The sequence below is a fragment of the Aedes albopictus genome, chromosome 2, assembly GCF_035046485.1.
Source record: "Aedes albopictus strain Foshan chromosome 2, AalbF5, whole genome shotgun sequence".
Lineage (NCBI taxonomy): Eukaryota > Metazoa > Arthropoda > Insecta > Diptera > Culicidae > Aedes > Aedes albopictus.
In genome coordinates this window covers 153,176,997-153,237,944 of record NC_085137.1, presented here as the reverse complement: position 1 = coordinate 153,237,944, position 60,948 = coordinate 153,176,997, and the positions used below count along the sequence as shown (strand labels likewise).

At 42.4% G+C, this 60,948-nt stretch overlaps 4 protein-coding genes across 4 annotated transcripts in view; 2 read left to right on the top strand and 2 right to left on the bottom strand.

Annotated features, from left to right (window-relative positions):
• Window positions 1-1,647: 1,647 nt before the first annotated feature.
• On the top strand, window positions 1,648-31,273 carry LOC109420935 (protein diaphanous). Its single transcript, XM_019695412.3, has 3 exons — window positions 1,648-2,415; window positions 25,465-26,910; window positions 27,845-31,273. The coding sequence occupies exons 1-3, from the start codon at window positions 2,049-2,051 to the stop codon at window positions 29,365-29,367; spliced, it is 3,336 nt and encodes a 1,111-aa protein (XP_019550957.3). The 5' UTR covers window positions 1,648-2,048; the 3' UTR covers window positions 29,368-31,273.
• Window positions 31,274-35,176: 3,903 nt separating this feature from the next.
• On the top strand, window positions 35,177-35,836 carry LOC109412698 (probable DNA-directed RNA polymerases I and III subunit RPAC2). The gene is made up of 3 exons (XM_019686320.3): window positions 35,177-35,333; window positions 35,399-35,499; window positions 35,564-35,836. Exons 1-3 carry the CDS (start codon window positions 35,316-35,318, stop codon window positions 35,754-35,756), a joined length of 312 nt encoding a protein of 103 aa, XP_019541865.3. The 5' UTR covers window positions 35,177-35,315; the 3' UTR covers window positions 35,757-35,836.
• Window positions 35,837-40,644: 4,808 nt separating this feature from the next.
• Window positions 40,645-43,427, bottom strand: LOC115262413 (uncharacterized). Its single transcript, XM_029864789.2, has 4 exons — window positions 43,033-43,427; window positions 41,787-42,974; window positions 41,091-41,327; window positions 40,645-41,019 (listed from the first exon to the last, which is right to left on the bottom strand). Exons 1-4 carry the CDS (start codon window positions 43,087-43,089, stop codon window positions 40,840-40,842), a joined length of 1,662 nt encoding a protein of 553 aa, XP_029720649.2. The 5' UTR covers window positions 43,090-43,427; the 3' UTR covers window positions 40,645-40,839.
• Window positions 43,428-57,977: 14,550 nt separating this feature from the next.
• Window positions 57,978-60,948, bottom strand: part of LOC109420936 (apoptosis inhibitor 5 homolog) — a 3,628-nt gene continuing 657 nt past the window's right edge. Inside the window, exons 3-9 of the mRNA XM_029864788.2 lie at window positions 60,854-60,948; window positions 60,616-60,789; window positions 60,342-60,545; window positions 60,074-60,274; window positions 59,812-60,008; window positions 59,379-59,571; window positions 57,978-59,284 (exon numbers count right to left, since the gene is read on the bottom strand). The exon at window positions 60,854-60,948 is cut by the window's right edge and continues 58 nt beyond it. Coding sequence (XP_029720648.2) covers window positions 58,988-59,284; window positions 59,379-59,571; window positions 59,812-60,008; window positions 60,074-60,274; window positions 60,342-60,545; window positions 60,616-60,789; window positions 60,854-60,948 — 1,361 coding nt within the window. The 3' untranslated portion in view covers window positions 57,978-58,987. The remainder of the gene's footprint in view (window positions 59,285-59,378; window positions 59,572-59,811; window positions 60,009-60,073; window positions 60,275-60,341; window positions 60,546-60,615; window positions 60,790-60,853) is intronic.

Sequence of the window (60,948 nt, the reverse complement as noted above, 5' to 3'; positions counted from 1 at the left end):
AGTACGGTTCATGGTTATGCGGGGTCTTCGATTCAACTCTACTAGTACAAAACCAATCGTCTAATTACCGTTTTACCAAAGTCCCAATTAAGTCGTTCGACTTCTATGCATTAGTGCGAAATTTCGGGGTCCGTGAAGTACTAGACAAAAAAATATGATACCTTCATATAATGTTACCTTGTACTCTACTGCAAACTGAAAATCTAGTACTCCGCTAATGTTGCTAATCCCTGCCTCCGCCGGAAGCCGACCAGCTTTAGCCCGACCGACCAAAGCTCCCGTTGGGGTATTAGACCTCTTTTTGATTCCGGAATCTCAAAGTCTTCGAGTGGTGGCCCGGGCGGGACTTGTTGTGCGCCCCAAATTGCGATGGCCAGGGTGGATAAAACCGTTCGCTGAATAATCGGATTGTGATAACCGCTAAATATACAAAATTTTACTATTGCTTCAACGTGGTATGTTAACCACGAAAACGTTTGCTGGCTAGATGCTTTTCACTTGGAATCTCGCTACTGACTTTCTCCCATCATCCCCAAGAACGTTTTTTACCAGAAGCATTCACTGCTCCCACTCACATAACAGTTCCATCTTTGCTGGGTTCCCTATGGGACTGTTACGCGAGTGGGGGCAGTTCATCACTCATCAATAAGCGTTCTTCCATTTCCCCATTTCCTCCAACATTCGCTTCTGGATGAGTGAAACCAGCCACCCACATACCCCGTCCACTTAAATGGGCCCCACACGAGCATTGAACTTCATCAATATAGGTTCGTTTTGTCAAAATTTTCATCAAACCTTCAGCTTAATTGAAAGGTTTTCGAAAAACATTGGGAAAACCATGAGTTTGATGAAAATTTCGACAAAAATATCGATATGGATGAAGTATTGATGCTCGTGTGGGGCCCACATTAGATATGCGACCCCCAATGGCTTGCAGGCACGCTTCGGCTGTTCTACGAAAAGAAGGGTAATAACAGACTGGGGGTTGTGAGATCCAAGGTTGGGAAACGATGGCTTAGAGGGTTCAAAAAGGCGTACATGATGGAAAGAATTTGATCGAGTCGATTAAGATAGAAACTTAAATCGTATTTTGCTTTTATGAGGATCAAGCTGAAGATTTTCAGACAATTTTTGAGAATTTTACGGTAGTAGCCTTCGAAGCCGGTGCTGGCTGCATGCCGGTCTTTTTCACTTTTCTCCGAAATGATCTATTTTGATTGACACATTGAATTTTGTTTGTTGTCATGAACTACTACATCATCGTGAGCTACTATGCCACAATGTAAGTTAAAAATAAGGTAATCAGCCAAACGTCAAACTTGGGTACCGGGGACCAAATGTAGTACTAGAAGTGGTACCCAGTTTGAGACCGAGTGCTACGACTTTATTTGGACTTTGGTTTTACTGAAATTGTATCGAAAAACAGTTTTGCCGGATCTCCGCCAGAGACTAAGTCCATGTAAACAAGCTCGCTGAACTGTCAGTGCACGGCTTCGTGACGTCATCTTGCAGTATCCTATTGGTCGCGATCATACAAAACAACGTGGACTGCGCGTTTCGTCGAGTTTTTATTCGGAATATTTGCGCGACATCCCAAACTGTTCGAATACAAAAATGACAGTTCAGTTTGCCCCACCCCTACCGTTGACATCATCCGCTCCCGCTGCGAGCGAGAGTGGAATGTTTTTCAAAACTGATCCGCGAAACCGACGGAACGCGAACGCGATGCTCGCGCATCATCCATCGAATCCACCCGCAGCCAGTCATCCACAGCAACAGTGAGAAAAAGAGAGTGCTTTTTGGAGCTGTCTGGTGCGAACGCGAACAAACTGAACCTGTTTCCAGAGCCACCAGAATGTCAAAAGTGACGACGAAGTCGACGAGAGAGTGAAATGATGTCAGTCGTTGATGGTCGCGGATTGCGGAAAATTTATTTGCATTTTATCGAGTTGTGATCGGGAAATTGGCCCGGCGGGTGTGCGCGTTTGGTGCTCGGTGAGGCGCTTGTCCGCGCGGTGATTCTGTGGGCCCTCGGGGCGCGCTGCAAAATGTCGAAACATGATCGTGCGAAATCGGGTGGCTTGCTGGATACGCTGTTCTTCGGCCGACCGCACAAGAAGGGCGGCCGCGGCGGTGGTGGTTCTAGTGGGTATGGCGGGGGGAGTGGTGGGCTGGGGGGTGCTGGTAGTGGCCACGGCGGCAGTATGAATGGGGGCCGTCCGCTGTCCGGCACGGAGTCGGATCTGCCCAATCTGGAGGAGATCAGCAACGCGGTGAAGCGAATGACGGAGGCGGAAGTGAATCAGAAGTTTCTCGAGATTCTCGAGGACATGAATATTCCGAAGGATAAACGGGACCCGCTGCTGCTGAAGCCGCTGGACGAAAAGCGGAAAATGATTCTGATGCACATGAAAGGTAAGCGTCGCCGTGGGAGCGGAAAAGTGCGGGGGTGGATTATTTGTTTTTGTTTTGGTACGCTGCGGAGGGATTTTTTTTCGGTCTTCAACAAGTGGGTTACGTACGTAGCTAGGTAGCGCTGCAGGGTGGTAGGATTGTGTGTGTCACGAGAGTGTGGATCGGTGGTGGCAGGGGATGAGAGGGGTCATGATAGGAAGAATACGCGGAAACAAACACAAAAAGAATTTTAACGTTGGCCGTTCGTTACTCCTGTTGATCGCGAGACCTTGATCGCTGCTGACAGTGTCGTACGGTAATCGTTAATGGGTTGGTCCTTGGACATGAATCGCGAATCTTGCTGGCGGAATATGGATATGATGAGGAATATTTTTGCATATGCGAATGCGAGTTCACTGCTTGAAATCTGTTAACCTTCAGAAGGATATATTTTTGACCAGTAGTCCTTGAAGGACAGTCATGCGCATTTTTAATGATGTAGGAATGTTCATAAGCAGTGACGTTGCGAATATACAGCAAATCGAGTCTACTTCCAACCAACTACGCCTTTGGCATTGACACTGGTAATTCAGTATAAGGTTCACCCAGCATTTGTGACTAACCGCCTAAAAAAGTACACATTCAGTGTATTTGGGTCATCGTGTAATGCAAGAATATATTTATAAATATAGCATTTCATGGGCGGTTATTTTAGAAATTGTCTCACGGAGCAGCTAACGCTGTACCTACTGCTTGTTTATTATTTTACCTTTATTTTTGACTATGTAGGCGGCGTCTGCTGCATTGAAGTAATCGAAGATGTTCTATGTAAGAGATTTCTCTCAATGGAAAAGGGCAAATTTTGTGCCTTTTCTTTATAGAAGGCTCCAGGTATTTCTTCAGGAACTTTTGCTGGAATTCGTGCAAACAATCCTTCTGATGATTCCCAAGGAAATTCAATTGAGATTCTCCCAGGAATGTTTACTAGGAACCCTTTTTTTTTTTTTCCTTCTAAACCATAGGGGGATAATCTGCTCAACAGACACCCTAACAGAAGGTTAGGGTAGTGTAGGTCTGACAGGCCGTCTTCTACAACAAAAGTAAAATCCAGGACTACTCTCTCCTCGTACCCACTAAACCATTCCTATGGTCGCCAAACCCTACGTCTCTCCGGAACCACCAAGAAGGTATTGCTTCAGAGAGGGGCTAGTGCACATCGCACTCACAAGGTTAGCTGCGTAGCCTGCAGCAACGAACATCGATGACTCGCTTTGGAGAGTCCGTCACGGTAGCATGCTGGCGCTTAGCCAGTTTCCCGAGTGGTCCTCGCCACTCCCTTTGTCCTCGGAAGGCGGGCAGGGTCAACCCCGCCCGCGCCCTACTGCTGAGCGGACATCAAGAACTGATGCCCACGTGCAACCCGATCTGACCTGCCCGCAAGGAAGGGTATCACTACCCTTCAGGCCCTATCAGATGCACCCGTAGGTTGCAGACAGCAGGATCTCACCTACCCCGACCCTTGCCGGGGACCCCTTTCCAACCGCGGGCTCGGATCCAACCCAGTAGACCGACGCCACGACAGCACCGCTACCGGGACTTCCTCTCCGCGGCCACTTAATCGTTGTAAGGGTCGATCTCGACCGCAGGGCACCGGTATGACCTACGAAGCCGACTCCGAACCCCTGGACCACCTCTTGTACTGCATCTGGACTAGCCATTCTCCGAGTCCACGCGCCACCTCCTCTGTAGCTCCCAGACGATGTGGGTAATAGCCGTTGAAACGGCGTTCCAGCCAAACTCATCCCTACACATCCTCTGGACCAAGTTGTCCGGAGTTGTGTCTTCCCCGCATGTGGCAAGCATGCGGTCACGCATTGTGCGAAAACGCGGGCACACGAACAAAACGTGTTCCGCCGTTTCCTCTAAACCATTGCACACTGGGCATTCGGGAGAATCCGCATGCCCGAAACGGTGTAGATACTGTCGGAAGCAACCATGACCTGTAAGGACCTGTGTCAGGTGGAATGTGACTTCCCCATGGCGCCTATTAATCCAACTATCTACCCTCGGTATCAACCTATGGGTCCACCTTCCTTTGGTGGAACTGTCCCACGCGCGCTGCCATTTGACCATAGAGGCCATCCTGACAGTCCTGCGTATGCCTCTTGTGCCGCGCATTTCGAAGCACTCCATGTCCTCACTGATAAGAATGCTGATAGGCACCATACCAGTAATGACGCAGAGAGCGTCGTGTGACACGGTACGGTACGCGCTCGCAACCCTCAGGCACATAAGCCTGTAAGTACTTTCCAGCTTCCGTCGGTAGCATTTAGTACTTAGCGCGGTGCCCCACGCCGGGCCGCCATACCTAAGTATGGATGTAGCAACACTAGCCAGAAGCTTGCGCTTACTGGCGTACACCGCAGAGCTATTGGACATCATCCGGGACAGTGCCGCAATAGCTGTGGAGGCTCTTTTACAGGCATAATCGACGTGGCTACCGAAAGTAAGCTTATCGTCGATTATCACGCCCAAGTGTTTGACGGAGCGCTTTGACAGGATAGTACAGTCTCCTACACTGATCTCCGTCTGCTGCTCCGACTTCAGGTTGTTAACAACCGTCACCTCTGTCTTGTGGTGAGCCAGCTCCAGTTTCCTGGACCGCATCCACGCCTCCACAACCTTGATCGAGTGGTTGGTAGTCAACTTTACCTCCTCGATCGTTTCACCGTAGACTTCGAGCGTAATGTCGTCGGCAAATCCGACAATCACCACTCCCACTGGATACTCTAACCTCAACACCTCGTCGTACATGACATTCCATAACACCGGACCCAGGATGGAACCTTGCGGGACTCCTGAGGTTATGTGAAAGCACTTCCGACCCACCTCCGTGTCGTAGACTAGTACACGATTCTGAAAGTAACTTCCGAGAATCTTGTACAGGTACTCCGGTATCCCCAGACGCAAGAGCGCATCGGCAATAGCAGACCAGCTGGCGCTATTAAACGCATTCCTTACATCCAGAGTCACTACCGCGCAAAAGCGAATTCCCCTCCTCTTAGGCTCGAGTGCTTTCTCGGCGGTTTTTGTAACCGACAAGATAGCGTCTACGGTGGACCTCCCCTTACGGAAGCCGTACTGGTTACTCGAAAGACCATTTTCGCCCTCGGTGAACCGCAACATTCTATTGAGGATGATCTTTTCGAGCACCTTCCCCGCCGTGTCAATCAAGCATATTGGTCTATATGCCGACGGGTCTCCGGGTGGTTTCCCCGCCTTTGGCAATAGTACCAGGCTCTGCCTCTTCCAAGCTTCTGGGAAAACTCCCTCGTCCAGGCATTTCTGCATAGCAGACCTGAACATCTCGGGAGCCTCTGCAATAGCTACTTTTAAGGCCAGGTTCGGAACTCCGTCCGGACCTGGGGCCTTACCTACGCTAAGGGACTTAGCTATCCCCGCAAGTTCCACATCGGTAACCCTCTCCTCATCGCCAGCCCCAGTCCCCGGCTGTCCTACGAAAGGAGGCCAAGGACTAGGATCATGACGCGGAAAAAGTCCTCCAATGATCCCCTCCAACATCTCTGGAGATTGCTCTGTAGGAGCCATCACACCTCTCGTCTTGGCCATAACGATCCTGTAGGCGTCACCCCACGGGTTCGTATTGGCACTCTGACAGAGACCCTCAAAGCAGGCCTTTTTGCTTGCTCTTATCTCGGTCTTAAGCGCGGCTTTTGCAGCGGCGAACACCACCCGCCGTTCGTTTCGCTCTTCCTCTGATCGTGCTCGCTGCATCCGCCGCCTAGCCCGTAGGCAGGCGCGGCGCAGGTCCGCAATCGCGTCGGTCCACCAGTAAGCCGGTGGCCTCCCATTTCTAGGGTGGACTCGCCTAGGCATGGTCGCATCACACGCACGTGAGAGCACCGCTACCAGCTCGTCGCCGTCTAAACCGATTAAGTTTCGCTCACGGCGGAGCGCCTCCCTAAATACCCCTTCGTCGAAGTATGATGTCTTCCACCTGCGAGGGCTTGGCCTTGGCCTAGCCGCCTCTTCTTCTATCCGCTGTCTGCTGTTATTGTAGTCGATACTGTAGCGAACCGCCAGGTGGTCGCTGTGAGTGTAGCCATCATCTACTCTCCAGTTCGAACTACTTGTTAGGCCAGGACTGCAAAAGGTCACGTCAATAATTGACTCCGCTCCATTCCGACTAAAGGTACTCTTGGTACCGACATTAGCCAAGTCGACATCTAAGATGGCCAGTGTTTCTAGCAGGATCTGACCCCGCTGGTTCGTGAAACGGCTTCCCCATTCCACGGCCCAGGCATTAAAGTCGCCCGCTATTACCACCGGCCTTCGCCCTGTTAGCACGGTCGTTAAGCGGTCCAGCATTTGCGTGAACTGCTCGATCGGCCACCGCGGAGGCGCATAACAGCTACAGAAGAAGACCCCGTTTACTTTGGCGACCACGAAGCCCTCATAGGTAGTAGACACCAACTCCTGAACGGGGTATTTACCCGTCGTCCATATCGCCGCCATTTTTCTGGTCCCATCCGCGACCCAGTTGCCGTTGCCGGCGGGTACTCGGTATGGGTCCGATATGATGGCGATATCCGTCTCCCACTCAGAAACTGCCTGACAAAGCAGTTGCTGAGCCGCATCACAGTGGTTCAGGTTCAGCTGCGTTACCTGCACTGTGATTTGTTGTTCACTGCGGCTTTCTTGAAGGCCGGGCACCTTGGACCACCCATCGGATGTCTGTTGTTCGAGGATTTCCCGGTACAGATCATGCAGATGGGCGGACTCGTGCAGCTTTGGGCCTTATGACCTTCAGCGCCGCATCGCCTGCACAGTTTGCGCCTGTCGGGGCCTTTGCAGTCCCACGACTTGTGTCCTGGTTCCAGACACCTGAAGCAAACCTCTGGTGCCTCGTGGACTGTCAGGTGACATACACACCAACCCACCTTTATGCTCCCTACTTTAACGGACTTTTTGACGTCCGCCACAGGTAGCTGAACCAAAGCTACCTGTGTCCCTGCTGGCCCTTTCCGTAGCTTAACGGCTGCGGCGGCCACCTGCACATCGCACTGTTGCCGCAGTGCCGTGACGAGCTCTTCCACTTCGGTGATCTCATCGATGTCCTTGACCTTCAGAGTCGCCTCATGTGTCAAAGCCCTCACCTGCACACCCTCACCAAGGACCTCTTCTGCCAGCCTCTTATAGGCGGCGCCCTTGTGCTCCTTCTGGCGCTTCAGCTCCAGGATCATCTCGCCCGTACGAGTACGTCTAATACTGCGTACGTCGGCTCCAAGACCCTCAAGCTTGGCGTCGCTTCGCATCATCTTCAAGACGTCCGAGTACTTGGACTGTTCCGTCTTGATGACGATAGCGTCGCCTTTCTCGCGCTTGGCACCTGCCCTCCTACGCCTTGGCTTGGCGTCCTGCGCTACTACCTGCGGATTCGCCTTCTTCTTCTTCCGCTCTACCTTCGTCCAAGGGGGGTCCTCCCCTTGGATCGCCCTACTCTGTGGCTGTTGAGGGCCCACTAGCGGTCGCAACCCCTTGTTCCCATCGTTCCGGGACGGGCCAGCCTTTTCAGGCCCACCCTTCCCAGCTTTCCGGGAACCCTGGCTGGGGTCCGACCTTCCGGCATTATTACCGACTTTCGGGGTAATGATTCGCCTGGCCTTGCGGGCACCGCCAGACAGCTCCTCGCCTGACGGTTGCCTCGCCCGCTTCTGCGATTGCTTGCCCCGTTTGTCGCGAGCAGTCGCTTCCGCCTTATTTGGACTTCCTGCGAAGGAGAAGGCCTCCGTTTGGGTAAACTTCGGCACTTTCTCATTTGCAGGCTCCGCTGCTGCAGCAGTCAGCAACGCGAGTGCCGCGTGCTCCTGCTTGGCATCGTCGATCGACGCCCTAAGTCGAAGCAAGGCCGTTTTCAGGTCCTTGCTTATGTTCGACTTAGTGGACGCAAAGTCGATGATTTTGCCAAGCTGCTGCTCAGCCACCTCTATTGCGGACCGTCCTTTGGATCCTCGGTTGACGGCCCTCAACAACCACGCTCCGTCCATAACCTCCACCGGCTGGCTTGCCGGGAAGTGGACTGGAGCACCCACGCTTGAGCTGCGTACGCAACTCCCAGCGCCTATCTCCTCACTTCTCCTTGTCGGAGATCTCATCAACCCGCTTCTTGCGAAGGGGTTGATCCCACCACTACTTCCACCTGAATTTTGATTGCTTGATTTGTTTGATTTCATGATTAATCCCACGAGTCGCACGGGAAAGAATGTCCACCACGCCAGAGCCCTGCATTAACGCGGTAAGGGACAGCTTACTGTGGGGGGGTGCCCAGGTACCCCACAGGCTCCGTTAAAGATCGAGCATCTTTTTCACCCCCTCGATCACTCATTCCTCAGCACGGGTCGCTTGACACCTTGAATTGGGGTTAGTAGTCCTATTCTTAGCCGGCGACTACGCGGCTGACTCGCAAGCGGGGGGGGTGCGTCAGGCCCCAGGACTTTCGTCCCTGCTGCCCAGGGAACTCTTCATGAAATAATTTAGTTTTACTCTGTTTTCTCCAAAAAAATCTCTATGAATTCCTTTACCCAATTAACATTTATTGTAAATGTAAACGTCAACAAAGCGTCCTCAATACGGCTTGATGCTGAGTTAGTGTGTTGTACATATGGACGGAAGCTTCTATGCAAGCCCTATACCAATGAATCTGGCGAACTTAATCCACTTCTACATGCTGTGCGATCAGCTTCTATGTCACCAAGTCATAGCTCTTTTCTCGGCTTCTATGTAACCACTAACGGAAAAACCTCTTGAGAATGCGCTTTTTCAGCCTTCTCGCAGTTGTTGAATAATAGTTATACGGCATCCCCAAATTAATCGATTAAATATAATTTGGTTATGGATACCGTGACGCAATACTTGTGGGACTGGAATTAATGCTTTTAAAATTGAATTTTTAAAGTACTTGCCACTACTTGGAATCAAACTCACGATCTCCATATCCACTGGTTCCGATGATGTCCTCACTGCCACACTGCTATATAAAAATAGCATAGAAAATAGCCCGTTTTGTTTTACTCCAGACAAGGCTTCATAATTGTGCCACAAGAAACCTTACCCAACTTCACCTTGTTGCAAAAGCTTGTAAAACGTCAAACGCAATGTTTACATTGAAGAAGCTGTGTGGTTGCGCCAACAGGTTTTCCGTCACCGCTTCTAGCTGAAAGAGTGTTCTTTAAACGACTACTAAGTGCTGCTGTTTTGTGTATTTGGCAACATTGGATTAAAGTGCAATAAAATTAACCGAAATAATGTCACAGCACAGAGATACCTAGATAGCTGTAAAGTATTTGCGTAGTAGCTATATATCGCGCTCGAAGTTTGTTTTGACAATATACATCCGACAAGCCGTGTTGGTATACCAATACTTTCTTTATTACAGCTTCTAGCTGTAATGATATCGCATAACGGCCTTCAAAGCGCTTCTGGTTTGTGGATTTGTCGGTATTAGGAATTGTGCTGTTTTGTTAGTGGAGACTCCTATTCGATTTGTTCAAGTTTTCACATCTTCCGGGAAATCTCCCGGAGTTGGAACAGAGTGCAGTAAAGGCAGCCCCAGTGACAAGTGATTGATTTTTGAAAACCGAATTTGGTAGCTGTATGGTGCTTGTTTTGCAGTCGTGTATTAGCTTATGGTTTATATTTTACTAGCTTTCTTTCCCGGGTAGAGGTAATGGCAAACCAAAAACAAAAGAATAACAAATTTTATTGTCATAACTTATTTTGTCATTCATGAGTTCTTCATGAAGAGCTTAAAACAAGATGTGAATAGCATAATATGATATCATATCAAAATATGCCTTTCGCTTATCATTTATCAAGTTTGGAAGAATAACTACTGAATGCCTTATTTTGCTATCATAACAAATTTTGCAATTGGTGAGACATTGTTGATCTCTTACGATTTTGATGAACCATCGCTGTTTGGCACTTATCAAGAACAACATAATGACAAAATTTGAATTTTGGTTATTCTAATGAGAACTTTTGATAGTTTTTCTTAGTTGACATGCGAATAACTAATTTTGATATTGTTCTGTTTTCAATAACTCAATAATGGTATATTTTGCAATTCTCAACTTTAATTTTTTTTGTTCTTGGTTTGCCATTGTAATGTCAAAATTTGACATTCTTCAGTTATTTCATAGAACAATGTCAGTTATTATTTTTGCCCTTTTGTCACTTATTTCAAACAAACCAATGGCAAATTTTACCTTTCAGTAATTCTTTTTGAATGGTAAAACTTGCAATTGTTTTGTAATTCTTTTCTGCCCGGGATTTTACTCAGCTTTGACTGCTTCAATGGTTACACAACAGAAAGCAAATGACTGAAGCTTATACCGCTGAAAATGTTAGTTGGGTAGAACATTTTCTCCACGTTTTCTTTCAGAAATCACTCTTGGTATTCTTCTAGATCTAGAGATTATCCTTCAAGAGCTCTTACTAGGGAAGGTTACGATGGTGTCCCCCGGGAATTTCAACCGGACTGTTATTGTTGCATTCTACATGAGGAAATAAAATAAATCTTTCGGGTGATGGGCCAGTGGTGTAGTCAGGAGGGGCCCTCAAAGGGGCAAATTAGGCAAAATATAACATTATTGAAAATGCTCAAACGTCTTCAAAATGCAAATTTTAAAATGTATTGTAGAAGAAACAGACAGAATATGTATGCATACATGATTTCGTAATAAATTTAATTTACCATAGACGTTGCCAGGGTGAGATGGGTGATAAACAAGGTGATGCATTTTTATTAAAATGACTTCAACTGATTCGCTTCAGAAATTCTCGAACGGATAGGAGCTGAAAATGATCAAGAATCCTCCCAAGTAGTTAAAAGCTTCTCTGTAGAGAAAATAACAGCTGCAGAACGTATCCTAGGGATGATGTGGGATCCAAATGAGGACTTGTTCCTGTTTACCGTCCAACTTCACGCGGATCTGCTTCCGTTACTATCCGGTAGAACTGTGCCTACTAAACGTCAAGTTTTACGCGTGGTCATGAGCTTTTTTGATCCGCTAGGGCTCATTTCCACTTTTTCGATCCACGGCAAAATCCTTATCCAGGCGATCTGGTGTGGGTGGGTTGGGATGACCCCATTAGCAGTACGAACTTCTCGGACTGGGAACGATGGACGAGACTGATACCCGAGTTGAAACGTGTACAGATTCCGGGATGTTATTTCTCAAACTACGAGCGCGGAAGTTACACATTTTCGTGGATGCAAGAGAGCTTGCCTACTGCAGTGTAGCATATTTCCGCATAATCGACCGGGGCACCCCTCGTTGTTCTCTGGTACAGCTTCCGCTCGATAACTGGGCTTTGACGACAGTTCAGTTAGCGAGCGCCGCTCGATAACTGGACTGAGCTCCCGGAGCCGGAGGCTATTGTTATATTTTGTTTTGTTTACTGATTTGCAAAATGTGAGGTTAAAGTTCGTTTATTTTTGACAGACAATTGCTTTTTAGCTGGACTTTGGCCCAGTTATCGAGCGCCCAGTTAAAAAGCAGTCCAGTTAAACAGCAGTCAGTTATCGAGCGGATGCTGTAGCTGCGAAAGCCAAAGCAACTCCCTTACGACCACACTCTATCCCCCGGAACGAATTGAATGCAGGAGTCATTGGCGTGCGACTGATGAAAAGCGTTACGGAGAATCGTTCGCTGCAAATTACCCAGCGGTTCTTCCACACTGACTCAACAGTTCTTTTGGCATGGTTACGTGCTGACCCTCGGAATCATCGTCCAGTTCAGAACTACGGAAATCTTGGCAGAAACATCGGTGGAGGAATGGCGCTGGGTACCCACACTGTAAAACATCGCAGATGAGGCCACCAAATGGGGCAACGACTGGATTTTCTATGGCAACAGGAAAGGGGAAAATTGGTGGCTCCAGAGAGGATGATTGAACCAACGGAAGAATAGAGAACAACCAACGTACACCAGGAAGTAACGGCCGACACAGTGTTAGAGTTCAGGAAATTCTCTCGTTGGGAGGATTTGATTAAATTGCTACCTGTACCATTTCGTCAATCGCTGTTCGTCGAAGCAATCTGTTCCAACTAAATCACGCGTGGCAACATTAACACGCCAAGAATTCGTATCGGCAGAAAAAGGCTTGTGGTGAATGATCCGAAACCAGGAACTAGGGGAGGAAATTTCGCCCTTGAATTCCACTAGTACCTCAACGAAGACGAATGCACGCCTAGCGAAATCCAGCCCATTAGTAAAACTGTCGACCTTTTTAGATGACGATGGAATCGTACGGATGGAAAGCAGAATCGATCCGAAAGCAGCTTATTATCCCTACAGTTTTCGCAATCCGAATAGTTCCCAAGAGTCACTACGCCACCGAATTATTGGTACTTCGTTTCCATCAACGGTACGGGCATGCCAACACGGAGACCGTGGTGAATGAGCTTCGGCAGCTTTACAGTATTCCGAAGATGCGCTCCGTTGTAAAGACGACAACAAGTGTATGTGGTGCCGCGTATACAGAACCAAACCCAATACGCCTCGGATGGCCCCTTTGTCGTAGCCACGTGTTATGCCTTTTGTGCGCCCATTTACGCACACAGGCCTAGACTATTTCGGACCTCTCCTCGTCGTTCAGCAGCACATCGCTCTTTCCCTAGGAGATCATACTCCTTGGGTCTCCAGTTAGCCCAATGGTTAAGGCTTTGGATCGCCAATCTGGAGACGGCGGGTTGGATTGCCAAGTTCCAATGCGAACGTCTAGCCATAAAGAAGAAGAAGAAGATCACACTCCTTCTTGGTCAGAGCCTGGTGGTTATCTATGCAAGCAGGCAGGCCACCCGAGGGTTGGCCCAAGCCTTCATCGGGGCTAGGCTCAGAGCCGGATCAGCGTTAATCAGGAATGTTCATCTGAACCTACGTCCACCCAGTAAGTTGCCTAAGCTGGACACAGGTCAGAAACGTTTTATGGGACGGAAGACAGCGTCGACATTAGCCTATCCGCCATTTCAAGTCTGTGTCATGCGACCTTACAAAGAGGATAGAATGCTGTCGCTACCAGCTCACTTGTTCATAGTTATCTAAGCGTGTGCCATTTCACTAACCAATTACAAATCATGCCCGACCAGTATACCATAATCAGAACTTGCTGGCGTTATTCCTGATGTGTCCGAAACACTCCTAGCTAGGCTGTGACACTTGGAAGCGGTGTCATGTCGCTTGTACAGAGTTGCTTCTGGATATGTGGGATTTCTGAAGAGGCCCAGCAGAGCCCACTGCTGAACACCCCCACCTCCATACCAGGTGGAAAAAACCAACGAATAGCATATTCAGTTATTACTGATTGAATTACCGAAGAACAAAAAAATGATATTGGTGCTCATGAAGATATTACAAGGTCAAATATCTTCAGACAAGACTTGCCGACCTTTTCCTTGAAAAAATAAAAAAAAATATTGCCAACATACAGCATCCAAACTACAACACCTCCCGGTGCTAAAAGGTGATAAGTCCACATTAGTGTGTGGATGGATATGGTTCGATTAGAAAACCTGCTGCTCCATAAGCTGAGAAGCAAGCTTTGTTCCAGTGGGGACGTTATCGCATAAAGAAGAAGAAGAAGAAGCTGAGGAGCAAGCTTTGCCTCAATTTACGTGTGAAGTCAAGAGAAAAAAGAAGAATCTGGCAAGATTAGATTTTAAACAATCAAATATTATCCTCATGCACGCTTAATCCAATGCAAGTTGCTAATGCCTGATTCATGGAAGGTTTCTCACAGATAAACATTCTTATAATTCTTAAACATAACGCCACAGGTGACTGGTTGTTTGGTGTTTGGTTGTGAGGCCCCCAGTGATGTCTCATCGTCGTCTGATAGGTTCAGCGACGACGAAAGAAAGCAAAATATCGATGACCTCATCGCCCCTCCACTGCTTGCTTCGCGGCTGTTGGCTGGACCAATCCCAAGATCATCATCATCATCATCGTCACACCGGGGTAATATGCGAATGAGGCTGAAAATAAATCTCAATTTTTCAACGATTTATATTTGCGTCGTACTATACTAAGTAAGAAGGTGCTATCTCAGTTAGTAGCTCGGAATATGGCTGGTAAATCCTTCAAACTCACCAATAGAACTGTCTCGTGACATGTGTTTTACGACTATACGATTGAATGTTATTTATTGCGATCCTTGCCTTATACACGGATGCATACTACATATCGGTATGGAAGGAGGAAGTAAGACGTTAATCCATTAGGTGGTTATTTTCATTGTTATCGCGTTTGACTACTGAGTAGGGTCCAGTTTCGCATTGCCCATATCGCTTCCAGAGGAAGCTCTCAGTTAATAACTGTGAAGTACTTAATTAATACTGTCGAAAAGCCGGCTTTGTCCCAGTAGGTACGTTGCGTCAAGATGAAGATATCCCTGTCATAGCAGGTCACTGATTTGGGTCATAATATCCTTCCGGTAAATACGCAGTTATTCAGCAAGACTCCAGAATCGAACCCTGACACGATTACCGATATGTTTTACACGAAGTGAACTTCTTGCTCACTTGTAATCATGTCATAATTTAATAATAATAAACTGATAAAACTAATAAAACGTCGAAATCACTAAGACAATCTTTGATTATTTCATTCGCAATTCCATGAAACATTTCAATAATGAAATAGTCATGGCTTACACAGTTATTTAATCTGTTTAGTGAATACCCCTAATAAGAAAATCCGGTGTGCTGATTAGTTTAGAATGAGTTTTTTGCACTTTAAATCGTGAGTACGAGCAAAATCCGGCCACTGGGCTTCTAATGAGTATGTCCTTAAAAAATAGTCCTGTTCAATGAAGTAAGTAAAGTAAATCAAACACTAATCAAAAGTTATTTAAAATCATAACCGCATCGCTGGCGATCGCAACCTACTATAGTTATAGTTTTTTGACCAATTTGTTAACAAATGGGTAAGAACAGGATGCAGCAACATCGACCATGTTCAACCTACTTCATTGAACAGGACTAAGGTTATTCAATGTTTTTTGTTAACTTTCCCATTTTTGTGTAAACATGGTATTACATTGGGATAGGCAATTTTAACTTTTCATAGAATGCATAAACAATTATCAAATTTTGACTGTTTGTCAACTTATTGTGTGTGCATCATTGGTACAAATTTGAGTTCGATTGGGTAATCTTTCGCGAAGCTATAACTATAACCGTTCTGGTAAAACACCATTTTTTATACAACTTATTTTTGAACTGCCATGTCTCGGAAACCAGTGGACCGAATTTAACGAAATTTTGAACGTTTATCAACAATATATTAATGCTTCACATGTATTTAACCGTTATGTGGCCGGCAAACTTTTTGCTTTTTTCTACACCGTGTATTTTAAATGGGTGTTGGGTACCCGGGTACCCTGCCGGCCACATAAGGGTTATCCCTGACATATTTTGTGAGATACACACCCTCATTCTTGTTTTCGATCGAATCCACTTTCGAACGAAAATCGTTCTCATTCCCGTTTACGCCAGCAAAATCAAATGGCCTACTGATTCGATCGAACCAAAAACGCTCGAAAGTCGATACGTCCGTAAACAAGAATGAGGGTGACAGTTCTTTTGAATAGAGAGAAAAAAAGTTACCTATTCCAAACATTTTGACCACCCCCTGCAGTGTGATGCGATCGCCAGCGATGCGGTTTTGTGATTTTTAATTATTATTTTTAGTGTTTGATTTACTTTGCAACGATAGAGTTCGTGATTTTCATATGTTTCTGAGAATTTAAGGTTTTGGTTTGCATTTTGTTCTACGGTGAACCTCTGGGCACTGTCCCCAAGAAATTTTGCATAAAACATTGCAGCTTATAATTATTTCTCTTTATAAAATATACATTGTTTTCAGCATTTTCGACTCTGCCAAGGGGATGACCTTTATAAGCGCTTATTCATTTGTCACACAAACTCAATCCAGTAGAGCTCGTCCACTCGCTTTCATCATTCGGTATTGTGTTAAATGTCGACAGCCTTTATTTCTTATCAGCGCCGAAACCGTTCCACCGCCCCAACAATCCGTTAGGTTGGCGAGATTCCGGGCCGTCTGTATTTATCGACAGCCACCATACACAACACATCAAGGCACAAGAACATCGCAACGACGACGGCACCGATTTGTGGATGCATTCCACTTCTACTTCGCGTCCGCTTGATTTGGTTCGCTTTCCTGCTTAGTTCTATACGTGTGGTGATCACATTAGTCGTATCAGTTGTTGGGTTCAGGGCCTCTGCGCGATTCTCCTGTCGTCGCCGCGTTCTTTGCCTTGGAAACCCCGCATTCTCGCACATTTCACCTGCATGGTGCCCGAATAGTTTCGACTAACTGAAACTGAAAGCTTTTTTTCTATAGCAACCTAATCCTAACAACACTTCGGGCTCATAAGTATAGCAGACTTAACGGGTAAAGGCAAAGAATAAATCAAGGACAAAATAATAACAAGTTTTGCCATCATATCTCATTTTATCATTCTTATGTTATTTGTTATTTATGAATAACACTAAATAACTCGCTAAGAACAAAAAAAAAGTTATCATTGGAAAATTTGTTACTTCTGAGTTATCATTGAATAACAATAATAACTGAATAATAGCAAAATATGCAATCATGACTAAATAAACTCTTTTTAACATCTCAAGTAAAATAACATCAATATTAGGCATACTTTGCAATCATAACTTGATTAGCTCTTAGTTTTTTTTTATTTTGTCAAAAGATTGAATATTGCTCTTAAAGAGGTCATTGTCATTGGTTTGTAGGGAATAAGAGCTAAAAGCAAAAATAGTGCTGACTTCGTATCGAAAAAAAAACTCAATAATAACTAATTTGTTATTATAAGATCAAATCAATTGCAAAATTTTATCTTCTTTTGTTATTTTCATCTGCCCGGGTAGTAGAACACAACCACAAAAGGGGACCAAGTTGTGTCTAGAAAAGACAATAATTAGCAAAAGCAAGGCTACCTAATAATTTTTATACATTTTTTTTAAATATTTGTTGGTAACGACTTGCAGAGGCTATAAAATATATTTAAAATAAAATAAAATAAAATAAAATGTAGGTATTTAAATTATTTTCATCTTACAGTTATCCAACCAGTTGAAAGCTTGATCTGTAATCAAATTCCTGAAGAAAAGGTCGAGGTTTTCAACCAGGGTTTAGAATATGTAGTAAACTTGGCACCCATTAGCTGCTTTATACCAAATGCTCGCTTAGTTCTTAATATTTTTTGTCACAAGCCCTATATAACGAATTTTATTGAAAAGTCACGATTTTTTAACTTGCTTTTCGATTCCCAATCCTTCATTAATAATGAGTTATTTTAGTGTCAATTATTGTTATTGTTTCGATTTGATCATCCAATACAACCCGGGAAGCCTATACGCCAATCGTCATGGCAGAGGAACGCGATGACGAGTTTCTGTTGGTGGTGTTGCTTATCGAATCTCGAAGAAGTAGGTAATGACGTAGTCATTAGGTCGTGCCTGTATCGGCTTATTCCACGTTCGCTATAGTGGCAATATCATTTTATACCTACATCTTGCTCTCGCTAGAAGTATGATTATCTCATATGTCCAAGGGCTAGGCGGACAGGCACACGTTCTGAGCTGAGCTACTGATCCATGGTCAGTTGGTTGACTGGGTAGTGTGATTTCTATTCGCGGACGTGGAGAGTGTGGAATTTCTTTCCTATAATGTTAAACTATATAGATATAGGTGTTCTTACTCGTGTAGAGGAAGTATTCACGTGGTGGAGATTATTTGTTTCCACTTCAATTGGATGTTCTTTGATTAGCACCTTTTAAGCTTACGACTCACATCTTGCACACACTTGTGGTATTCTTACCTAAGTATAGTTATTCAGAAATGAAATCCACACTTATCATTGAAATTATTTTCTTGACAAATTGTATTATGGTACCAATACCAGAAGTCTGTCGCAGATTCCTGTTCACTAATTGATTTGCCAAATATTGTTAAGACTTTTAACAGGACTTTCCAAATAATAAAAATTCAGAACATTTTCAAAACGGGTCCATATACTGACAGTTATGGCATGGGCATCCAGCATGACTATGCTGGGGGTGACGGATTCGATTCCTGGGCCGTCCAGGAACTTCTCGTAAAGGAAATTTCCTTGACTTCCTTGGGCATAGAGTATCTTCGTGCCTACCACACGATATACACATGCAAAATGATCAACACTAACTAACTGAGAAGCGGGCTTTGAGCCACGATAGTTACAGTTGAGGACGTTCCACCTTGTTAGGTGCCTATCTATCTGCTTATTGTCATCTACTCCCTTCAAATCCAGCTGGATCTGAAACGGTCGTCATCTTTGCAGAGTAGTTATAGATACTGCAGTTATGTTTGTGCTATCGATTGACACTGTGTGTTCTCATTCCACGCATACAGTATATTGCGATAACAGTCACAACAACAATGTGTTTGCAACGATTTTGAATGCAGATTTGTAGAATTTGAGAGACTTAAAGGTATGAGTTCTTAGCTATAACATAGATTTTCAGTTTGTGAAATGAAAAACAGATGCAAAGCACTAAGTGAAATTCTTTCTTTATACTCGGTGTTTTGGATGTTTTGTGAATCGGATTGTCGTGATTGTCCTAAACTAAAGATATGTTCACTTAGAATCCGGAATCATGCCACATTTTCTAGTGGCGCTCTCAATGAACATAATCATCATTCTTTTGCAGCACTCTGATCATACACTAATCCTCTTTAAATGGTGAAAATTTCATCGATTTTCTTGCAACGAGTTAAAAGTTATTTCAGATTGAAGACAAGAGGAGGAAAAAAATCTTGCACAAACACGTTGAAAATTTAGCGTGGTCAGGTACGACAGTCGCGAAAAATGTTAATATCGTCAAAACCATTATGTGTTATGTGCACAGATGTTGTTAACCATGGCATAAGAAAGTGTCCTCGGAAGAAAAAAGCTTGGGTTCATTGATAAATCTGTTTTAAATTTGAAGATTTGGCAAGAAGTTCGAACTCTGGGCATGGTTTTTTCGCAACAAGATGATGAGAACCAATTCATATAAGGATGACAGCCTCAAGAATCGCGTGCTGCTTTTCAAAAACGCACACAAGGGATATGTAGAGGTTTTACCTATTTTGATGAGCTGCCATGACAGCCGAAGACGTTCAGTGGTATCGTCACAGATGGGTAGTGTTTATCAACGAAAAAACACTCAAATTTCGCGTTTTCTCAATTCACTGAATTGCCCCTCATTTCGCAATAAAAAAAAGGTTGGCAATTTTTCTTCGGAATCCTAGTCAGACTAGTCAAGGCACTCAGGACACTGGATAGATGACCTGATTGTTGAACAAACGTGCGGAAGGGGTTGTTGCTAAAATTTACCACCGTTGTGCAGATTTTTAGAGAGGTCAACACTGAAAAAGTGAGAAAATGTGTGAAAAATAAAAATAAATATTTTCAATGATATTTTTCCATGAAAGTACAATAAATAATGTTTTGAGGGCTTCACCTTTTATGTTTGTTATTCCATCCCTAAGATATACGTGATTTTGTCATTCCGGATTCTAAATGAACATAGCTTTATGAAGTTGCATTTCTTAAATATGTGGTTTAAGCCATGGGGATCTTAGAAGGTACCATTTATAGATACTGGTCAATCACGGAGTAGCTTGAGTTGTATGAACAGTATGAATAAAATTCATACGGAATTCCATCCGAGAATATGTTCCATTGTACAAATATGTTCCAAGGGCTCCTCCGGAAATTCCCAGGGAGTTCTTAATGAGATTCTTCGGGGGGTTTATTTAGGATTCCATTAGAAGTTCCTGCTGCGGTTCTGTTGGGATTTTCTCCTGAGGTTTTTAAAAGCGTTCCGTTTGGTATTCCTTCAAGAGCTCTTGCTGCTTCCAGAAATTTTTTCTTGGATTTCTTGAGAAATAACTTTTGAGATTACGTCAGAAATTCCATAGTTCCTTCAAAATTCTTTCAAAAATTTATCTAGAAATTAATTCCGGGATTCCTCCATGAATTCCTTCTAGGATTACCCCAGCAATTTTCCCTGATATTACTTCGGGAATTTCTTTCGTGGTTTCTCTAGAAATTTATTCTAGGATTTCCTTCTGTGATTCCTCAGGGAGATCCATCTGAGATTGTTTTTGGGGTTTCTTCAGAAATTCCATCTGGGATCGTTACTGAGATTCTTAAAAAGTTCCTCAAAGAACTCCTATAAGGATTCCTTCCGGGACTTCAAAATATTTCTTTTGGGGTTTCTCAAGGAGATCCGGGAATCCTCCAGGAATTCCATCCTAGATTATCCTAATAGTTTCTTTTGGAATGTGTTCTGAAGTTTTTTTTACTTCCAAGAGGTATCCCTGGAAAATATGCCTGGAAAATCCAACAATTTCACCCAGGATACCTCTAGGAGTTCTCTCGGAGATTGCTCCAGAAACTTCTTCCAAGATTCCTACAGAAACTCCTTCCAACCTTTCGTCTGGGATTTCTATTCAGGTATTTCATGTGAGATTCCTCCCAGAGTTTCTGGGATTTTTCCAGAAAATAATTCTGGGATTGTTACAAAAACTCTGGGAATTTCTTCTGTGCTTTTGTAAAGAGTTGATTCTGGAATTTCTTAAGGATTGGAATTCTATCGGGAACTTCTTCCGGGATACTATTAGGAACTCTTGCCGAGATTCTTTCGGGAAGGTCTTCTGGAACTCTTTCAGAAACATCTTCCAGGATTTCTTCAGGATCTCTTCCCAGGATTCATCTACGAACTCTTCCGTTTAAGTTCCGTTTGGATTTCCTGCAGATCCTTCTGCAACCTTGGAACAAATTTGTTGAATGATCGCGACTCTGGCGGTAACCTCGTGGAGTTCTAGAAGAAATACTTGGACAAAGCTTCACGGGTAATTTGTTAGAAATTAAGTGGAGATCCACGAAGGATTCTTTGTGATGAATCTTTTGACATTCTGTGCGAATATTTTTCTTTGTGGTTTCGCAGAGGGTCTTCCTACAAATTCTTCCAGATATCCACCATTACTCATAAAATTTCGCTAAGATTTTCACTAGAAATTTCGCTGAGATTTTCATTTGAAGTTCTACAGAAGCATCCCTGCATAAGGAACCAATGTTTTTTTTTTCAGCAGTTAATAGAATGGCATCTTCCAGGAATGCAAGGTTCCCTCAGAGGTTTTTTTTAAGATTCTACCATACGTTTTTTTCAGGACACCTTCCAATAATTTCAACCGGGATTTCCAAAGTGTTCCATCCGGGGTTCTTCCAGATATTCATTCGAATATTTTCGCAGGAATTCATTTCGCGATTATTCCAAGAGTTTCTTCTAGGATTTCTACAGGAATTCATTCTATGATTCGTCCAGGAGTTCTTCCAGTGATTTCTTCTGGAGTTCTTTTTAAGGTAGCTCTTTTTGGTATTCCTCCAGGTTTTCTGTTTAAGTTTACTATGTAAATCCTCGAGGAATTCCTTCGGGAATTTCACCAGGAATTCTTTATGGGATTTATCTAGGAAATACTTCCTCCAGCAATTTCTCCTGGGAATCCTCCAGGAACTCCTTCTACGACTCCTCCAGGAGCAACTTCACGGGTTCCTTTCATAGTTCCTTCTGGGATTTCTCCAGGGGTTTCATCCAAGATTACACTAGGGGTGGCATCAGAGACCTTTCCATTAACTCCATTTGGGTATCCTCCGGGAATATTTCAAAACTTTCTCCAGAATCCTGGAAAATAATTTAAGGTTCTTCCAGGAGTTCCTTCTAAGATTTGTCAAATAATTCATTCTGGGTTTCATCTACACAGATAAAAATAATTAGATATACACGTCATGTAGTCATTTTAGTCGTGTAAACTTAGTCTTATGATGGTTTACATGATATATCATGTGAATTTGTGTTATATGCTTGGTTATATGTCATGTAAACACTCAGAGTCATGCTGAATTACATGACATATAATGGAAGTTTACATGATATTTTATTAGCTTTACATGATATGTCATGTAAACTTCTGTGATATCCAACGCTTATGTGCATTATATGCCACAGAAATTTACACTCTTTTTTCGATCTGTGCAGGGTATCCTTCCGGGATTCCTCCAAGAACTTCTCTAGGAACGTCTACTGGTAATCAGCAACTAGTTTCAGGATTTCTTCATACAATACTCCCGTAATTCCTCCAGGAACTCCTTCCGGGATTTCTGCAGGAGTACCTGCTAGAATTCTTGCAGATTATTCTGGAATACTCTTAGATTTTACTCATGGAAATACTTCAGAATTTTTATTTAAATTTCTTATGGAAGTATTCCAAGACTTCCATCTGGAATTCTCTCTTCTCATAAAATTCCTCCAACAAATTCTTCAGGAATATATCCAGCAGTATTGTAGGGAGTTTCTACACGGCATTCTTTCCATAGTTTCATTCCAGAAAGAAATATGAGGACATTCCAAAAGGTACTGTAGAAATCTTAGAAGAACCTCTTGGAAGAATTTCGAAAGGAATTTCTAGAGAAATCCAGTAAGGGATCTCTGAAAGAATCTGTATAGAGTTCTAGGATTAATTCTAGAGAGAACTTCTGGAAGAATCTCAGAAGGAAGTTCTGAACAAATCCTAAATAAACTCCTGGAAGAATCTCTGAGGTATCCCAGAAAGACCTCCTGGAGCAATTCTGAATTAATTTCTAAAGAGATCACGACACGAATTTGTGGAGGATTCCCAAGGAGAAATTCTGGTGGAATCTCAGAAGCAATATCGTTGGAATCTCGCAACGCAATCCAGAGGAATTCAGAATGGAATTCCAAAGGACTCTCGGAAGAAATTTCAGTAAAAATTCGTACAGGGATGTGCAGAAAATCTGAATTTTCCTCAGAAACCCACAACGGAACACTTTCAGCTACATTTGCTGAACGAAGTCATAATCGTAAACTGCAAGGCCACGTGTAGGGATTGAAAGGGATACCGAGAAAATGAGCAACGGGGCGTACGGAATTAGCAGCGGTGATGCGCTATCGGATAAACCAAGCAAACGAAACAAACGATCAAGATGAAATGAATCTTCAGTCTTGTAAAGCATTTTACGTGAGTAAAGGTTGCGTGGTGTGCATCCGTTCTCGTTGGTGAAGCGATTCGGCCAATTCGGTCATTGTGAAAGATAAAAGATGTGAGATAAAGATATAGAAGATAAGATGATGATGAGAGATGATTAATGAGACATAAGAGATAAGAGATGAAGGATAAGAGATGTGAGATGAGAGATGAGGGATGAGAGACAAGAGATCAGTGATGAGAGATGAGAGATGGAAGATGAGAGATGATGATTATGATAAGAGATGAGGTATGAGAGATAAAATATTATATGTGAGAGATGAGAAATGAGAAATGAAGGATGATATGAGTAATGACTGAGAGATGAAATATGTGAAATGAGAGATGAGAATTGGGAAATGGGAGATAAGAAATGAGAGATGACAGTTGAGAAATAAGAGATGTGAGGTGGAAGAAGAGATGAGAGATTAAAGATGAGAGATTACGAATGCGATATGAATAATGAAGGATGATAGGTGAGAGATAAAAGATGAGCGATGAAGTATGAGTAATGAGGGATAAGAGATTAGAGATGAAGTACATATTAGTAATGAGGGATGAGAGATGAAAGATGAGAGATGATGATGAGAGATGAGGGATGAAAGATGAGAGATGAGGGATGAGATATGAGATGTAAGAAGAAAGATGAGAGATGAAAGATTAGAGGTGAAACGTGAGAGATGATAGATGAGGGATGAGATAGGAGGGATGAAGAAATAATGATGATGAGAGATGAGAGATCGATAAACTTTTCAGCACAATCTGACATTCGGTTCTTCAGATCTGTGCTTTTGAAAATTCGAGGTGTGGTTTCGTCATATCTTTACCTTAAGGCAGTTGCAAGTTTATCGGTTGACAGTCAATAGAAGAATGTGCCTCTTGGAATGCCTTGCAGGATTTCTCACAATATGTCTTCCGTATTTGTTCACTGTTTTTTTTTCTTAGTATTACCACCGACGAACCGACGTGACAGTGGCGATCCAAAACTGTCCCCCCCTAATTTAACGGTCGACCAGCGAAGCGAGCGATCGCTTCTGTCAAATCAGCACAGACGCGAACCGTTTCCTATATGAACACGGGAGTTTGGTGTCGAGTCATCATCTCGAGCCGTTATAGAGGTGGCGATAGTGTTCGGCTATTTTTCATCATGGCGTCGTGGACAACAAATTTGAATTTATTTGTTCTAGCTGTCACGTCGGTTCGTTGGTGGTATTACTCCATTAATTCCAGTTTTTGCCAAAACCCTTCTTGCATTTATCCAAGATGCCAGCTATACTTTTAGGAATTCCTCATTGAGAATTTCTTTCGGGGCCCCGATTCATATTTTAAAAGATTCCTTCCGGTGTTGCTCGAAAGATGTCTTTCTGAGACTTTCAGGACTTATCCTGGACATTCTCTCAGAGGTTTCCCCTTCTAAAGGAACTTTTGCTATTATTTTCAGTGGAGTTCTTCCCGCGATTGCTTTCCACTTTTTGGGCAAAGACCACGATTGACATAAATAAAAAAAAAAAATGCATGAACAAAAGACCTTACAAGAGGGGGGGAGGTGAATTCGGATTGTAATATCCATAAAAATTACAACGTTTATGGACAGACCCAAATTGAATATTCTTCAGGGCCGGATCTAAGGGGGGGGGGGGGGCGGGGGGTCCCGGGCCCCCACATTTTAGGGGCCCCCACAAAAACCCTTATTGGTTGCTAACATTAGCTTTATTTTTCATATTGTTCAAGTACTGATCGAAAATAAGGAAAAACATTTTTGGTCATCTATCCGAGGGGCCTCCACATCCGCTCGGGCCCCGGGCCCCCACAATCCTTAATCCGGGCCTGTTCTTATACCATTGTGACTGAAACATTTCCTCTTTCTACCTTTCAGGCAAAAACAACACCGAGCATCGTGCCAACTCGCGTTTCGAGAAGCCCATCGACTACATCCAGTATCTTCAGGATGGCGATTTTAACAGTCGGATTCCCAAAATTCTCCAATGTGTGGAAAATCTTCGGGTGGCACTTACCAGCAATCCCATCAGCTGGATCAAAGAGTTCGGTGAAACGGGGATCGATGTGATCGTGAACTTGTTGCGGCATTGCAAGTCCATGCCGCGGCGATTCGATAAGGTCGAGTATGAGTGTTTACGGTGTTTGAAAGCGATCATGAATAACTCGTGGGGTTTGAATGTTATTCTTACTCCGGATCAACATGCGGCAGTGATGTTGCTAGCACAATGTGTTGATGCCAGTAAACCTCACACCATGTGCGAGGCGGTCAAACTGCTAGCGGCCATCTGTTTGGTCAAAGAACGGAACGGGTACGAAAAGGTGTTGAAGGCGATCACGAATAGCACCATGATGGCGCGGCAGGGGACGGATCGGTTTCGGCCGATCGTGGAAGGGTTGTTTTTGGAACACGATCGGAATTATGAGCTGACGATCAATACGATGATCTTTATCAATTGTATAATAAATACACCATCGGACATCAACTTCCGGTTGCACCTGAGGTGCGAAATGATGCGAGCTGGTCTGCACGATCGGCTGGATCAGCTGACGGAAATGGTCGAGAAGAGCAACAATGAGAATCTGGAGAAGCATTTTAAGATATTCAACGCCTTCCGGGAGGATGACTTTGAGGAGTTCAGCAATAGATTCGACAACGTTCGGTTGGATCTGGACGATATGAATGAGTGCTACGAGTTGTTAAAGAATCTGGTGGTGGATACGAGTTGTGAACCCTACTTTTTGTCAATTCTTCAGCATTTACTGTTTATAAGGGACGATTACGTTTATAGGCCGGCCTTTTTCAAGTTGATAGAAGAATGTGTGTCGCAAATTGTTCTCCATAAAAGTGGTGTAGATCCTAATTTCGAAAGTAGAGACTTCCACATAGACACGTCCACGTTACTGGAAGACATGGCAGAGAAGAGCCGACAGTTGGAAACCAAGAAGAGTGAAGACTTTGAAAAACGAATGGAAGAGTTGCAGACGGCGAAGCAGGAAGCGGAAGCCCGGGCGGCTGCCTTGGAAGATCGCCTGAAGGAAATTGAAGCCACCGGCGTCGTGTCTCCCAAAGGGAAGAGCAAACTACCTCAGATTAATATTCCTCCTCCACCTCAAATGCCCGGAATGGGACCCCCGCCGCCACCGCCGCCTCCTGGGAGCGGAGGAGGCATGCCACCACCGCCCCCACCACCAATGATGCCTGGTGTTCCGATGCCACCGCCTATGCCCGGAATGGGTGGCGCTCCAAGACCTCCTCCTCCGATGCCGGGCATGGGCCCGCCACCACCACCGATGCCCGGTATGGGACCACCAATGCCACCAGGTATGTTACTCGGCTGAATAGATATAAATGTTATTTATGAAGAAACATATTTAAAGCCTGTTATAATTAATATTTGGCTCACTCATTCATTTACCCCTTTTTTTTTATAGAAAGAGAAAATCTGCTGATCAGATACCCAAGAGGTGGTTCCTCGGGTTATGTTAGGATCGATCCACTAAAAACTCATTCTCTCTCTTCCTTACCTTCGCGGTACGCCCGTTAGGGATGACTTCGAGAAGGGGAGACTGTACATAAGTTGTCCTGAAGTTGTCTTATCATTGTTGATCATCACATCCGTGATGTTCATCTGGCAAACGTGCCTCTCCATGTGAACCAACATGCCTACCAATCTGGTAACTCCACTGTGCCTCTTTCACACAAAGTTGTTTACGATATCCAGAAAGCATTCGCTCAAAAGCAATCTTGTTTGGGTTTTTTCTTAGATATCGAGGGTGCCTTTGATAATGTGCCTTTCGATGCCATATTGGAAGCCGCACGGAGTCATGGTATATCTCCAATGATTTCCAATTGAATTCATCAAATGCTCAAAAAACCGATATCTCTTTTCGACATTGCGTCTAGCAGGGATTAGGAAATTGAGTGTTTGTGGATGCCCCCAAGGGGGAGTCTTGTCACCGCTTTTGAGGAATCTCACAGCAGATACGCTATTGAGGCCACTCAATAATAGCGATTTCCTACTTATGGTTCTGCCGACGAATACCTATCAATGCTAGTGTTGAATTCACATTAGTTACTTAGGCTTTTCAATTTTACATAAATTTGCCAAGATTGATCGATGCTGTTCTTTTGTTCTTTTCCTGAGCTACCCTTACCGTAGTCTAGAATGTTTTTATCTATGTTTTAACATGCTTTGGTCAAACAAAACTGTATCAGAAAGCTCAGAAAAATAATACTCATATTTCTTTTCCCGCAGGTATGCGACCAATGGTCCCCATGGTCGCACCGTTACCACATGGCCTGAAACCGAAGCGGAAATGGGACACGGACGGTCCAATGAAGCGAGCGAACTGGAAAGCCATCATCCCGCAGAAACTATCGGAAAACTCCTTCTGGGTGAAAGTGCAGGAGGATAAACTAGCGGACGATGAGATTCTTTCCGGGCTGGCCATGAAGTTCTCCTCCAAACCGATGAAACAGGCCGATAAGGATTCCGTCGATCGACCGCCCTCGTCCAAGAAGAACGTCGATCTCCGAGTGCTTGACGGAAAGGCGGCGCAGAATTTGTTGATCCTGTTGGGCGGCTCCCTAAAGCATCTGTCCCATGAACAAATACGAACGTACCTTCTTCGCTGTGACACGACGATTCTGGGGCCTAATGTTCTGCAACAACTGATACAATATCTGCCACCGCCGGATCAACTGAAGCGGCTACAGGAGATCAGGGCCAGAGGGGAAGAACTGGCTGCACCGGAAGCATTTGCCGCCACTATTGGGGATATCAAGCGACTAGGGGCGCGATTACAGAGCCTTAACTTCAAACTGAGCATGCCGGATCTGATGCAGGACTGTAAGCCGGATATCGTGGCTGGAACGGCTGCCTGTGAGGAAGTTAAAAACAGCAAGAAGTTTGCGAAGGTGCTGGAGTTGATTTTGCTTCTTGGGAACTATATGAACTCCGGTTCGAAGAAGGAGGCTGCCTTTGGGTTCGAGATCAGTTTCCTACCCAAATTGAGTAGCACGAAAGATTACGAGAATAAGCAAACGTTGCTTCATTACATTGCGGATGTTGTGGAGAAGAAGTTTCCGGATGCGCTTACCTTCAACGAGGATCTTTCCCATGTGGACAAAGCCAGTAGGGTCAGTTTGGACAATATCCAAAAGACGATGCGTCAGATGAACAGTTCCTTAAAGAATCTTGAATCCGATCTGAACAATAACAAAATCCCTCAGAGCGACGACGATCGGTTCATGGAAGTAATGGGCTCGTTTGCTATCGAGTGTCGGAAACAGGTAGAACTGCTGGGAAAGATGCTTTCCCAAATGGAGACCCTATTCCAGAGCCTCTCGGAGTATTACTGTTTCGATCCGGCCAAGTACACCATGGAGGAATTCTTCACCGACATTCGCACGTTCAAGGATGCCTTCGTGCAGGCCCACACGGAGAACATCAAAATTCGGGAAGAGGAAGAGAAGCGACGGCGCACCCAAGAAGCCAAGGAACGCTCCCAGCGGGAACTGCAGGAACGCCAACAGCGGAAGTTGGCCCTGGTGGACATCGATGCCGTCCAGACGCAGGAAGGCGTTATGGATAGTTTGCTGGAAGCGTTACAGACGGGTTCCGCCTTCGGCAATCGTGACCAACGGAGGCGGCGAGGACCGCGACCGGCCGGTGCCGAACGGAGAGCACAACTGAATCGAAGTCGGTCGCGGACCGGCATTACCGCGAATGCCTTTTCCAGTCGGGAAATGCTTTCGGAGCTGCTGGGGCCGGCGTAAGTTTTAATAGTTCAAGGTATCTTGTCGTGTACATATCGTATAGTGCGTGAGGTCGAACTACTTATAGTTATATCGATAGAATAAAAGGTAACATTTTAAAACGGGGGTTCGAAAATCGGAGAATAGGCGGTCAAAATTTGCATTTTCGTTATTTTTTTCTATGTGCTAAAGAAGTCGGTTGGGTTAATTAGAAAATTATCTTCAAGACATGTCGATGAATCTTATTCGCTATTTTGCTCTATTTCGACTTATTTCTCATTTTTTTTTATTTTAAATACTTTTTTTTTCAATGTGGTTGGGTCATTCCAATTCAAATCGATTGGCATTAATTGTTTCTAACGGTACTCGAACTGCATTATGAAATTATCCCTTAGTTCTTCTTCCCGATTTATCTGGGATGCTTCACTTTTCTTATTCTTTTTACTAAACATCGGATGGGAAATCTGTTAAACAAACACCTGAGAACATGGTGGACTGAGGCCACCTTCAACGGCAAGACTACTACTCGACCGCCCTAAACCAGGACCTGCAGGAGAGACGATGGGTTTGCGGCAAGCGGTAGGGTGGTCGGGAAGTAGTTTGACCATTATCACTTCCTCAAGTAACCAAAAGTTTCGCTTTCCGTGACAAAATACACGTTCAATTTCCACAAAGTTCAGATACAGCTCCGTATTGAACTTCTGACTGCTTAAGAGACTCACATTGACCGTGCTAGGTATTGCGCACTGAAATTATAGTAGGCTCATTGTTAGCCTCTTAGGCAGCTTGAAAGCAACTTATAATGCTTCCTGGCATATACCTCAGAGCAAGTCTCAGAGTTATTCGGTATTATTAATACCACTATACTGCCGTGAATCGCATATCTGTCTCATTTGCATAGGAAATCCAGCAAAGATGGGACTGATATGCGATTCACGGCAGTATAGCTTTGGAGGCTCTCTTGCAGGCATGCGAGTAACTACAGCGATTTGCCGGTTCTGAAGCGGCTCTCATGTCATGTCAACTGCTATCAACTATTATGTCTTGTCTTAAGACTCCCACTTGGGAGCATCCGTAAACATTCACTTTTTCAAAAAGCATGGAGGTTGTACGAGCTTTTCTCACCAACAATGGAATAATAGTGACTAATTAGGATTTTCAAGGATGGCATTACCCCTTGTTATATACTTAACGAACGCAGAATGAATAACAATACCAAAACATAGTTTTGGTTCGAATTGTGTAACTCGAACGCAGCACAAAACTAATGCATACTAAAATATGCAACTAATATAGAAACGCAGTATTGGTAGAAAGGTCTAAAACTGGAAATAGAAGACTATACAAAAGAATCGATCGACTAAGAGCCTATAAGAGTGTGTGCGTGTTCTAATGGCGCTTTCATGCTACAGAACCACCATCGCATTAAATAATACGGTGCCTAAAAAGAAAACACAATGTATTGCAAAAAAAAAAAACAAAAACTTCAAACGCTTCTTTCAACACAAAAGACAATTCCAATTGGGGTGAGATATGAGTAAACATTGTTCAACAAAACGATTAGTTTAAGCATAATGCGCATTGTTGCTTGGCAAAGTTGTTTAAGTAGCTGCACACTGGCGAGCAAAAAAAAAAATGCCCAAATAGCAATGTTGCTTTATACATACATACACAAATAACGACTTTTTCATCTAATGGTGAACAAAGATGCCGCTTAGGGTAGAAGAAAGCAGTTCTGTAACATACAAGTGATAAGCGTATTCAATACTTATACATACATTTTGAGTAGATATATTTTCTGAGGATTATACATAGTTGCGTACTGGTAAATTCAGTATGTGCGTACATTTTTTGTAGTTTCTTTTTATTATTATATATTATGTAAATATCTATAAGACCATTAAAACATGTTATTGCATTTTGCGAACTGATTTGGTTATATTGTACCACATATCACATTTCCTTCATGGATGCCCCTGAATGAACAGAAAACTGTTCACCTTGAAACTAAAATAACACTCGTTGATTGCATTATTCTTTCTCTCTACATACAATGTATACCTTTAGTGTGGGTCATCGGAACCGTTTTCTCAGATCAAAGCTTTTTTGGTTCCGTTTCGGGTCCTGAGTATCTGTTCGAAATTTGAGCACGATCGGTTACGTCTACACTTTGCGCATTGCAATTGAAATTTGTATGGGATTTTGTATGGGAAAACATACTTTTTTGCATTTTAGCCATAAGTTGAGAAAGTTTGTCCAAAACTTTTTAACCGATACTGTAAAATGATAGCCTAGGATGAAAAACTAAGCATCAGATCACTTCGCGGTCTTCGACAAAGTTTTTCAGGACACCTTGGGCTATGTTTTCACTTTATCGGTTACACGGTTTTAGAAAAATTCGAGCTTGTTATGAGAGAAATGCAAAAAATACAAACTTCAAACGCGATGCGCAAAACGTAGACATAACCGATCGTGCCCAAATTTTGCACACTTATTTGGGTCCTGAAATGGGATCAAAAAAGCTTTGATCTGATGGGATAGCATTGAATTTTTCATGTTTCCATATAAACGATGACCCACTCTATGACCTATGTCTATCTATATAAATAAAAATAGAATGATATTTATATGTCACGAAAAGGCTCGGAAGCGGGCCAACGGATATACATTAGAGTAGGTCATCGTTTATATGGAAAAATCAAAAATTCAATGGTATTCCATCAGATCAAAGCTTTTTTGGTTCCATATCAGGACCCAAATAAGTGTGCAAAATTTGGGCACGATCGGTTGTGTCTACGTTTTGCGCATCGCGTTTGAAGTTTGTATGGAGTTTTACATGGGAAAACACACTTTTTTGCATTTCTCTTATAACAAGCTCGAATTTTTCTAAAACCATGTAACCGATAAAAGGAAAACATAGCTTAGGGTTTCCTGAAAAACTTTGTCGAAGACCGCGAAGTGATCTGATGCTCATGAAAAAAGTTATAGCGTTGGCATTGCTCGGCGAAACAGCATGATTTTGTTGCTATTGTTATTCCTTTACATGTTAAAACATAAACACATGAATGCGGTTCGTTGGTTATAACTATTTTCACAAGCATCGGATCGCTTTGCGGTCTTCAACAAAGTTTTTCAGAACATCCTAAGCTATCATTTTACAGTATCGGTTGAAAAGTTTCAGACAAACTTTTTCAACTTATGACAAAAATGCAAAAAAAGTATGTTTTCCCATACAAAATCCCATACAAATTTCAATTGCAATGCGCAAAGTGTAGACGTAACCGATCGTGCTCAAATTTTGCACAGATACTCAGGACCCGAAAAGGAACCAAAAAACACTTTGATCTGAGAAAACGGTTCCGATGACCCACGCTAATATACATCATTCTTTCAGTATTTCATTCGAGCAGGGCTCCGACGTGTTCGTACGAAAAAATAATTGGGAAAATCAACCGGGAATCCACCAAAAACAAGAAAACTTGAAATTTTGCGGGGCTCTTTACTACGGAGCTGCTTGTCAAAAAACAAAGTAGGCAAGTAAAACGATGTTTGCCGGGACAGCTAGTATATTCATATATTCGTTCATAGCCATAGCATAGCTAGAACCAGAGGTGTACAATTTCGTTTCAATGATACACTTTCATGCAACATTTGAATGAGTCATTTCAAGTGTTTCATACATTTTTCTAATGACTCGGTCGTTAAAAAAAACTTTTCTACTCATCGTAGCACTCGGTAGTCTCCCACCCGGCCGCATTGCTTGTGCTTCACCCGTCAGAGCATTAGTGTCTCACTGGTGCGCGCTAGTCTCTCAATGGTTACGGGCGCCGGTTAATTGGATTTAAGTGGTCGAATTTGTTATCCTCTTTCATAAAACATAATTATCATTCTATTGGCGTGCACCACTATTTAAAAATGTGGTTTAAATACTGTTTTTAGCATGTTGAAGTATTTCAATGACTCATAAATGAAACGAAAATCCAAGTGTATCATCCCATGTTTCATACACACTTGTTTCTGTAGCAGCAATGAACGAGTGTGTTGCTGGGTGAGAGATGAAGCATCACAGCAGTCCGTTCGCATGGGAAACGATTTGCTACAGTCGTCGTACGTCATGTTTTCCTTTCGAAATTGCACGACCCTGGCTAGAACAAGAAACGGATTTCCCTTTCACAACAGTGTCAATCTATCAGATAGCGCCTACGAATTATGCAATCAAGCGATCTATGTACACGCCTGACATCCACGCACCAATGTGTGAACCCTCTGAAAATCATATCCCAAATCCCATCAACAATCCGACATCCGCATGAATTTGTGCAGACGCAGTGGTATATTTGGTCTGCTGTGGTTACACGCGATTGCAATCATCACTTCCTCTCCCTTCCCCACTTTGTCCTGCAAATTGTAGATATCTCATTGGTTCCTTGTGTGAGTATATCGGGCGGTCAGTCAGGCAATCAGATTCAAGCTGATGAATCCTAATGGTTTATTACTTCTGCCAAACCAAATGTAAAATTGTTTTTTCAGCTACTAGCACAAACATACAGGTTGCATACAGCCGTAACACTTCGAACATTTTTCGATTCAAATCATAGTTACGGAAACGTTTTCGCCGTATGCTAAAAGAACAGAGTTTGGTCAACCATAACCTAGGTGGCGGTAGTGGGCAAACGTCAAACTCGAACAAAATCCATGCCAGCGCCACGGGTTGGCCAATTATCAAGTTTTCAAACAGACTGTTAAATGGGTGTACGTTGGGAATTATCAGAGTGTTAGGTCTGTTTGTCTGTTGTGTGGCACTCATTCCAAGCGCATTGTACAGTGATTCATGTATCACGTGTCTTCAGTATAAATTGCATTTCCAGCGCTATAGCGCTGGCCTTGCTGGAGAAATCTCTTCAGATAAAGCCGTAATAAATATTCTTTATAATATTAATAATTCATTGAAATTTAGCACTTTAGGCACTCATCCTATAGTCAAATAATAAAAATAGAAAGAATGCCCTCTTTTGCCTTTTTCTATGTAAACGTCAAGCGACAAGACAAGTGGCGCTCTCTAAGCGTTTGAAGGTGAAAGCTCTATGTAACAGTGTTTGTGATTTGTCATAAGAGAAGATGGTGTGCGTATGTTCTGGTATCCGTATACAATCAGTAACGCACACTATTGCATGAAGGTTCCCTGATAAAAAAGATCATAGAGATACAACAGAATGGATTGTTACAACACGCTGAATTGAATGGTACTTACCATTGATTCAATTGTTTAAAACGATAGAGTAACAACAGATCTTATGGTTTTCAACCATAGCATGTATTGTAAATGTCACTTTTACAATAGAAAATGGGGGTTATGTATCTTTACCAAAAAAAAAACCCAAATTTTCTGGAAAAAAATCAAGTCAACTACCATTCAACTTATGGTGTTTTTATTATTGAAATCTCTAGTGCCATTGATTTTATTGTACACGTACTGTAGTTCCAATACACCATTTTCAGCAGGAAAATACGTACACAATATAATTTGTTGTTGAATAGTCAAATTTATCATTATTCAATGGTAGTTTATGGTGATTTTATTGGAAATTTTTATCAGGGTTGAACTTTCATCCGCAGATAGCGCTGCGGTAGTGTCCCCCAGAGCATCAGCGGAATGGGCATTCTTAATATTCTTATTCTTTGCTATAGTGTTAGCGCTGGAAATGCAACTTACTCATTTTTTGTGTTGTTCCATTTTTTTAAGCTCGGATTTGTGTTTTCAGAGTAACTGTTTCTTAGCGTGCAGGATTATGTGCGTCTTCTCTACCCCAAACAAAATTGCTTGAAGTTGCAACACACAGTATCGTTCCCAGTCTCTGTGCGTGAGGGTGAGGTAAACACGCGAATCTGTCAAAATCGCTAAAGTTGTTTTGAACGTTCGTCAGCTTTCCACTGCACACAATCGTGTTTTCCCAATTTTATATCGCAAAATGCCGATTCTAGCTGAGGTAAGTTGATTTAATTTCCGATCAAATGAATTACAAACTAAAACCAGCCTTTCTTCCATCCGCAGCTTGCCGGTGACGAGAACAGTGGAGAGCACTCGCGCACCTTCGTTTTCGAAGACGAAGGTCACACGCTGGGCAATGTGCTCAAGAGCATCATTTGCAGATAGTTAGTTGATCCAGGAATACGGTTGGAACTATAGTTTTTAACAAACGCTTCTATTCTCTCACAGTCCGGATGTGAACTTCTGCGGCTACACCGTGCCTCATCCGGCGGAAAACAAGATGCACTTCCGGATTCAGGCTGCCAAAAACGTCCGAGCCATCGACGTGTTGAAGCGCGGGCTGGAGGATTTGGAGCGGGTATGCGACCATACGATTGAAACCTTTGAGGCGGCTGTGGCGGTGCATCAGCAGAACTATTAGAGGGTGTATGTTTAGTTAGGATTAAAATTTACAATTTAAATTGCTGTTATAAGTAATAAAAACAAAGTTACTACCCACAACATGGTGCATGTTACTACGGTTACTACCTACAACGCAAAGGTTGTAAGTCATATCCACTAACTTGGGAGGTCTATCTTCCTTTTTCTTGACATAATATCCTAACAGGATTGAAGTCTGTTTCTCAGTTTAATAGCGTAAAACGGGGTGAATAGAAACAAATAACTTATTGTAAAAAAATATGGCAATTATGTTTTTAAATTCATCAAAACTTATTTTCTTAGCTAGTTGGATGCTACCAGTGTTTCAATAAACCTTTTTTGGGATGATAATACCGTAATTTTTTTGTGAAAGATTTTAAAAGCAAAGTATTTATCGATTTATAGGCAAAAAAAACTTCCGCCATTGAAATTGCGTTTTATCGATTTGGTATGTATTCACAGACTAAAGTTTTTTTTTTCGACATTCGACAATTTTTTCTTCACTTGGTAAATTATTATAATCTAGTCTTAGAGTTTCATCGTTTCATCTGAATTAAAAGTTGTTTCTGCCTTGAAATAGAAAAAAATATCAAAAATTGTTTAAAGCTGTTTCTATTCGCCCCATTGCGGGGCGAATAGAAACAAGCAACCTTTTTTAAATAAGTTAACGAAATAAAAAATAATGGTTTTGAATCTTAATTACAGAAATTAAAGAGGGAGGTGGGACCCAAAGTTGAGACCCTTGCAACTGACTTTATCACGCACGATTCCAGAAATACTAGCCTAAGTATGCTGGAAGGTGTTTCTATTCGCCCTGTTTTACGGTAAGCATTTTCACAATTGTTCTTAAGCTTTCTTTGCTAAACGACTATTTTCGCATTCGTAGGAGAAAATACGACTTGGAAACTTGGAACATGGAATTAGAAGTCACTTGGTTTCGCAGGGTGTGCTACACCAGGATAATCTACGATGAACTAAATATATCCTCGCAACTTCGATATCGTGGCGTTGCAGGAACTTTGTTGGACTGGACAAAAAACGTGGAAAAGCGGGCATCGAACGACTATCTTCTACCAAAACTCTAGCAATGAATTGGAAACAGGATTTATAGTGTTGAGCGTGTGATCGGGTGGCAGTCGATCAACGCAAGGATTTGTGTGTCGAGACTCTAACTTGAGAGTTAAGGGCCGTTTCTTAAGCTACAGCATCATCAACGTGCACTGTCCACACGAAGGGAGACCTGATGACGAGAAAGAAGCGTTCTACGCGCAGTTAGAGCAAACATACGATGCTCGTTGTCGGCGACGACATGAACGCGCAGGTAGAGTCCGGATGGATGAGGGTTCGATTCCCGCTCCGAGCGATGAAATTTTTCACGAAAAAAGCTTCTTATCCGTAGCCACTTTTGCTAAGTTTCGTTCAATCGGTGCAGCCGCCGGCTGAAGCCAGTGTCCGTGTCTTTTTATTGGTTTTCCGGGATAGCTATCCAATAGTTTATGTCGGGATTTTTACCGATAGTTTTCCGATATTTCTCTTGTTTTCCTCGCGGAACTTCGCCCGTAGCTGCTTCCAGTATTCCATGAGGTTTTCGGAATTCCTCCTCGGATGTCCTTAATATTTCTTCTCGGAATTACTATTACCTAGAACTGTTTTCGAGATGTCTCATTTTTCTCAGGTTTTTCCTGAAGCTCCTGTCAAGATTTCTTCAATAAATAACACTTTGCAAAGTTTCTCGCAAGATTTCATTTGAATTCTCTCGAATATTTCTCCAGGAATTTCCTATGAGGTATTTCGTAAGTTATCTCAGGAGACATTCTGAGGTTTTCCTCAGACATTCGGTAGAATTCCTGCAATAACTTTGGGAGAAATCCCTAAAAAAAAGACACGGACACGTTTAGTACTTCCATCAGTGAGCAATTCGCTCTTTGAAGGAAGCACGACACTAGACAATGGACTAGCATGCAACGCCCAGTGGCACAGCCGAAAACTTTTCCTGACAGCTGCGGCGGGAATCGAACCCACGCTCCTAGCACGATACGACTAAATGCTTGGTGACACTAGCCGCACGACCACGAAGCCACACAAAAGGAGTATCCAGAATCTCGAGACATTTTCTGGTAAATATTCTGGGAAGAATTTTGGAAATAATGCAGAGAATATCTGTAAAAAAAATCTCAGGTGTATCACTACAAGAAATCCGGTACAACTACAAGGAACAGCCTCGCTCTGAAAGAATGCAAGAGAAGAATTCAATGAGAAATTTCAGCAATAACCCCTGTGGAAATCCCGGAAGGCACTCTGGAAAAATATCTTAGGATAAAGTCCAGAGTAAATTAAGAAAAACTCTGAGACATCTCATGACCAACATCGGAAGGAATCTTCTGAGAGAAGTTCCAGGAGATACTTCGAGAGAAATCTCAGGTAAAACTAAAAAAAAAAACTTGCGAACACTTTTAAGAAATTCCTGTAGGAGACCAGGAAGAACATCTTGAAGAAAGCCCAAAGCAATAGTTTGAAGATATCACAGGAAAGAATGAAAGAAATCTCTTGAGGAAGTCTTGCAGTAAATTCGTTAAAACTCCTTCAGAAACCCTTGGAGGAACTTTAGTAGAAACCCCAGGAATGACGCCTTTAGGAACACCGGAAGGAATCATTTTCATTTTCATTTTGCAGCATTTGGTGGGGCAATGAGAGCGCAAGTCAGTCCAAAGCCGATGATAAGGAGGGGTAATGGCTGAATAGTCTTTGCTGACCACATAAACGCCATGGGATAGGAAAATGGTATTTTGGTGTGGGATTAGGGTGTTGGTACAGACTTGACAATATCAATGCTATTCAGATGCAAAATAAATTTTAAGGCTCAATAGTGAATCACACACCTTCCAAAACCAAAAAACAATAATCCACAAAATAACAAGCAAGTCAAAGAAAGAAAAGCGTCCGATTGTTTATTTTGTCAATTATAACAAACGGAAACTTCTACTCTCTCCGACTCGCCAGTCACCCCGGAAAATATATCCCTTCAGTTCTGGAAAATATATTATCCCCAATTAAGCCTTTAATCGAATTGTCCGCGTGGTCTTGTAGCACCGACGAACCGACGTGACAGCTAGAACAAATAAATTCAAATTTGTTGCCCGCGACGCCATGATGAAAAATAGCCGAACACTATCGCCACCTCTATAACGGCTCGCGATGATTTGATAGCTCGACATCGAACCCCCGTGTGTTCATATAGGAAACGGTTCGCGTCTGCGCTGATTTGACAGAAGCGATCGCTCGCTTCAGTGGTCGACCGTTAAATTTGGGGGGGACACTTTTGAATCGCCACTGTCACGTCGGTTCGTCGGTGCTTGTAGTACCCTTGCTAGGTAAGAACCAGTCATTGCCATACATATTAAATGCTAGACATGACCCCATGGATAGCATTTGCATATGTAAAAGCTTTGCTGATGTGACTTTCCTATTAGGCAATTCTCTCATCACATGTTTGTCTTCAAAACCTTGTCAAGCTGAGAACATTGGAGTTAATAAACAATACATTACAAGGTTCGAATTCCCATAGAATGAGATCATTCATTCGCACTACAACACCATAGGAGATAATATCACATTGGCTGATTACAGTACAAATGCGAAAAACAATTTTTCGACACGAATACACACTTCTGGTGCTATTAAATAATAATAATAATAATTAATACTACAATCAATCAGCCTACCTAAACTAATTCAAATATTTGTATAGTTTCATGAAGATTAAAAACTTGTAAATCGAATAAGCGAATTTTGTTTCATGCAAGCCCATAAACATCAATTGGTAGACGTATTGCCTAGTGAAAAGACAACGCAGATAGGCGAAAGCCAGGGGATGCGTTGATAATAGCAGAATAGAATAGTTTCATGAAGATTAAGAACTTGTAAATCGAATAAGCGAATTTTGTTTCATCAATTAATACAATCTGAAGATTAGCAGATAGTGAAGCTTCATAAAGATCTCAAATCAAGACATCGAAAACTCGAGAAAAAAATATGAGTAATAATACATGATGCTTTGAAATATCAAGATTCGCATCCGACCAAGTTCTTTGTCAAGAACGTGTATCATTGATTCTATTTCTGTATCGTAAAAGTTTGTGTTAAGATCATTTCTACATTACATCTACTATTTCAGATTTTGACTAGTATAAAAGGCCACGATGGGAATGATCAGTAGACCAAAATAATAACAGTTACAGTTACTGCAAAAAGCCAACGTGTGCGCGACCTTCCACGAAGCCGACGACCCCTCTGGTTCTCTGCTGAATAGGATTTTAGCTTGTCGGTCCTCCGACATACGGGCTACGTGCCCAACCCACCGCGGCATGCCGTGATTTATGCGCTTTACTTTATCCATATCTTTCAAGTGAACATAGTTTTTTTGGAACAACGTGTCTAGAATCGTAATGGATTTGTATTAAAGTGGTCTGAAAAGTGATTTTTACGAATTATCAAATTAAGAATCTTGTACTTTGCACGTAATTAATAAGAGAATATATAAAATAAAGTTCTTCAAATGCCTTGTAGTGCTCCAGTGCACCACCTCAAATATCAGTTCTAATAATAGCCTTGGACTATAATTTATGCATAGAAAATAAGATTTTGTTCTACCATTTTGAGCACAAGTAATAAACATATTTTTAAATACAAAAAGAAGGCGGAATAGGGTTCATTAAGAATAACCAAAAAGATTACAACTTTTTTGATAGCGATAAGTTGATGACCATAAATGCAAAATGCGATAAATCAAAACTACAATATAGTTTATAGAATACCTGTTTTCTCTGGAGTAGTGTTCTATCGTAAAGGTTCTTTCATAGCTACATTCCATTCAATAGGCAATGGCACAATTTGAGCTATTTTTTTACTATAAATTGTTAAACTATTATATTTCAAATGTATGATGATAATTTGAAAAAAAAAAAATTATTTGTATGACGTGAGAATATAGTTCAGCTATACCGCTCGTCAGCTAATATTTAGATAATATGAAATCACATTGTACTCTTGGTGTTCGTTGGGGGAAGCAATGGCGTTTGTTGCTTTCAATCACCTACGTACCACGAGCCTCCGATCTCAAAACGCGGCAGTGGTCGTGAAACGGCCATCAGCTGCTTGATCTTCCTCAAAGTTTGTATCATACTGGCAGTCGTGCCGCACCGCTCCAAGCTCAAGCTCCGCAAGTTGGGATTCAACAGAAAATCTAGCACGTGTTGCACATCAACCTGAGAAGAATAATTATGAATATGTTGAAGAAAAGTTAAAAAAAAGAAAAAAAAAAAACAGCTAAATGTACCATAGGAAAGCCATTGAGGTGGATTTCCGATGCCCAAAGCAATGGCGCCCAACCAAAACCAATCAAATGGTTTCGCTCCACAATCAAATATGTACTATCAAAGCATTCCAACGAGAGGTATTCCAGTTGGCGGAGATTTCCGATGTAACGCAGGCCCATGTCAGTAACCGGGTGTCCCAAGAATGACGGCAGATTGAGCTGCAACCGGCGTAAGTTGGGCATTGTGGTGCATATCACCTGAAACAGTAAGAATTAAGGCTAAAGTACTGAGCTTTTGATGTTTTCAATTTTTTTCAATGAATTTTATTTTGGACAATTTATTAAGCGACCTTCATTTTAAGTTCTTCAAGCGTTAATTCTCTTTCCAAACTATAGCTAACTGATGCATTGAATTGTTTGTCTGATTTGTTTTTCGAAAGATATGAGGATCCATACTTAGGTGACCGACCCATGCTGCACCAGATCCTAACTCTTCCCCGAATTCCATTACCCCGAAAGTCATAAGATACTCTTTATGAGCATTTAAAAAGAAGAAGACGTTCTTAATTATTACCTATCTAAAATTCGATACTCTCCTCTTCTAACTTAGTTAATACGTACATATGATGAATGACTGTAGTGTATTAATTAAATCCTCAAGTAGAAAAAAAAAATGACTAACTTACCAGTAGATGGCTAGTTATTCTACTAACTTACCCGTAGGCACTCATCATTCAACGCCTTATCTTCGGTGATGTAAAGTTCCGTAATGTGAGGAACACTTTCCGCCAAATCGGAGTAGAACAAAAAACCGCTGGTGCACCGTTCGATTACCAGCTTTTCCAAGGACGGAGAGCGAGGCACCGCATTTTGCACATCGGATATGAGATACGCACACAGTTCCAATTCCTTCAAACCGATCAAACCCTGCAGCCCGTCCATGGGTATTTGTTGGTTTCCAGTGATGGTCAACCACTCGACGGTTGCAGCGCTACAATAGACACCTTGCCGGAAAAAGTCATCATTGCTGACATTGGTAACGCTCAGACCGACAAGTGATTTTGCGTTTTCGAAGAACCGGCCCGGGTCTGGCGTTGTTGTGCAGGGTGCGAAGTCTAGGGAGAGGGTTTTCACTTTCGGAAACGCAAGCTGTAAGAAATCTTTCACAAATATGGGCCAAACGGTACATGACAATGCCTGTAACTGCGTCGAAAAACTACGAACGATTCGGAAATCCGAAAAACAAGCGTAATAGTCGCATGACAGAGATATCTCTCTTATTGCTTTCGCCTTCCGGGCGATTGCGTCAAAGAACTTGCGTCGGGCAGTTCGATCCCCTTTTGTGCGATTGTCGCTATATGTGAGACATTCGAGCTTTGGCATCTCAGAAATTTCCTTTAAGCCCTCTTCGGAAATAAACTCCATTCGATCAACGATCCAATCGTCCGACTTCATTATGTGCCAACTACTAAAACGGATCACCAAAGACTCCAACGAACTGGGTCCATCGCTCCGGGGCAGGAATGCCATCAAACTGTTGTCCATAATCGGCCCAAAGGTCAAATTCATATACTCCACGATCTCTTCATATTGACGGACCACTTGCAGGCACTTGCGCAACAACACGTACGGATCACTTCCACAGCGAACTCGCTTAGCATGCGCACTCTCCAGCTGCCGTGAACTATCCGTCCAGTCAAAGTCCGACCGCACCAACATCACCCCGTAGATGTGGAGCTGTCGATAGCTGCGGGTAAAAGTGATGTCCATGAATTTTCGGATGCGTTCCTCGCTCGAGAGGTCGATGCTCAGATACAGAAAGTTAACAAGCAGCTCATTCCAGCGCTTGCAGGTACGGGTGAATATCTTCTTATCCCTAACGTGTTGGAAAACCATGAGGAGAATCTGAAAACAAGGAATGGTCAGAACCACGGTTACAAACATCCGAGAAGATGCGACTTACCTCGTTCGGAAGATCGTTGATTGTGGCCATCTTTGGGATATGTATTGATTCTAACATCGCTTAATTTTACACGGATGTGATATTTATTTGACTAGAACTATTTATTCCGATAGATTCGATCAATTTCTTTCATTTTTTGCTTGTCTCCGGTCAAGATTTCTGTTCGGCGGTTCTGGCGCTTCAAAGATCACGCACGCTGAAACGGCTACCACAGACAAACAGACGTAACACTTGCGAAATTTCCATCGACAGCGCTAACGATCATTTTTAATTTTCATAGTTGTGGCTTTCACAACCAGAGGCGCGCGCATCGTTTTTCTTCTATGCGTTTGACGTTTCACATTTGCGCCTTCTGTTGGTGATATTGCACAACACAGTGATTCGTGCAACTTTCCCACCAGTGTTAAATTGGGCGATGGATTTCTACTTCTTCTTCTTCTTTTTGATTGAGCGGATGAGCTCTTAAGGGCCAGTATCAAAGACTATATGCCCTGCAGTCACTAGCCTGTTTAAACTCGACCTCTTTCACAAGTCGAGCTTGGCTTTCTCACAAAATTCCGTGATTTGTTCTAGGATACTCGAATTTTTAGTCTCTAGCACATTTTTGAAAAATTCAGTCATATTTCTGTATTTTCCGTCAAACTCGTATTCACTTCTTAAGTATCCAAACTTAGGGCAGTGCAGTATCAAGTGTTCCGCATTTTCTGCCTCGTCGCACATATCACAGTTAGGGTTCTCCACTATTTTCATTTTATGCAGCCAGTAGTTCGAATAATCGTGGCCACTAATCAATCTGTTCAGCAGTCTGACTCGTTTCCCACTCATTTTCAGTCCTTTGAACCAAGGATCGTATTCAAAATTTCCAATTACGCTGTAGAATTTTCTTCCTTTTTCTTCAGAATAATCTCGATACCAACTTCTTGTCACTTCTGCTGTGCGTTGTTTCACGTAGTATTGGGTTTCTCGCCAATGTTTAGACTACTGTGATAATTTGAGAATCCACTGAATCATCATTTTCCAGCGGCATTTCACACTAATCAAACTTATTTTGTTTACCTGTTGTGCATCCGACGTCCCTGTCACAAACTCAACCGAACTTGTGTATGCCAGCCGCTGCGAAGTCGTGTGCGAAATTCGACTGTGATGATAATGAATTTCGGGCGAGTCTAAATGGGTGCAAATGTCGCAATACAATGCATCCTTCAATAACTGCGGGTTTCTAACAACTGTGAATGGTGCGGTGAAACCATTCTTTGCTAGGCTGTCCGCAATTTCGTTTCCCGCTATGTTTACATGTGACGGGATCCACTGGAAGTCAGTTTTCCACTTCCGCGCCATTTCGAGTATTCGTACAATGACGCTTTCTCCTTCGCCATTCTCCACAACGTTGTTCATCATCATCAGCGATGATTTCGAGTCCGTGTAAACTACATGGTTTGTTAGTTGTTGCCTCTCTATTATCTGCATAGCTTCTGAAATCGCCAGTATCTCAGCCGTAGTGATACTAGTTTCCAGCGATAGTTTGATACTGAAACGTTGTCCAGTTGTTTCCACGTAGACTCCGATGGCACAATTGTTCCATTCCTTAGATGCGTCCGTGAATATCTTGCCACGCTTGTTGTATCTCCCGTGCATAGCTCCTAATGCAGCCTGTTTCAGCACTCTGCTGTTGAGTTCCTTCTTGGCTGCTGATATTCCTCGCAATGTACATTCGATACTGATGGGTTCTTTGGTTGAGAACTTGTTCACCGGTGATATTGCGTTGAAGATCTCCAGATGCTCAAGATACATCAACTCCATGAATGACAGGTTATCGTCATTCATATCTTCGCTCCTGTCCAGCTCTCTCAGTTGTTTAGCAACAACATTGTTTCTGTACATTGTTCGGCAGATTTCTCTCGCCGATGCGTATTCCAATCTCAGCTTGATAGGATCCTGGCCGCTGATTGCATGCAGTACGTTCAATGGTGTCGATTTGGTCAATCCCGTGGCTTTCCTCAAAGACTGGTGGCTAACGACCTCCAGTTTCTTCAAGTTTGTTTGGCAGGCGTTATTGTGTGCCGTGCACCCATACTCGGCAACACTTCGGATCAGTGATTCGTACAATCTTGTCATCACTTGTGGATGGCTACCATGCTTGACTCCCGATAGAACTCTAAGCATATTTTGCCTGTCCCTTAATTTCTCACTCAGTTGCTTAATGTGAGCTCCGAATGTCAGCGTTCGATCGATGTTGATGCCCAGATGCTTGATGTAGCGTACTGTTTCGACGTCGTGTCCGTTGATTTTGACCGCAAGTTGTTTATTGTTCGCTTGGAACAGAATTGCCTTCGTTTTTTTGGGGATTTATTTTCAAGTTTAGCTCTTCTGCTTCTTCTTGAAAACGGTTCAAAAACTGTTGCGCCTTCCGACTGACTTCTTCGAGATTCTTGCCTCTCACAAGCACTCCGAAGTCATCGGCGTATTGTACCAAAACCACACCATCGATCGCGATGTTGTGCAGTCTCAAGGTATACATGTTGAATAGTGTAGGAGACAAAACGTCCCCTTGAGGTAGGCCGTTGCTTACTGTCCTTTCGACAGTTTCTTTCCTCATTGCTAACTGCAATTTTCGATTTTTGAGGAATGAATCAATCCAGAATTGAATTTCATTTGGTATCTCCAATTCCGCCATAATTTCTCCAAGTTTGTCCGTATTCACTGTGTTGAAAGCGTTTGAAAGGTCAATTGCAACCATAGCAATGACTTTCCCTTCTCTTTTCGCTTTTTTCACCTCGTTGACCAAGTACGCTATACAAGTTGTAGTGGACATATGCCGTCTGAATCCAAATGATGTTTCCGGAAATACGTTCTGCTGCTCCAAAAACTTCTGAAGCAACTGGAGAACTGCTGTATTCGCCACTTTCGTTATTGATGGAACGAGTGATATCGGCCGTTTTCCCTCCGCCGTACTCTGATCTCGGCCTGGTTTCGGTACTGGTACAATTTTGATCACTTTCATCGAATCGCTCATTGATCCTCTATACCACATGTTGTTGAGGTCTCCAATAATTACATCGGTAACAGCGGCGCTTAAGCTCGACAGAGTTTCGTACGAAACCAAGTCGAACCCTGGAGCTGATTTTTTCCTTTTCGTTGCTAGGATGTCCTTCCACTTGTCCTTGGTCAGTAAAGGATAGTCAACAACTTTCCCGTAGCTTTCAATGATCACTATATTTTGTCTCTCGAAATGAGCATCGAGAAACGACTCGGCCGCCTCTCTGTCGTCTAGCAAAACGTTGTTTTCCTTTTTTCGTTTCTTGTGTCCAGTTATCGCACCCACTTTTTGCCACAACTCTTTAGAGGTGGAAAACGGGTTGATCTCGTCCGGCAAGGCCTCGAATTTTCTGCTTATTTCCGTTCGTTTCAGCCGCTGGAAAAGAGCTGCCTTCCTCTTATACTCAATGAGATTTTCTTGGCTGGAGATACGGTTGAACGCCCTCCTCGCTTCCGTTTTGTCCTTCCACGCCTGGTCCACTTCAACCGACCACCAGTACTTAGGTGTACGCTTAGTTTTGTGGGTATTCCTCTTTGAAATCTCTCTGTTCAGGTTCATCAAATCTTCCACTTTTTGCACTTCAGTAGGGTTGAGAGCTGCTACACTCCTGAGCACTTTTTGCCGATTTACGTACACGTGCGAGCTAACTTGATTGTTGAGTCCGAAAAGCACTTCAATGGCCATGTGATGACCTCCCACGCTCCAGTCCGTGACGGTCCATTTGATGTTCTGATACAGATCCGGTGTACACAAAGTGATGTCTATAGCGCTGGGTCTTCTATCCATTTGTACAGGAACAAATGTAGCCGATCCATCATTGCAGATGATCAAATTTGTCGCGTTAAGAATTTCTGCTAATGCCCTTCCTCTACCATCGCAACGGTCGTCGCCCCACGCTTCATGATGAGCGTTAAAGTCGCCACCGACCAGCGTTTTGTTGAATTGGTCCGCAAACTCGATGAGAATTTTGGAGTCCTTCTTGAAATCGTCTAGAGCAATCGATGGGCTAATATAAACTGACATTACAGTTATATTTTTGGGTAGTATTTTGATACACACCGCTTGAGTCATATCCGACGTATCAGGCAGTTTGTGTACCACGTAACTGCATTTGGTCGATACCAGTATTGCTGCTCCTCCGTATGCATCATACCGTGAATCAGTTATTGTGTGGTATCCGGTGATATTATACTTGTTTGTGTTTCTATTCTCCTCATTAGTCCACACCTCTGACAATAGTGCTACATCTACTCCTTCATCGGTCAATATCCTATGTATTTCCGCCTTATTTTTGTTTAAACTTCCCGCATAGAAATATACGGTTTGGCATAAAGTTCAAACAGCAAACTTCCTCCAACTGAAAAGGTTACATTTTCTCGAGGAGTTAAGTTTCAGTTGAACAATATGAACCCCGATAACGAAAACCATCAACAACAGCTTGTGAACATCTTGTTAAGCAGTGACAGTATATTTTAGAGTCCAGACATTGTTGAATAATATGCAAATGCAAACTGGTACGGAATGGTGGTAATATGATGTCACATTATGACAAACTGTTAGTTTTTGAATCGACACAACACACGCACACATAGACATTTTACTATACAAAACATTGGTTTAACAGATTGGCAAATGGTTGCCCGTATTTGTATTGATGAGGTTTGGAAAAATGGATTGTTTTGCTTGCGTTTCTTCATTTCTCGCTCAATAATCAATAAAGGTTTATCTGAAAAAAAAATCTCTCCATGACAATCAACTATGAAATTTATTTGAATAAATATGCCTGGGGTCGGCACTAGTTAATAGGGCACTATAGTTTATCGGAGTGCTCTAATAGAATTCAGGGGTTCGATTTGAATAGGTCCTAAGTTTGCTGTGATTCCTATGTAGATTCGACCTATTCAAATCGAACGCCAGAATTAAATTCGCATTTGCTTGCTTTTTATAAGAAAATCGTTCTTTATTCGAGTTTATTATATTTTCGGGAAAGGTCCTTTTCAAAAGTTACGGCAGTTTTTCTCCTACACTGAAATAAATTTTGTTGTAGAAACTACCGATTCCATAGTAAAATTACTAACCGTACCTATGATTCTCAACCGACAGCTATTTCCTGTTAATTCCACTAAAACACTGTCAATTTAACTAGTAGTGCTGTTAACATTACCAAAAATAATCTAAATTTAACAGCTGGGTTTTGTATTTTTAACCATACCGTGTTGTAAGATGCGTGTCCAGGAAAAATTGACAATGTTTTGTTGTTGAGGCGACTACGCTTTTAGTCAAATTTACTGCAATGCATTGTTACTTCAATCATATTTCAGTGAACTTGACAGATTTTGTTGTCGGTTGAGAATCATAGGTACGGTTAGTAATTTTACTATGGAATCGGTAATTTCCACAACAAAATTTATTTCAGTGTATGCCGTGGCTGGACGAGTTGGTCCAAAACATGATGGAAACAAATTCCAAATTCCGCCTCGCTAGTTGGCCAAAGTTAACCCGAGGACTCTTCCCTGGAGGATTGAAATACGAACAACTCAATGCCAATCCGGGCAAATAGGAATCTGTAAGGTGAGTAGGGTTTCAAGCTTTCATTTTGTTGGTTGATTTTATAGGTTGGTTTTAGCTCTGTCCATTATCTTTCGATTGCAGGTGCAAAAATACATCGGAATTTTCCGCACTGTTGCTGAAGCAAGTGACCCGCTTAAGTCTCTCTAGCGCACCTGGGTGATTACAACCTCGGTTACAACCAACAACAGAGTAGAAACAACCGAAGGAAGATGAAAGCTAAGCAACTCCCTACAATCTTTCGGACCGCTTCCGACGGAGACCTCGATGGAGACAACATCTAGATCAGCAGCATCAGCTTCTGGGACTTGTTTAGCTAATCGTCCATATCGGCACATCCGAGGTGCAGCAAATGTCGACCAGGAGCAAGAAACCATCCAGAAGTTTATCATTCTTTTTCGTGTTTATTCATTAATGTTCCGTTGTTCGAGTTCGGAAAAATATGTCGTGCGTGATGATATATGATGTCTTGATTGTTCTATGTACATAATGCAATAAACAGTATTTTTTTTATTTATTATTTTTACATTACAGGCTGGACCTCATTATCCGGAGCTGTGTTCTAAAACTTCTCAAACATTCATAGCAAACGGAATGCTGTACAAAGATGAAATTGTGATTGATTACTTATAAAACTTTTTTACTACATGCCAAAGTTTCAGCTTCATGCATCATTCCGTTCGTAAGATATATGCTTGGGCAGTTTCAGAATGCGACTTCGGATATCCAGAGTCCAGCTTGTTTTTATTATTATGGTTTATGGTCTTAATGCGAAGAAACAGTATATTATAAGGTTTAAATACAATAAAGCACAATAAGCTTCCAGTTACACATACACTACTCCTTTTCATTTTGAGTTTACTGTCAGACTGTTTTTGAACCGTTTGTCTTACAATGGATTGGATAGAAAAATGGATAGTATGTCCACCTTTTGACAAACTGTGGGCATGAAATTTTGTTCGAGAAAATCGACGATTTTTTATGGTAACTGAACTTAACCGCCTATTCCACATACTGTAATTTTCCCAATAACCATTCACCACACTGTCGAAACAGTTTGTGGTAGTGTTGGTTTATTGTTGCTCTGGATGTTATATGAAATGATTCAGCTATTGTCGCAAGCTGTTGCGGATACTATGGGATACAGTACTTATATTGTTCATAGTTATGCGGGTTTGAACGTTACATTGAATTGCTTTCAAATCCATTGTGTTGTTGAATGTAGTGGTTGTTTTCCCAGTTTATACCTCCAGGTCAGAGTTGTTTACCTCGGCGCTCTGGATTACTGTTTTCGCTAGGTCGAAATGTTTGTTAGTGCATTCGTTGAAATGAGCCTTTGCGATCTCATCGTTTCCCAGCTTTGCGACATAATCCGCATAAAAATTCATCAGCTCTGCATGGTGCTTTTCCTCTGCCGCCTTAATTTCCGCTTGTGCCTTTGCCTCCATCTTTTCGCGAGCCTGCCTCAAAGCGTTTTGCCACTTCTCATGCTGGTCTACCGCGTGTCTGTTGCTCAGTCCTGTTCCGATACTGCTGCTGTTGCTCTGCGATACAATCTTGTCTCGCTCCTCCGTGATCCGTTGCGCCTTCATTCCTTGGTTGTTGTCTTTCATATCGCTCCTCTGTCGCTTTCCATTCGGTTTTGATTTTTGTTGTTCTTTTTTTTCCTTTTCAATTTCAATAGCAGCTTTCACTGCCTTTCGCTCGAGGTTCGTTTTAATCCACTCTGCTCTGAGCGGATCTTTCCATTTGTAGTTTCCGCCAGCCATGCTTGCAAACGACTCTGCAAGCACTGGGTACTCCTCCAGGTGGTTTAATGGCTCGTAGATGTTTTCCGATGCAATTGGAACGATTTCCCTGGCTTCCGTGTACGTGATGTTCCTTTTTGCCATGAGCCCCTTGATTTTCGATTGCCTCTCCTTCTCCGGGCATTTGTTGTCCTTTGACGTGTGTTGCGATGAACCACAGTTGGCACACTTTTGCCTCCTTTGGCATTGCGCGTACTCCTCGTTTGTTTGATGCTCCTCCGTGCATCTCTCGCAACGCTTACGGCCCTTGCAGTTGTTTTCTCGGTGGTTGAATCGCAAACATCTTGTGCAGATTACCACTCTTTGGTAGAATGGACGAACATTGCTTTTGCAGCAGAAAAGCCGCACATAGTCCGGAAGCTGATTAGCTCGGAATGATACACTTACCCTCGTTGTCGGTATCTTCTCCGCGGTTCGTGTCAGTCGACGTACTCCTAGGACGGGAACATCGCAATCAATGCCGTCAAGGATTTCTTCCTCTGAGATGTCCTCAGGGATGCCCGAGATTACACCTGTAATGGCAACTAGATGACGCGGTATGTATGCACGATACGGTGAATCCGCCACGTTCAGCGCTTCGACCATTTGGTTGGCTTTTTCGTAGCTGCTTAGGAAAACCATGATTCTCCGAGCGCCCGTGTATTTCATGTCGGTGACATACCTCCTGAATTCTTCGTGCTTTCTGATCATCAGCCCCACTGTGTACTTGTTGATTTTCCGGTTCTTGTCCTTCAGCTCCATGTAAACCCTGTATGGAGGGCTGTCCTGGCATGTGTAGGTGAAGTTTTCTTGCGCTCGAGCTCCAGTCCAGTTGTTCAGTGTGTTCGGTGGTGGATTTCCTCCACACGCTCCGTCCTGTGATCCATCCGAGAACCAGTTAATACTGCTCCGTGGCCCATCTTCCGGAGACGGGTCCGGGGGATCTTCAACCCCCATCCTTTCTTCTCTTCCCCTTTCTCTCTCACTACACTTTTTCTTTTTTGCTTCTTCTTCACAGATTCAACCACAATATGGCGTCTTTGTCGCCTGCCACCTCAGCACTTAAATTCCACTTTTCTTCAACTTCCCGGCTTCCTCAACCACGCACTTATTTCCACCCGTCTGGGGACTTAATTTATTCTACTTCCCAACACTATTCCACTTTCTCTTCGCTAAACGTGCACCAGATATTCCCGAAATTATCCGCAAACTCGCAAAAAGATACACCGTTCCACACGCTGTCACTGTACCGAATGATGGATTTCTACGAAAATCGTTCAAGGTGTTGTCTGTTTGTTGTTGTTGTTCACTGAACGAAATCCCCCGCCCAAGATCGACTGAGAGGCGATACGATCACGCCCCTTAACGACATTCGGTCGGGAACCGTATGGTCCACCGACCGAATGATGTCATCCTAAAACCGGATGATAGTGATTTGAAAATAGAATGTCGACCATATGGTCGAGCAACCTTGTTTTTTAGCGATTGATAACAATATTGTCACCGCTATCTTTCTTTTAAAAATATGTGCATAGTGGCCAGGATACCCTCACGAATACCCTTTTCCAAAAAGATGGCATGTCCACGATAGAACATGCGACGCAAAATCGTCAACGTCCCGAGTGTCACGATCAAGGAACTTGTTACGCTATCGATGAATAAATTCGGTGCATCTGTGTGGCCTTCGCTCTGCAACTAATATTCATTCACATAGCGTGCGTCGACTCATACGCGAATAAGATGATCGTCATCCGCTTTTTCGGATGATTGCCGTATGACTGATTCGTCATTCGAAAACACGATTTTGGTAATTTGGACTGGATGGTCGGACAAATCAGACGATTTCGGGATGGGGTTTTCGTTCAGTGTTGTTGGGTTTTTTCGTTTATGGCTTGAGGTACAGTGCCTCATATCCGCCAGTAGCTACCCTCTGGTATTTTTGTTTGTGATAATTCATGTCTTCAATCTAGCCATTTTAACGAATTTCACGATTTGCTTCAATTTGAGGGGGTTAGAAGCAAAGGGGTGTAAGTGACAAAAACCCACTTTCGAGTAAATGAGGTTTAAAGTTTTTGACCAATTTTTCTTCCCATACAAAATGTATGGAGTTTCAAAATCAACCCAATTTTCTCTGATTTATTGTAATTTTTCCAATCATCGTAGAAACAATCTTAAAAAAGTTCCTGAAAGCTTGAAATCTGAAGAATTTTATGATATGCTCAGCTCAAAATCGACAAAATGGTCACTTACACCCCTTTGATTCTGGGCCCCTCATTTGTCTTCTTCCATTTCTCCTATCAATTCCTTCAGGTTGCGGTACGTTTCCCAATCGAAGTGATTTCTAATGTGTTACGTCTGTTTGTCTGTGCGGCTACGCTCAGCAAATCTAGATGAACATTTGAAAAGGGCCTATCTGCTTTTTGTAAACAAACATGTTTCTGTCTCTGAAGGGCCCATCTGCATCCACCCACGCACATCAACACCCTTAACAGATAGCTTGAAGAACACTCTTTCTGATAAGGGTATTGAGGTGCGTGGAGTGATGCAGATGGGCCCTACAGAGACAAAAACATGTTTGTTTACGCAAAGCAGATAGGCCCATTTCAAATGTTCGTCTAGAAATGTGTTCGGCCTGGCACTTGAGATAATTCCAAAGGTAATTCCATATTCTGAATAGACGAGTGCACCGATGAACTGAATTCATCGCGGTCCGAGAATTTTGACACTACAGCGGGGTCGTTCCAATCAGAATTGTTCAATTCTGATTGGAAATCTTCGACTTCTGATTGGAAGCGACCCCGCTCTAGTGTCAAAATTCTCGGACCGCGATGAATTCAGTTCATCGGTGCACTCGTCTATCTGCATGCCATACTGAGCCGAAATCCAATCTTTTTTTATGAATTTTGGTGACCGGGAACCTATTTTAAAATCAGTTTGAAGTTTGTATGGGAGCTAGCGAAAATAGGCGAAAATGTAAATAAATCGGCCCACCGGTTGGGCTTCAAAGCTGGTAAACATTGAAAAAAAAACAGCTGATTTGAAACGTCTCATAAAATGCCTTATTATTTATTGGTCTCCGAAAAAAACTTCATTGACTTCCGCTGGATAAATAAAAATATTTTTTCCGTGTAAACTCCTTGGTAAACTCCAACTGGAATTTTCGAAGCATAGTGACATCAGGAATCGTGTGTCGTGTGATTCTAAACTCCAACTGGAATTTTCGAAGCACTTGTGACAGCGACCAGGATGGGAGGTAAACAAAAACAATTGCATGTGCTGAACGACCGGAACGATCAGAGGCATTACTTTCTTGTTCTCTGGATTAGTTTTAATGGTGGCCACTCAGAGTGGCAAATTAAATTCCCGAGTTTTTCCCGGTTTTCCCGATAGCTTTTTGAATTTTTTCCCGATTTCAAAATAGAATAATTTACAGTGGGAATTGTACGTACTTATAAAAATTTAGGAGAATTAATATTTAATATTCTCAAATCATTGAATTTAACATTCATATGAACTTGAAAATAAGTTTATAACTAATTTACTAAATATTTAGCTAAGTCATGTGTTGTTTGTCTTCTATCCAATGATGGGCATTGAAGTTACGACATCTTCAGATTCTTAAATTTAAATCTTAAGATGACCAACTAGTACAAATTATGCAGTTGTTCAACCCTTTATAAGGCCGAGAAAACTAGAAGAGCTGTTAACGCATACTATCATGGAAATGATTATATACATGATTACATGTACAAAACAATTTTTGTTTGGAAGAAACTCGCAAAAATCTAGGTGACAATATAGTTGCCACTGCCCGTTCACCCCAAAAACGAGCTTTTGATGTGGCAATATAGTTGCCACTGCCCATTAAGGCCATCAGCGCTGGTGACAATATTCTTGCCACTGCCCGTTTAGGGTACTTTTCTTCTTTTGATTTCGACAAAAAGCCGGAAAAGAGATTTTAGAGTAGATTAGGACTTAACCCATAATATAAACTACATAGTTCAGCTCATGTCAACCCATAATTGGGTTTTTAAATTAAGAAAAATGTATTGATTTTTTGATTTTATACGAAAGAGCACCTTTTTCTGAACCACTATGATTTTTTTCAGATTTTTAGAACTTTATTTTGGTACCTAAAATCGATTTCGAAGAGATTTATCGAAATCACCTTTTGACAGCTGAGCAACTGCTTGACAGCTCCGCCCAGTGCAAAATGCGACGAGGGGTGATTCGACTAATCGCTCCCATACAAACTTCAAATTGATTTTTAAATAGGTTCCCGGGCACCAAAATTCATGAAAATTTGGATTTCGGCTCAGTTTTGCATGCATACACTGATAGACGGCTTGCGGTAATGACGAGCACACAAATGTTTTCAAATTTACCATGGCAAAACGTGATCATCGACCAACAAACGCTTCTTGTCTGCGTTTTGTTTCCTTACTTGTCAACCGGTTCGATAGCCGAGTGGTAGCGTGCGAGCCTGGTGATCTCAAGGTTCTTGGTTCGAATCCGGCTGCCAACAGACACTTTTTTTAATTGTAAATCGGGTCCATGGTAGAATTGAAAACATAAATCTGTTGAGATGAAACGAAAATCAGTCTGCACAAATCAAGTGGCGTTGTGCATTTAAGTTGACCCTCAGAATAGTAATTTCAACTGCAAGCCGCCTTTCAGTGTACTTAGAATATGGAATTATCTCAACACCGTTAAAGAAGCCAATTTGATTATTTCTTAAAATAGGGGTAGGCGGGGCATAATGAGCAGCTTAAGCATTTTGCCACCAAATCCAGTAAATTAAGTGCAACCAATGTGTAATTTCAACGTTCAATCTTCATTTGAACCTTAACTGACAAAAGCTAATCGTTGAAATTCCGAATAAAGTTATAAATGTTGTAGAATTTTATGTTTTTAAAAACATATAAAATCACGAGTTGCGTTTTGGGGGTGGGGCATAATGAGCACCCTAGGTGGGGCAGGATGATCAATATCAGTTTTGTACACAATCAAATGCAAATTGACTATTCTTGTCAATGATAAAGCATACCGGCAATAAGCAATGAGAATTTGAAGGGATGACGGGGTTTAATTTGTAGGGAAATGTGGGGTTCCAAGGAGTCTTCTATTGAGAAATTTTTAAACGGTGATAATATACAGATACTGAAATTTTCAAGCCAATAAATTGAAAGTTACAGACAAAACCTTACTATATGCATCAAAACAGAGAAAACCAAAATTAAAATTCGTTTGTTGAAGATGTTTACCATTTTCGTTATTTTTTCACCAGTTGCTCGTTTTGCCCCACCCTACTACCAACTCTTTAAAGTATATATTTTCAACAAAATAATTATACAAATAGTTGAAAAGTGCTACAAATACATTTCATTGGCCTAGGGAATATCAAGAAAATTGATAGATGCCCACTAAGTTGTGATTTTGATTCCCAAAACCTTATTTTAGGTCACCTGATTCTTATAATATTTTTCCAGTACAAGACCACTTTACGCATTTTGATTAATTTTTCAAAGTAAACAGATTTTTTGACTAATGTTTTGTCATCAACTAATTGGATTTTAGATAATTAGGCTACAATCAAGCAATTTGTTTTGTTAATTTGAAGATTTACAGTGAAAATGCAAGGTGCTCATTATGCCCCACCTGCTCATTATGCCCCGCCTACCCCTATTTACCAAATCTATACTTTTACAATAAATTTAAGCTAATTTTCTTCACGTGGCCAAATTTAGCCATATTTGAGACTACAAATGGCTTGTTGTAAAAGCTTTGTTTAGTACCAGGCGTTGTGAGTAATCCCAGTTTTTCGTAAACTAAAAAAAAGTTCAAAATAAATTGTTATAAAACAGAAAAATGCAAACAGTAGGTGGCAATATACACTATGATTATACGATTTACGAATCTTTTACGAATTTCCTAGTAATATTTCAAAAGTCTCTTCTAAAAAAAAATCTTGGTAAGTTCGTTTGGGAAACTAATAGGCAATAACAGAATGCCCAAAAAACCATTCTGGATGAACTTCTGGTGGAATATCTGGAAAGATTACTCGTGAAAGAATTTTGGAAACGATTTCTAAGGAAACCTTCCGTGTAGTATTTTTGATGGTCATTTTTAAGATAATTTAATAGAAAACAGTGGCGTAAATGGCTACTGCAGAAAGTCAGGCAGGTTACTTAGACTGAAATCGTAAATTCTAGGAGAAATTTGAGAAGTCTAAGATTTTGTCTGATAATAGTCTACTATTCAGTTATTTCATCAGCGATTGCAATATGAAGTTCTCAGATATTTACTTTCTGATCACATTTTCAGATATGTCAGGAATTTCTCCAGGAACTCCTGAAAGATTAGTTTTTGAAAAAGTATTTCCCTTAAAATGTAGAGGCAGATTTTATATTTGGGAATTATTTATTTCCATAAACCATACAACTATATTGCTCCAGATGCATTTGAATACTCACTGGAACTTCCGCGAATTTCAATTGGTAGTTTCACTAGAAACTACGAATACTCATAATTCTCGAAAACTTGCTGAACCATGCGTTTTTCACAAGAATTACTTATCCAGATTTTCATAATTTTTAATTTGAATTTCTTCTTGGAGCAATTCATTCATTCAAATAACATCAGCATCCTCCAAATTTCTCACTTTTCTCACAAATGCTATATCAAGTATTCTCCTAGAGATTGTACAAGGACATTTTTTTAAAAGAAGTTATATTTTTGTTTTTTATAAAACTTTTATAGGACGCTCGATGTTTTCTGGAACATGTACATCCAGAAATGCATAAGTGTCATATCAATCTATAAATATTTGTATGTGTCTCAACCAGTCTTTCCACCAAATGTTTTTTAGAATATCTTTGAAATTGTTCAAATTGTGATGTTAGGTAACATCACTATGATTAACTTTAATTGTCATGACTCGGCGACAAGATATTAATTTCCGAGAATTATTTTTACGCCAGTTCACCCACTATGTTATCAAGTTCAACAGTTGTTGACTGCAATTCCCACAGATTCTCGTGCTCATGCTTCCGGAGGCTCTACAAATTTTGGAATTTTGTAAATTCCCGGTGGCTAGCAACAATTCCCGAGGTTTTCCCGACTTTTTCCCGGTGGTTTCGAATTCCCGAGCTTTTCCCGGTTTTCCCGAAATTCCCGACTGGGTGGCCACCCTGTTTTATCAGGTTTTATCGGTTTTATCAAAACTCAGTAATTAAAAGAAATAGAACAATAATTATTGTCCTATAGCTGCAACATTGAATTGAATTCTGCCGCAATTCTGATAGTAAACCCCGTCCCAGATGATCGAGATCAAAAACCGCTACACATCGGTTGCCTGCAACCGCACAACGGAAGCCCTGGACTGGGGCCAAGATGGGTTGATTTACTATGCCGCCTGTCACTCGATAGCTGTATTCGATCCGAAGGTAAGAAAATAATAATATTATTGCTGGATTCATTAGAAGGAACCGTGTGTTTTTTCTATAATTTTCCATATTGTCAAATGGATATTTCGGATAATTTACGATCGCTGCTTTTCGGAATCATTTAATCACTAGTTAGTTTATTAAATATGCTGAATATTATCAGAAGTGCGATGCTATGATACCGAAAGGTAAGTATTAGGTGTATTGAAAAATGTCTCACTGACATCAAAATGGTTTTTTTGACCGGAGGCAAAGTCGAACGATCTCACGAAATACCTCTGGTTTGTTATACTCGTTTACATCTATAGGTATATACTGCACTGCTTGTAGTAGAAAGGAATTTGGTTGTTTGGGGCGAGGGATCAATTTGTGTATGCACGCAGATTCAATTTCACGTCGTTTGGGAGGAAATCAATTCTCTTGTAGACTCGAGAATGATTTGAACGTGTAAATGAAACTGGAAAACACTCAAACTGTCCCTGGCAATGGTTAGAATATCGTAAAGGTCATTTTACGCACACACAAACACGGTCATGCTTCGAATGTAGCACATGGAGAAGTTCATTATTCGCTTTCAGATAGTATTGCTGGAACGATTCTTCTTGCCGTAAATCCCACGATGAAAACTGGTTTCTTTCAAAGTATCTATTTTGCGCTTATTTGTATGTTTGGAAAAGAGTACGAATACTTTTTTTTAATAAGGATAACATTGTGGGGAAGGATGAAATGGATTTGGAATAGAGGTAACGAAGTCTATAAGAAATCAATTAAAACCATTATAACGAAAGTAGGAACGAATCCGGCTGGCCCTGTGAAAAAAGAAACTTTGTAGCTGATGATTGATGCCGTATATCTCGAATCCTGTCCAGTACCACCTAGGCGAATGTTCCTCGTGAAGTCCGTTTCACTAAAGTTGTCTATTTACAAAAGTCAATATCCCAAGAATTCATGAACCATAAGAGGGATAATCAGAAAGAATAGCTGAGATAGGAAGAAGGATATTCGTAGATTTTTCAAGTTTAAGAATGCAGGAACAGAAGGAATCAAGGGAAAACCTATAGTATTCGTACTTTTTGTCCGGATTTTACCTCACCCGTTTACGAAGCCGCGCTACTTCCTTAATATCTCCTGCGGCCGCCGCCGCCACCGCTTCCCGAACGTCCGCCGAAACCGGACCGACGGAAGCCTCCACCGCCTCCGCCACCGCCGGGACGTCGTCCTCCGTTGCTGCTGCCTCCGCCATTCTTGGGGGAGTAATTCTGCACTTTGCCGGAGTATTTGCCCGAAGGCGGTGTGTAAACCTTCTGCGTGCCGGAGCTGCCCTTGGCATGTTTGGGACCCTTGGTGTCCTGGGATTTGCCGTTCTCCTCGAAAGTAATCGCTGCGTGACGTTTGGCGGTAGTTTTGGTGTCCACCTGTTTGGAGTAAGTTAGGTACGATTTAGGAACAGCGGCTTCATCGTAACGCCACATGATACTTAAGCCCTACTTAGATATCATTGATACATACCGCTTTGGACTTGGGCGGCAGCCAGGACAGATGGATAACCGACTTGAAACTTGGCGGTGTATGGAACAGATCCCGAATCAGGGTGCTAATGTTGGATGTAGTTTTCAAAGCCGTGGCTTTGATTTGATTTTCTTCCGATTTCATTTCCTCCGTTGTTTTGCCCTTGACAGCTTCCTGTAGTTTCTTTATGTATCTGAATAAAAAAGTAATAGTTGTTATGGTAGCTATATGAAATAAACATGCAGAGGGAGAAAGGGATGGCCCAGGGATTGAACCCAAAAACTTTTGCATACGAATCAGAACCAATCCGATCTCTATGCCCAAGAAATGTAATAATTCTTGCTTTACTAAAGGATCTTGGACTGACCGGAACCGAATTTCAGCCAATTTTCAAATCACAAAGAGCCAATCGACACCGGTATAACGAACTCACCCTTGTGTACCACGAGCCAGGTACTGTAATCTCGACCGGAAGTCCTTGAGCTTGGCGGCATCCTCCGGGAACGTGAGGAATTCGGCAGCTTGCTTGCCCAACGTGTGCAGTGCATGCAGAAGACATTCGGCATGTGAGAACTGGAACGACGGTGTCTCGTTCATGTCGGCATCCGCTGGCGGGAGAGGCATGTATTCCTGCAAATATGGGCCAGAATTAAGCAACCGAAGTGTCTGATTGCGTTCATGGCAACGACACTCACCAGCAGCACATTGTAGATGGCTTCCACTTTCTCCGTCGGTTTGTCCAGCGATCCGCAGAAGGCACACATCTCGGCAAATACCTTCAGCAGCCGCAACTGGGTGGTGTGTTGTTCTTCCCCGGCTCCAATCAAGTTCCACACGTTCAGCGGCAGAAGTTTTTCGCACATGAACTTTATGAATTGGGTTGACTCAACTTGTGACTGGTTTGGAAGACAAAATTTAAGAATTACTTTCTATGCTAAAGGCGGTTAATCACGTAGAGCTTACTGAAAAATACGGCATAGCCTCACTGGCGCACTGAATGAATCGTTCAACGGTTTCGTCGTCCGAAGCCAATGTTCCCAGATCAGCTTCCATGTCGGCCTGCTCCACGGCAATGGCCACCAACTCTGCATGACCGGTCACGGTTTTACTCAACTTTGTCTGGTTCAGTATGGACATGCAAAGGTGGAACTCGTCTGCACTTACGTCCTGCAATTAGAAATTATGTTACCATTGAGAAGCGATTAACGTTAAATACACAACACAAACTCTATCTTACCAGAAGTATTTTCTTGATTTCCGCGATGACGAAATCCTCTACTTCTTTGGTGATGACCTCCGGACCGATCTTCATCAGTTTGTTCAGAATGAACTGGAAATTTCGGTAGCGTGTGGGCTCATCTCCAGACACAATTTGACTGAAGATTCCCGTCAATGTTCCGGTGGCGTCGAACTGTAAAAATATAAAATTTCAAAATCGTCAAGAAATTTTAGCAACAATCACAAAAGGGACTCACCTTCGCCAACGTAAGCAAGGATTGGTGCACCTGCTGCAATTCGGTGACGTCTTCGGTAATAAGCAACTGCGCGAGAATATCGGCAATCTTCGGCG

What these genes read in the sequence shown, in the direction of transcription:
- LOC115262413 (XM_029864789.2), bottom strand. Translation starts at nt 43,089, where the DNA reads ATGTTAGAATCAATACATATCCCAAAGATGGCCACAATCAACGATCTT. An exon ending in TCAACGATCTTCCGAACGAG is followed by an intron (nt 42,975 to 43,032) that starts GTAAGTCGCATC and finishes CCTTGTTTTCAG; the next exon opens with ATTCTCCTCATGGTTTTCCA. An exon ending in TGAATGATGAGTGCCTACGG is followed by an intron (nt 41,328 to 41,786) that starts GTAAGTTAGTAG and finishes TTACTGTTTCAG; the next exon opens with GTGATATGCACCACAATGCC.
- LOC109412698 (XM_019686320.3), top strand. An exon ending in AAGAGCATCATTTGCAGATA is followed by an intron (nt 35,500 to 35,563) that starts GTTAGTTGATCC and finishes ATTCTCTCACAG; the next exon opens with TCCGGATGTGAACTTCTGCG.
- LOC109420935 (XM_019695412.3), top strand. Translation starts at nt 2,049, where the DNA reads ATGTCGAAACATGATCGTGCGAAATCGGGTGGCTTGCTGGATACGCTG. An exon ending in GATTCTGATGCACATGAAAG is followed by an intron (nt 2,416 to 25,464) that starts GTAAGCGTCGCC and finishes TCTACCTTTCAG; the next exon opens with GCAAAAACAACACCGAGCAT. An exon ending in GGGACCACCAATGCCACCAG is followed by an intron (nt 26,911 to 27,844) that starts GTATGTTACTCG and finishes CTTTTCCCGCAG; the next exon opens with GTATGCGACCAATGGTCCCC.